The sequence below is a fragment of the Poecilia mexicana genome, unplaced genomic scaffold, assembly GCF_051168715.1.
Source record: "Poecilia mexicana isolate PSO_F unplaced genomic scaffold, ASM5116871v1 scaffold_2, whole genome shotgun sequence".
NCBI classification, from domain to species: Eukaryota; Metazoa; Chordata; class Actinopteri; order Cyprinodontiformes; family Poeciliidae; genus Poecilia; species Poecilia mexicana.
This window is the reverse complement of record NW_028263371.1, coordinates 27,115,747-27,187,835: the sequence shown is the minus strand read 5'-3', so window position 1 is coordinate 27,187,835 and position 72,089 is coordinate 27,115,747. Positions and strand designations below refer to the sequence as shown.

The 72,089-nt window shown below is 39.9% G+C and overlaps 1 protein-coding gene across 1 annotated transcript; it reads left to right on the top strand.

Moving 5' to 3' along the window:
- The first annotated feature begins 37,546 nt into the window (after positions 1 to 37,546).
- Positions 37,547 to 51,799, top strand: slitrk6 (SLIT and NTRK-like family, member 6). The gene is made up of 2 exons (XM_015011305.2): positions 37,547 to 38,476; positions 47,913 to 51,799. The coding sequence occupies exons 1-2, from the start codon at positions 38,390 to 38,392 to the stop codon at positions 50,388 to 50,390; spliced, it is 2,565 nt and encodes an 854-aa protein (XP_014866791.2). The 5' UTR covers positions 37,547 to 38,389; the 3' UTR covers positions 50,391 to 51,799.
- The last annotated feature ends 20,290 nt before the right edge of the window (positions 51,800 to 72,089 follow it).

Here is a 72,089-nt window from a genome sequence, read left to right as displayed (position 1 = left end):
GTTTTGTTTGTATATGCAAAAAAGCAGCAAATTATTTATCTGTCCTCCAAAACTCTACCTTAAAGATCTGTACATCTTTATCCTTTAAAACTAATTTCTTGCACACTTTTTACTGACAGCACTGTTGAAAACAGTGGCAGCATTCAGCGTTATGTTTCTACCCACAGGCATATTTAGTGCTCCACACCAGGCTTGAAAAAAAAAAAAAAAAAAAGATATGAAGCTTATTTTGGTGCAAAGCTCACAACAGCATCATGTTGCACTACTGATCTGGTCTTCTATTCATCACCAGCAGGGCAGCTAGCAGTTTTCATCCCTTGACATCTCCCAGATGGAGTGTGAATCCTCCTCCGAGGACCCGGCTGAACTCCGGTTTTATATTTCACTCTCTCTCTTGTTAAAAAATAAAAAAATTAGGGTATATTTTACCCAATGTCAAGGGACCACTGGGAGTAAATGCCAATCTTGCGATCAAGAAGTTACCATCCCCTTCTCATGTCTGCTCCGTTTCTGGATTTCGACTGATAAATCCGTTACTTGTTATTGCTAGCAACAGCTTAGCGACCCTACATGCCACTTCAAAAGTGCCTATGTGTTTGAAGTGTAAGCATGGCAGCATCACGACTCTGAAGAGCCGGTTTATCCTGCAGTCACACGGTGTCATGTCTGCGGCGCGGGGTTGTTTGATTTGACTAATGGCATTGATTGTGACTAGGTGAATCATGGACTTTTTTTTTCTTTTTTTTAACCTCTGTGTTTGATTCTTTTACTTTAGTTCAGAAATCTTAAGTAGTCAGGAAAAGTACGGGGTCTGATTTAATTATAGTTAGTTCTCAATTTGAACAGGAAAAGAAAATGGAGCATTAAAAAACAGTTCCTTCCATAACTTTATTCTTCCCGTTTTTTCCTTGCTTAAAACCATCTGTCCTTCCTTTTCTCAATTCCCTCCTTTTGTCCTTCTTCCCTTTTTGCTTCTTCCACCCTCAACCATCGCACTCTCAACTTTTAAAATTAAAGTGAAGATTGTGTTGACCTGCAGTTGGTCTATATATCAAGTTGGTAAAATGAATAAGGAAAAAATGTGGGAAGGACTCCAAGCACCAACGTTTCAGATTTTTTTTTGCATTTTCTGCAGAAGGATCTTGGGTGAGTGACTGTGGCTGCCTTCCCCTCCTCCAACAGCTAATGTGGGCTGTGCTTTGGGCACAGTGACACAAACATTGACATTTTTTTTCCCTTTTTTTTTTTTTTTTCTCAGTCTTGTACATTTGCATGGATACACACCGAGGGGAGTGACGGCAGACTGAGACAGCTCATGGACACGGCAGGAGTCACAGAAGTGGCGTGCCAAGTCCCTGCCTCTCTCTGTTTCACCTCAGGAATCTGCCTCCAGAGGACTCTGGTGACACACTGCTCACTATGGGTGAGCAACGACACACGAGGATTTGAAATTTCTATCAGCATATCAGAATGACACCTTCAATAAGCATGCAATTTAACAACTATGTACGTACTATGTAACAATGCAGACGAAATTATTGATTATATCTTTACCATCCTATAGTGACATTGAGCCATCTGCGGCCAGTAATATCTGTGGAGCATTTATTTTCCTCAAACATTTCAGAAAAACAAATCTTTTCAAATTGTTGCATCCTAAATATTTACAGCTACTACTTTTCCAACATCGTTTTAACAGTTCAGATTAGGCCTGTCACGATAACACATTTTGCTGAGCGATTAATAGTCTAAAAAATTATTGCGATAAACGATAATATTGTCTCAAGACCTTTTGACAGTGATTTAATGAAAATGACTAATAATGCATGTGATTTCCTGCCATAGATAGATACACTTTATTTTCAAAAGAACACATAACACTGGAACTGATAAACTAAAATAAACAAAACAACCAAAAACAAAAATAAAATGGATTCTCAGTCTCCATTAATAAAAAATGAACTTGAATAAAAACTAAACAACATAAAGCCAAAGTGAAAATAAATACGACAGTCAACCAAAAGAGTGCAGATATGAAGTCTGTATACTATATTGCCTTCAGTAATCACTAGATTTAAATAGAGAAGATGGGCACATCCGACTACCTGATGCAGTAGTTCATACTACACGTTTTTTTTTTTTTTTTTTGCCCCTATTTTCCCCTTACAACAATCTTAGATCGTTGGCCGATCTAAGATTGTCGCTGGTGATTTCGTAACCGATCATTCTGCAGTGTGTGGTGAGTTACGGTAGATAGTCGTGGCCGCTCCGATCTAAATCAGGGGTTTTCCCCGACTGGGAGCTTAACGCTGAATGTGACAGGTAGCCAATCAGAAAGCGCGGATTCTCCTCCTGCTTTCTGAGGGGAAATTACGGAGGGGAATCCCAAACAGCTGACACAGCGCAACCCTTAGTCCAGCGGACATCGGAGATGATATGTGGAAACAACAATAATATTTATTTAACATTTCGTACAAAGAATATAGAAATGATACGGAAGCGCATTGCTATCATGCAGTAAAAAAAATTTTTTCGATCGCTATCTCGTTATAACGAGTTACGTATCTCGTTTTAACGAGTTACGTATCTCGTTTTAACGACTTACGTATCTCGTTTTAACGACTTACGTATCTCGTTTTAACGACTTACGTATCTCGTTATAACGAGTTACGTATCTCGTTTTAACGACTTACGTATCTCGTTTTAACGACTTACGTATCTCGTTATAACGAGTTACGTATCTCGTTATAACGACTTACGTATCTCGTTTTAACGACTTACGTATCTCGTTTTAACGACTTACGTATCTCGTTTTAACGAGTTACGTATCTCGTTTTAACGACTTACGTATCTCGTTATAACGAGTTACGTATCTCGTTTTAACGACTTACGTATCTCGTTTTAACGAGTTACGTATCTCGTATCTCGTTTTAACGACTTACGTATCTCGTTTTAACGACTTACCTATCTCGTTTTAACGAGTTACGTATCTCGTTATAACGAGATACGTAACTCGTTAAAACGAGATAATTTTAGGTCCAGGAAGTGGCGGTATTATGCTAGGCTAGTACAGTGACTAACATGAATTGGTCAGGTTTCCCTTCATGTTTGGTCTACAACATGTAGAGATACGGATGCTGCTTTGCACTGTGGTTAAAACCATTAACAGCATGCCTACTCTGACAAGATCCTAAACAGAACGGGACTGCACAGAAGGAGACGTTAGTCCGGTCCTCTAGCTGTGGCGGCGTTCCTGACTGGATCGAAGCTGAAGTTGGCTTTCGATTGTAGCTTCTGATTCGGGAAATGGCTAAAGGGAGATTATAACGGAGGCTCAGATGTATTTGATGAACATTTTCTGGTCAGATTTTTTATTAGAACAGTACACTTGCTGAACAACGGCAACGGCTGTTCGTAACCAAGCAACCGAAATCAACAGAAGGCTAGGTAGTGGCAAAAGACAAAACTAGATCCTGTTAAGCATTCTTCAAAATAAAAGACTTCCTCTCTCCAAAATAAATCATAAATCAGCAAAAGCTGAATGGCCTCCTTTAAGCGTCTTGAGAAACAATCACCTAATGATCCTGATTCATAAATCTCTACTCGGCTTGGCTCCAGCATACTTAAACTTTCTTTAACATAGATCTGTTAATTCCCATTCTTTACGTTTTTACAATATTTTTCTTTTGCATGTTCCACGTTTCCAAACTGAAAAAGGGAAGCAAGCTTTAGTGTGATGGCTCCTACAGCCTGGAATCAGCTCCAGTCTGAAATAAAGATGTCAAAACTGGTTTCACTGGACTTATTTCGAGCAATTCTTAAAAACAGACGAGATTCTCTTAAACGGTGTCACTGTTTTTAAATTCTTTTCTACTGTTTTACACTTCTGCATATAATTAATTTTATTTTGTAACCAGGTTGCTGTGTGTTGCAGACTTCTACCCTGGTCCCTCTTGAAAATAAGATAAGATGTGTATCTCAACGGGGTTTACCTGATAAAATAAAAAAAATAAAATAAAAAATAAATTATAATATTTGTCAAATATTGGTCAAAGATTTTTAATATTTGTCGACAAACAAGGAGCAAAGAAGAGACACCTCTCCTTTACCATATAGGTGACTTACAATAATGTCTTCTAATGAAGACAAAGAGGGTAGATAAAGATTATTGTGTTGCTTTGATAAAATAAAACTCTGAACTTGAAGATAGTTATAGAAATATTTTGTAGGAATATCATGTTTGTTTTTAATTTCTTCAAGTTACATAAATACCTTCCCTGAAAAAAGATCAGACACTTTAGTTATATTCTTAGCAGTTTAAATCCTGCTCTACATGGATGAACATTATATCGGATAGTTGTTGCATTTCTCCCAAATAATCAAGTGTTTTTTGCCAGATCATCATTGTATTTTTCAGAAATGGGTATTTTGTTTGCTTAATTAACCTTTTCCTGCCTGATGAGTACATGTACAAGTCTATAGCAATAGAGATCCAGTGGGACACAATAGTAACCCATGCTGGGGGCTGTCTGGTAGTAAAGTAAAACATTGCTGCCCTGATCTGGGTTGAAATAACATAATAGGTTTGATAATTGTTAACACCCTCTGTCATATGGGAGATATAAGAGAAACAGTTTCATTATTGGGCGTTTACCATTTAAGTGAAGTTGGAAAAAGTTATATTTAGCTCCTTAAAGAAGAAGGGGAGTGAGGAAATTGAAACTGATTGGAAAACATATAAGAATTTTGGCAATATTGTAATTTTTATAATATTGATGTGACCAATTAAGGAGATGGGTAGCATCTTTAACTATTAAACTTTTAAAGCTAACATACTTAGACACTTCCGACCTGGAATAGATTATTCATCTCTGATGCTATGTTGCATCACTATAAATCGGAATCTGAAAAGTTGTTGGCATTATTATCCCAGCTGATGGATCCTTGTAAGCCACACAAAAAGGCAGGTGCTCTAGGACAAAAAAGTGAAAGAAAACAGAAGGTTAAAATAATAACAAATATTGTAAATGTGATAGGAGTTTATTTCTAATGCACTCCAGATGCAAAAATATTTTTAAATCTCTCATTACTGAGGTTTCAATTCAGATAAAGATTTCACAAATCACAAACTAGGTTTGAAATATTCTGCCATTAGCGTAGATTAGAATAATCTACTCCAGATTTGAAGTGTCGATGTATGTTCGTTTTTAAAGCATAACAAATGATTTCTTAACATTTATATGTTAAATATAATTTCCAGTTACTTATTTACAGTCATATGTCAAGTCATATGTTAAGTATAATTTACATGATAATTATTATTCACCGAATTTAACTTGATTGTACACAATTCCAAAAGGTGACGTGAAAAATAATTAAATTCAAAGCTTTGTGTATGATTTATTTTGGAGAGAGGAAGTCTTTTATTTTGAAGAATGCTTAACAGGATCTAGTTTTGTCTTTTGCCACTACCTAGCCTTCTGTTGATTTCGGTTGCTTGGTTACGAACAGCCGTTGCCGTTGTTCAGCAAGTGTACTGTTCTAATAAAAAATCTGACCAGAAAATGTTCATCAAATACATCTGAGCCTCCGTTATAATCTCCCTTTAGCCATTTCCCGAATCAGAAGCTACAATCGAAAGCCAACTTCAGCTTCGATCCAGTCAGGAACGCCGCCACAGCTAGAGGACCGGACTGACGTCTCCTTCTGTGCAGTCCCGTTCTGTTTAGGATCTTGTCAGAGTAGGCATGCTGTTAATGGTTTTAACCACAGTGCAAAGCAGCATCCGTATCTCTACATGTTGTAGACCAAACATGAAGGGAAACCTGACCAATTCATGTTAGTCACTGTACTAGCCTAGCATAATACCGCCACTTCCTGGACCTAAAATTATCTCGTTTTAACGAGTTACGTATCTCGTTATAACGAGATACGTAACTCGTTAAAACGAGATACGTAACTCGTTAAAACGAGATACGTAAGTCGTTATAACGAGATACGTAAGTCGTTAAAACGAGATACGTAAGTCGTTAAAACGAGATACGTAAGTCGTTATAACGAGATACGTAAGTCGTTAAAACGAGATACGTAACTCGTTAAAACGAGATACGTAACTCGTTATAACGAGATACGTAAGTCGTTAAAACGAGATACGTAAGTCGTTAAAACGAGATACGTAACTCGTTATAACGAGATACGTAAGTCGTTAAAACGAGATACGTAACTCGTTAAAACGAGATACGTAACTCGTTATAACGAGATAGCGATCGAAAAAAATTTTTTACTGCATGATAGCAATGCGCTTCCGTAAAATGACAAGAAGAGGAGTTGGAGCCAAATTGCTACTGCAGTTGATAAACCCGGTAACTTTTCAGCTGTTCTTCGTTAACGTGACATAAATAGGTTATAATGATTTTCATTCAGTCAGAACTTTACGCTGAACCTAACCACATGCATCACTGGTAGATTCTAGTAAAGCATTGATTAATGCCTCGTTTTAAAATTAGTTAATTGGACTTGTAGCCATTATTTTGTGCCCAGGTGGCTGGAAACCACACGGCACAATCGAACCCAATCGAACAGTTACCTCGAGTTTCTGTCGGCTAATGTGTGGTCTCAGGTTTTGAAAATGGGCCGACAACTTGTGTAGTGTGCGCTGGACATTACACTAAGGAAATGAGGAAGGGAGGGCCAGTGCAGAGCACCGGAGTCGAGCCTTTTTTTATTAAGTGTCATCAACAGAAAGAAAAAACAGCAGGAAGAGATGATAAAGCCGATAATTAAAATGAGGTCGATAGGTTTAATTTATCGTGCGATCAGATATCCTTACCTTGCAAAAGCTAGCATCTAAATCACTAAATGTACTTTGATACAATTTGATTTTATGACTAAAACCCAGCGCAATTAGTAAATAGCCTGTGCAAAATTTACAGTGTCAACTTTTTTTTTCCATATCGGTTTGTTAAGTTTGTTAAATTCAGTGATTGTGCTTTGAGACATTCAGTTTACTCCCTGAATGTTTGTGACGTCTGCCATGAGTTTAGAAATGAACACATCTATGAGCACCATTCATCCTTTATCAGAAATTAAACAAAATCAAGGTTCTCAGTAACCCAAAGAGATATTGTTCTTGCCATTGAAAAGGTTTTTTTTTCAATCAAAATTAGTTGTTTATAGACTGTAGCACTGTTACAAGTTTGTTCAATTTTCTTTTTACAAAAAACTTTTCAAGTAGCTAAACTACATTAAAAACTTAGAAAGAAAATTGGGTATTTTATGTTATTTAGCTGAATATTGTCCAATAAATAACTTGAGTTTCAGTTATTCTAATGAGTTCATCAGCCATAACGATCACCACCGACATCATAATAACTCTAAACCGTCAATGTTCCAAAATCATGTTCTTTGTAAATTAATAAACAATTATGGAAAATTAAATAACACCTCTGCAAGATTTATTCTGTAAAATTACACATGACAGAAAACTAGTATGTTTGTACAAATGTAACAGTCAGGAGAGGGATGCTAGAAGTCTTTTTGCGTTACTAGCTGTAATGTATTTCTTGTTTGTTTTTTTAAAGGTGAAACAGTTTGATACTTTTGAGATTCAAGGGGCCTCTCCCAATTTGAAAAAAAAAAGAAAGGATAAAAAGAGGAGGAAATTTAATTAGCCAACACGCCAAAAACGATTGGAAGAAACATTTTGGGACTGAAAAACCCAGGGAGGGGAAAAAAAAGAAGAAAGTTAATGAAAGATGCAGCCAAAAGCGCCAAATTAGCCGATAATTCCAACAGTGAAGAGGCCAAGGTCAGTGAAAAAGTGGCAGCAGGTTAGCAAGAACTGCCTACATTGTTCCATCATCTCTCATCCCACATGGTTTGTGGGTTTTTTTTTTTTTTAAATGTGCTCAGGGCACACAGAACATTCAATTAAATTAAAATCAATTCATATTTTATTACAAAAAATGTATTTGGAGAAAGTCTCTATTCAAAAGAAAAAAAAATCTATCTAGTTCTTTTACCACATCAAGAAGAATACAAATAATAAAAATAATGATTCACTCCCTATGTGTTTAGAGCTTTTTTAAAGTTGATTTTTACACTGCAAGTTCTTTGTGGAAGTGCAACAAAATTCATCATTATTGTTGCTTAGTAGCAGACAAGGTCAGTGTCAGCTGTGGCCATTTCAAGAGGAAGAGATGGATGCAGAGGAACAGGACAGAGAGATGAAAGAGGAAGAGGTGAAGAATCAGGAAAAAAATGTGTCAGGTACAGTGTGCGGGATTAGATTGGAATTATGTCTTTCGTTGGGATTATATTAACCTCTTAAGATGAAAGGATTGTGGTCAAAGGATAGGTTTTAGCTAAATTGCTCTGGATGCCATCATTTATTTATTGTCACGTAGATTAAAGTAATGACAGTTTCCTTTTGTAGGAGGATTTGAATATGAAATCGGTCTGTATATCACCTTGGAGTTTGTTTTAGTTCTCTGATATTTGCTCTGATTTTTATAAATTGCCAGTTTGATTTTTTTTTTTTTTTTCATTAAAATACACACATACACAGTTGTATTGATTGTGGAAACAGCAAACAAAAGTGTTCTTATATTACAAATATATATATATATATATATATATTCTTAAAAATGTAAGCACAAGAAACAGTGAGTTGTGCACATCCACTAAACAGTACTGCATCTGCGGTTTTATTTATTTTACTCAATAGTCCTCACTCTTATCTCCCTAATGCATTTTAAGGTTGTTTTGTTGATGCACTCTGTTTGTAATTATCTGCACAGCTCATAAATTATATTATGTTCTGATCATAAGAGGCATCAAGCTCATGTGGTGGGGTTCTTTTGCTGCATCATAGTTGCCCGCAAAACAGCCATCTTCTGCTGGCAGCCGCACCGGGAATATTGCTCCACTGTATTTTCAAGGTTATCTTTTTCCATCACTGATCACTGACCTGGTTCACTTTGGTTTCCTTCGGGCAAAACAGCCCAATTCCAAAACAGCCCAACATCTGGAGCGCCGACGTTCTCGCGTAGTGGCTAAATAGGTTTTACTTTCAATTTTTCTGTTGCTCATTTCCAGACTTGCGTTGGTCGAAACACAAGCACATCTAGAAAACAGAGAATAAATATTTAGGTTTACATACGTTTACATCTGAGCCTGTCTGCATAACTTAAATTATAATATCATATTATAACATGACTTGCACAGACATGAACTTTACTCTCGAGGAAGAATGTCTTGGCATCTTTAAACAAAACGAACAGTTCATTCTGTGCAAGGCTAATGGAGCATCTGTTAATGTTAAGTGTATAACAGAGGGAGAATGTTGTGTTGTGTGGAAAAGTTTAGTTGCTACTTCCAAGTAAACAAGCTGCCACTACATCGTAGTGACACATGTTCTTCAGGGACTCAGATGACTGCACAGGAGTTCTTGGGGCCTTAAACACAATATTTATCAGCGGTCTAAAGTTAAAATGTAACAATGTTCTGTGATTGTGCTTTATCCTTTATCAGAATTGCTGTCTTCTTTTGAGATCATTATCTAGGCCGTGTTTTGCTTGGGAAAAAAAAAAACACAGATCAAGGTCATTTGAGGCCGTTTTTAGATGCTCAGTGCAGTCCATCTGGGCAGGCCTTTTGTCACAATTTGTATTCGATTTCATCAGCTTGTTAGCCTTTCAGCGGATATTCATCTAATGTGACTAAACTGACTAATGGAGCCAAGTTCTTTTTCAAGGACGGTGGGAGTGAACAATAGCCCAAACATTCATCAATTTCCTTCTTTCGCCTACCTGTTCTATTGAAAACTGGAAAATGCAGTTGCTATAATGAAACCTAAGTTCACACTACACACTAGTACATCATGGTAAGTGAAAGGCTTTATTTCTTGTCTCACTTTGTTTTTTCACACATTTGTGCTTTTAGTTGCTGCAAAACGTAGGACTCATTTAAAAGAAAGATGGCTGGATGAATTGTATTTAAGTGCTTCTGTCTTTTTTTTTTTTTCTTTTTGTTACAACTCATGAGTGGCCCCTCTAGCTCAGGCTACCTCCAGAGATTGCATGATGTGATTTTACTTGATAGCCATTTGGCTGGCCATCACGTCCTGTCACTTGTGGGCGGCTGACTGAGGTTATATTCGGGAGCAAGATGGCGGATTTGGATTGAGGCGGAGCTGTAAGTCTAGCTGTTGCATTGAAAATAAAGTATCCACTCAAGTACTTTGCCAACAAAGTCCACCGCGTCAAAGGCAATAAAATGGACGGCATATTCTGCCATTTAGTAGAAATGCGTTTAAAAAAATCTCAACTACAATAATGTCATAGTGGAAGCCACCTAGAAGTTTTGAGTGGAACTGCGCTCCTGCTAACCTTGTAGTTGCAAAAATGTTGTTTTTTTTTAAAGTTATACACAATGCAACCACCAGGCAGAATTTGGATCAGTTGATTAAATCATACATTTCTTTTTTCTTACTTTTGGGTCCAAGTCCTTCATGTTTTCTCAGAAATTTAGTGAACAATTGGTAAACGGATACATAGCCTCACCAATTTTTGACAAATTTATTCAGGATTAGCTAAGCATGTTTGATCCACACAGATTCTGTCCATTAACATAAAGTTAATAGTTTGTATCAAATCCATTTTTGATGTGCTGGTTTACATTAAAGTAAATTAATTAAAATGGCCCAGTCAAAATTCAGACATACATCCATTTTAATCAGTGACATTTGAAGATGTTTGTTCTGAAAACGATAGTTTGCAGCAAACCAAAAGCAGCTCCACCTGAAGGGAACAATGGTTTTTCATAGGACTGAGTCATCGGGCTTCACACGAATTCACGTCACACGTTTTACGTCTTGAAATGAAAAGTGCTTTTAAAGAAACGGACAGCAGAGTTGCTGAAAAAATTTAACAATATGATTACGCACCTTCACAAGCAGCTAAGTACAATGCTGCAGGCAGACTATCAGAAGTTTGCTTGCAGAGCATAATCAAAGTGTATTTCTTGTACATGGTCCCATAGAAGCATGCTAAAAATGGTTTTAAAACCTTATGAGGGGAAGATATAAATAACCCCTCCCTTCTTCAAAGGGAGTGTAATCACAGTTTGACACTTTAGACTCTCACCTCCGGTGGTCTTAATCAAGAAGACGAAAAACCCTGCGTCTATAGTGATGTATAACAACATCGCATGCAATCAATAGATTGAGATTCTGCAGTTTTGTCCTCCTTATTGTGAACAACAGCAACAATAAAATGTCTTTCTTGACTTTACCCACTCCGATCAATACTGCTTCCTTTCCCCCTGATGTTGCTGCTCCAGTTTTTCTTTTTTTGGGTCTTGTTTTTTAGCGAACAAAATGGATCATTCCCCTAAAGCCTTTCGCTGCTTTCATTGTAACACTCTGTTTGCTCCTTTGTACGGTATCCTGCCAGTCTCATTAAAGTTAAATGTTATTTTTCTGAAAGTTTCATTACCCCTCAAGTCACATTTATCGTTGGTTTGAGCTGTGAACTAAAAAAAAGAAAAAAAAAAGTAGTAGATATCTAGCCACATTCTCTCAGACAATTTATATTCCTAAAATGCCTCTAAAATATTTAAGTTCTAAGTAAAGAATTTGGAACAAACATTTATTTTATTTCTTTGTAAAAGGCATATTTCTCCCCAAAATTTCCTGATATTACAACCTCAAGCTCTAAGACCAGTATAAAGTGCCACGAAGCACTTGGCTCTCGTGCTAGTTTCCCAGGTAGCACAGGTAAGATAGGCAAAAAGTTATCTCCGCTTTTAGAGCATTAGCAGAAGTATGAGACATGATAACCAATATAAGCCGAGGTTAAGCAGAGAAGCAACCAAAAGGCTTGTTTTAACTCTGGCAGAGCTACAGAGATTCACAGCAGAGTGGGAATACATTGACAGAACAACTATTAGTCACGCCAATACTGTGAAAGTCAAACAATTGAAACTATTGGAAGAGAACTGTCACAGATCCTATTTGCTGTTTCCTACAAGAACTCTTAAATGACTTGGGGCGGGATTGTACTCTGGTCAGAGAACCAAGCATGTTCACGTCTTAGAATAACATGGACAAAAATCCAAATGAAAATGTTAACAGAACAAAATGTGCAACTTGTAGAGTTTGAAACGTTATATAAAAATGACTCTGTCTAGACATGCTCTGAAAGACAGTATGTCTGTGAGCAACAAAAGGTGAGTCGACAAAGCGTCCATATAGGTTGGCTGACATTAAATTTCTTATTTATAATTTAAAATATATTGTAAACCATGTTGTTTAGCTGTTAGTTTCACAACTATGCAACACCGTTGGTCTATTTGTTTGCGGGTGTAAAATGACGAAAAGGAGGAATGTTCATGGTGCCTGAATATTTTTGCAAGGCCCCATTCTCAGAAGAAGAAAGGTGTTTCAAGCTTTTTTATGCATGTGCGCCGGGATCCATCACATCCTCCTCATTATAATCTAACACCCATCCTGAGTCACCGCCCAGTCGGAGCCGACTCGAATTTGAGGGCCGCACTGTTGTGAACATGAACGACTCAAACATTTCAGAAACTGTCAATGGCTCGCTCCAAGTTCTCCAATTAGCCGCCCCCCCCACGCCTCCCAACCCAACCCATCAGCACTTCGCTCACTCATTCTTGGCATTGTACGTTGCCAAAGTTGATATTTATACCGTGTGCTTACAGTACTAGAGGATTTTTACACACCGACTACAATGAAAACAGCACAAGTGATGTGGCACAGTGTGTGGGAGGACCTGCTGGAGTGGCTGGAAAATGGGACACCGGCATAAGCACCGGAGACATCGGGCCTTTGTTTTTACCTCTAGATATATGAAATTCAGCTTCCTGTGGCTGTATACAGACACCATGAGGGTGAGAGAGGGAGAATGACATAATCAGTCCTTGGAGAGGCATATTTCCTTTTGTTGGTGTCTTAAGCTTTTAATGCCCTCTTGCTGACACTTTATAAACTGCAATTTAAAATGGAGGCTGCCTAGTAAAAAGACTGTAAAAAAAATGAGGCTTTTGCTTTGTCAGTTCTTCATTCGACTATTCATCTTTCATTTTCCTAGCGTACAAGTACCTTACTTTTGTTTACCAAGGACAAGCTTTTTTCCCTTCTTTTATAGAAGAGAAATGGCAATAATCCTTATTAAAATGTTCAAAGAAAATATGACTTCAAGCAAAAAAAACGATAGTTCTGGAGAATTCCAAGTCTAGGTCTGGCTTTTGTGGTGACACTTTTAAAGATTTTAAAATTAATGTTCTTTATAAGCTTCTGTGCCGTCCTGTCAATGCAATTTGACGCAACTCATTCACTCATTAATTAAAAAAAAGAGATTATTGAGATAGTACTTAATCATTTTTTGTTGGAAAAGATATAGAATGCCGCCTGTAAGTGTTCACAAATATCCAATTCTATTCGCATTAAGGATCAAGTCTACTGATTTGATCCTTAAATAAATAAGTTAATAAATTCCCTTATGCATCTTCTACATTTTATATAATGTGTTTATCAATACAACGTTTTAAAACAAAAAATTGGTGCACTTAAGTTTTTCTGTTGTAGTTTTCAACCACGCTATGATATTCCACTCTCACCTGTATGACATGTGTGCAGTTTTATCCCACATGCATATATGCATGTGCACCTCCACCAAAGGTTTTAGCCTGTCTGTGGAAAAGCCAATCCCATCAGTAGCAATTTACCACTGGAAGATGTGTGTGGGGATTAAAATGACTTTGGAACTAATTTCAGTGCAGGTTAATGCAATTGAAATAAAAGATTATTCATGTACTGACTGAGTTCTTTCTGACATTGTCCAAAGTACATCTAGTACATCTTGCAAATGAATTTCTATCTGAAAATGTTACTTCCTCTCTTTGGACTTTCAGTAAAAAGGCCACATCTGTAATTTGGAGGTGATTACCCTTTTACCCAGTCGGGAGCCCTACTTCACAGGAAGTGATCACAAACCTAAGTTGACGACCACGAACAACCACAGTTTGGTGCATGTTCAGATGGTCAGTGAAACTAATTCTGATGTATTTCATCTGACTTCAAGTAGATGTACAATTTACGTTCTGGTTCATTTTCGTCATCTTTGAGTGGTCTTAGTCTGGGGTAAACAGAGTGACTAACATCTTAGTCATTGCAATGGAATGCTTAATCTTTTTACATGGTGGAGAATAGTGAACTTATACTCATTTGACTAAGACTAACATTTTTTTTTTTTAATTTCACCATAATCTGGGTAGAAAAGTAAATAAAAGCATGTAGTTTTAGATGTAGTTTATTTTATAACATATCATGCAAAGAAATTTAGTTAATAAATTCCCTTATGCATCTTCTACATTTTATATAATGTGTTTATCAATACTAGGGATGAGAAATCTGAGGGTAAAAAGGATTTAAATTATAACTACACATTATGTTTTTGCCACCATGTGCTTGGGTTTCCATCCTTCTAGGAAAATATCTCTGGTCAGGGTGTAAAGACGTCTCAGATCAACATGTTAATATCTGATCTCAAAAGCTAGGGTTGAAAGGGGGGAATCTCCTTGGTTTGGTCCTGCTTCTGACAGATGCTCTTAGATCCCCTCAGATTATTATCTGGGCAGGTTAGAGACTGGGTGAACGCCTCAGAGTTTTTATCCTGTCTTTTGATGTAGCCTTTTGTGAAGTTCCCTGATTCCCTGCTGTTACGGAGTGCAGTTACGTCGGGGTCTTCAGAAATGCTCGGGCGCGTGCCAAATGTCAACGTCGCTGAGGATATTTCCCTCACCTGCGAAAACTGCATAACAGAAAGATCAACACAGTGAATGACTCGTCTTATTGGTGGTCATAAAGAGCCTTACAAGAGTGACGGGTTTTGAAAAATATTTCAAAAGAAATAAGCTTGAAGATCAGAATTGCTCTATGTAGGTGAGCCTCTGTCCACTTCAGCAGGGTTGCCATGGATGGCTGTCTTGTCTGCAGCCAGGTATTCTGGGAAATAACTGCCTGCAGGCATTAACTGTGTGGCTGCCAGGTGAATCTTGTCTTCTGAGACCTTTGGTCTCAGCACTCTCATTACTGTCATTTTCAGTTGCAGTTGTTTTCAGGCAAAGAGGACTTCAGATCAGCTCAAAAATCAAACTCCATACAGCAAAACTAAATGTATGGAGCAGTTGTTTGGTGGAGACGGCGCAGAATACATCTTTTATCTTCCCTAAAGGGGTGGTGGGAAGCAAATTAGAGCTTCAGTAAAAGGTAAGATACTTTAAATAAATTTACCACAGCATAAAAACTCAAAGGGTTTATAAACAAAATTACATCTAGGTGTATAGAAAAAGTAGCTCTTAGTTTCTGGAAGGTAATGGATGGATGGATAGGTAATGGACTTGAAGCATGCTATTTATATTCATTTCCATGTCTGAAGTCAAGAAATATATAAAAAATTATGAAAGGAAGAAAGTGAGCACAAGACAGCCGATGAGAATGCTGATGGCATACTGAATTCCAAAGCGGGGCATCATTGCTTAGCACAAAGGCTACCCAGGTAGAAAGAGAAGATTTATATTGTGATTTATTCAGTAAGTAGAGAAGAAAGGCTGAAGGAATTTGAAGAGAATTAACTTGGAGACCCAACAAACCGGCATTCTACCAATGTATTTAAAAGTGCTTCATCAAAGTACAAGGAGATCAGGCAAAGACTGCTTGTGTCACGATTTGGAATTCAAACAACATCTAAAACACACACCTGTGGCCACCCATGAGGTAAGGTCTGATCTATTTCAGGCAAGCATTAAGAACAATGAAAACAGAATACAATAAACTGTATTCTGTTGAAAATGCTATTTTTCATCCATAAGACTGCATTTATTCCTGAGTTTAAATCACTGCTAATCTTAAAATATTTTTGATAACTTTTGTCACACTAGTAAAACTATAAATCCATCTACACTTAAAACTTCTGCAACAACATCCACTTGAAGCCTACATGTGGCTTTAAAGAAAATTAATGCACTAATTGAAGTTTTTTTTTTCATTCTTTACACTTGCACAGAGTAAAAGGAAAGGTGACTGACAAAATTATATTTATCTGTGGACTTTTGAGAATATTTTGTATTCACAACTAAACTGAAGGTTTGGTTTATAGCTCAATCCTGGGTTGTATGTCTTTTCAAACATCATGCCACATATCCATTCAACATATTCCTACTAGAAAACTTTTGTCTAATCCAAACCACAACTACAGCAGTCATACTCTGCAGTTCCATATGAAATATTACATAATCTTGTCTTTTGGTGTCAGATGGGTGACTTTTTTTTATTCTTTTCTATATATATATATATATATATATATATATATATATATATATATATATATATCCAGGAAGGAATTTAAACATTTGTTATGCTTAGGAACAAAAACATGGATTAGAATTTATTTGTTTCATATTTTCAAAAAATGTGGGTATTTAACTTTAACCTGTCTGTCACTAGAGGACCCAAATTTGGGTCCTCTAGTGACAGGGGTGTCAAACTCCAGTCCTCAAGGGCCGCTGTCCTGCAACTTTTAGATGTGCCTCTGCTGCACCACACCTGAAAAGAATAATTAGGTCATTAGCAAGGCTCAGGAGAACCGATCTACACAGGGAGGAGGTAATTAAGCCATTTCATTCCACTGTTTTTTACCTGTGGCACATCTAAACACTGCAGGACAGCGGCCCTTGAGGACTGGAGTTTGACACCCCTGTCATTGTGAATGACAACCTGAGACGAACAGGTTAAAATGCAATATTTTCTCTTTAGGTCAGGCACGATAAGTCTGTAATATTTTTCAAAATGTCAACATTTTTATTCTCCCTCCTTTTTAAGCATCTATATATGTTTGAACTTAGTTGTAGCTAACAAAGTGCAGTGACATTTTCGTCAGTGTCAGGTTCTTTGCATGAGCAGACAATAATTACAAAAGTAGCATACTCATTGTAAGCTTGTTATGTTAATCCAGACAACTAGCTGCTAAGCTAGTACTCCCAAACCTTTCTATTCGGATGAACTCCTTCTTGGCCAACAAACTGACTGTATAAAAGCAGAGCAGAGATATGTAACCGTGGGCAACAGACTCAGACATGGCTTGTTGTCGGATCAAATATTAAGTCCTGCAGACAGCTTGGATCTGGGAGTAAATTAGAAGAATAAAACTGGCATTTTGGGATCCTTAAGGCCCTGTCACAAATGACTCACACTGCTGTGTGTTCTGTCCTAGGAAAAAAAAAAAAAAAAAAAAAACTTAAATCAAATGTTTGAGGAACATTTTGTCCCTGTTTGGGCTTTTAAAACGGATCACGCGGTGAACACCTTGTGATAAATTTACACATCAGAAATATGCTTATTACGGCAGGTTTGATGTTTGATGATTCCTGTGACCCAGATAATTTTCTTCCATCTGCTGGAAATATCAGTGTATGTTTAGCTCTTATGGAATTATAAGAGACATAAAAGGGAAGATTTAGAGATGGATGGTACTTTGCTGTTTGCGGCCAACGGTTTAAAAATAACTTTCCTCTGCCCAAACATATGTTCCTTTAGGCTGAAGGATTTAATGACTCACCCAAGACGACGAGCAACAGATAAGATTTTTACCCTCCCTCTCTCACCAAAGCACAGGATCATTTACTCCACACGGCAGCACGGTGCCGATGATTTTTCAATTTCCATGTTCCTCCTGGGTTTCCTGAAACATATTGAGACTCCTGCCCTGAGTAATGGCTTTTTGTGACTGTCGAGGTAGCTTCTAGTTACAATTTACAGCCGCCACTATCTTCAGGAAGCACTGTGGAATACACATGTTTCAACAACTATATCAGAGAGGTGACAGGCATGGCTGGAACAAAATGGACACATGTCGCGCTGCGGTGGCTGGAGGTGCTTCCTGAAACGTGCCAAACTCACGTTACACTAAGAAATGCATTAATTCTGATGTCTGAAGAACTCAAACTTTGCCATTCTGGTTAAAAAAATGAGACAACCCGAGCTGTGAAAATGTTGGCTTCGATAGTATTTTACTGTGTAATTTCCTGCACAAATGACCTGCGGGGCTCCAGGTGTCATTAGAAACATACTTTGGCGCTATGTGCTTTATTGCCACGGTTAATTTTATGAGGGCCGTTAAGCTAAGTGGAGCTTTATGCTGCCAGCAGTCATGCTGGTTGAATCAGCGGTTTATTAAGAGCCTAAACAACACCCTCAACCCATATCCCTCCAAACAAAAAAATATAGAATATATAGTTGATAAAGTTTGGTTTGCAGCTCTCAATTAGATTTTAGATCAGCACTTAAGCCATGCATGGCAAAATCCTGAGGCTGAAGGTTGGAGATTTTCTGTCTGGGATAATCTAATCAGTGCAAACTATGACTAAAAAGAGATTAAATCAGATGCTATTAAAACCAAATAAATTAAAATGGTGAGCCATGCAAAACACGGGCCGGTGATGAAAGTTGTTTTCAGTGGACACCACACTCACAACTCTCAAGTGGAGCAGACAAAGCCTTCTGGTGCAGGTAAGGACATCCGTGTTTGTTCTGTTGTCGTAGTAGATGGCGGTCTTCGCTTTCACTGTGGATGGGCGGACAATAGAAAAACTATTCGTAATTTTGGAGAGAGAGAGAGACAGAGAGTGAGAGTGTAGTACAACTCATCTTTGTATTACACACTCTACTTACTGGACTTATTTCTCCCAACTCAAACTCTTCCTTGCTGGAAAGTGTGGGGAAAAAGAGATTTGATATAGACAATATCAGGAGAAAGTAAAATCCAAATTTCATCCCAATATTAAAACTGGTCAAAAACTTGGGTCAATTTTCAGCTTATTTATGATTATCGATGATAAAATTATTTACTTTTGAGCTTTTCAGAGTTAATGATTGCAAGCAAATATAACAATTTGGTAAAAATGTGCAACTGCCATTATTTGCACTTTAAAAAAAGGCAAAGCATACACATATATTCAATTTGTTTTGTTTCTGGAGTTCTTTATCAGCAACAACAACAACAACAACAAAAGATGTACTGTTTGTGGCTAGCTTGCTAGTTTTAGATGGCATAAACTGACCTAATGATGTTTGGTTTCTATACTTAAACAAAATAAGAAAGAGCTGAGGGAATGACGAGTTTCCAAGAGGAATATTTCAAATGATACCTGTGATAACTTAAAAGTCAGAGTTAAGAAGCAGGCTTAGACAAAGAGGTAATCTATCTTTGTTTACTACAAACAACTATATTTTGCCACAATTATGAAAAGTCACAATTAACCCAAAGAAGTGTGGCTTAAGCTATTCAAAATCTATGGTTAAAAAAATAAAAATACTTGGTAACATCCACATTGGAGTAGTGCTGGTTTTTGTGATCACTAAAGTACATATGGTTAACTCCTGTGCATGCTCCTCTGGATTACTCCATCATACATTTTAAAAAGAACAATTATTAAGAGTAAAAAAAAATTTAATCGTCTTAAAAATGCCTTTCAAAATCAAGGGTGAAGTACACCGTCAAACTGGCAGTGCATCATCCTCGCCCCCACAAAACTATTTATGAAGGTGACATGCAACGTTTAACCTCTTCCTCTTGATTTTGGGATTAAACATGTACACCTCCCGCCAGCGGCGCTTCATGCAGGGATTTTGGCTTCCACCTGACCTGAACACTTAAAAAGGCTCAGCATTAACCCGTGCCCTTGGCACAAGATCAATGCAGTTGGGAAGTATAGGCATGAGCGTGCTCCCACTGAGACAAATAGTACTAGTAATGCCTTCCATCACTGAAACTATTAACATCACGGCAAGATTGATCAGTCACCCTTGGCTGTCATCTTCTGCCTTCCATTGCCCACTAACGGCATGGAGCCATTTCTTTGGCGTAGATGTACGCAACACGCTGAATATCTACGCCATATTTATCTCACTAGGCAGCTGACAGCACTTCATACAAGCAGAAAGAGCCGACAAAGCTAAGCAACTGATAAAACGGGCAATGAAAATGCGTCGCAGCCGTCTCTCAAACGTCGTATCTCAATCGTTGACCTTTTTTTTTTTTTTTTTGCAGAGCAGAGGAGATTCCTGCAGCAGTCTGATGGCAAGGATTCAACTGCGGGTTCACAGTTTTGTGCTCAGCAGCTATCTCCTCCCCAGCGGTGCCATTAATAATGGGAGGCAATCTGCCTCACCGAGACGTGGGGGAATGTAGTCATCTGTAGCACAGTGGTGTGACCAGCTAAATGTTGCTAATTGATATGGACAGCAGGAGCCTCTCTGTGTGTGGGATTAGAAGGTGGTGGGGCGGAGAGAGCCTGACTTGTTTTCAGGCTGTGATGAGGCTTTTGAGCACAGACCAAAAGAAAAAAAAAAAAGGGAGAGGATACAATTAATTCCTTGTTCTCCTTTCCTTTCACTCGCACGGATCATTTTCTCCTTGTACAGTAAATGTGTGGGGAGCTAAGAGACACATTTGTATTCAGCCAAGCCTATCTATTTTTACCCCCCTGTCCAATGATTGATGTATCCTTTCAGCATGCACAGCCCTGCTATCCACAGGGATGAATAAACCACAGATGAGCAAGAGTCTGTAGGGAGTACACACACATTTACAGTGGAAATGCACACAAGATGTCTGTGGAAGTACAAATAGGGGACGCATCACAAAACACACTGTCATTAAACCTCTGAGGCTGTAGCTGTACCTCAAAGTCCTTTGCATCATTCACACTGTTGCATCCGTAATGGATGCGGATAATGTCGGCGGACGCATGTTTGTGTTTTGCAAAGGGACTTCTCATCACAGGACCTGACATGAGGTAACTCTGTCAAGTTGAACAACATGAATGCTGATACGGAAAGGGCAACCCTGACCACCCGATACGTCCATCCTTTGAAGGAGGGGGCATGGCGACTACTTGTCGGACTCGACTAGCTAAAAGGGCCGGGTCAAGAGCGCTAGAGTGGCCATTTGTGATCTCTAAAACAGGATGTGAGTGATGTCGTTTAGGTGCCACCTACATCCCTCCTCTTTTGCTGGGTCAAAACACAAAGTAGAGAGAGGACGGCAAAAGATACATGGCCAAGCACTGGATGCTGTGCGTATGGAGTGACATGGAGGTCTCGATCTGTTTTGGTCTCAATGACAGGCCTAATTGTGATCCCTTTTATTCACCGGCAGACAATTTACAGGATGCTCACCTTGGAGGTCTATTTATATAGGAATGAGTACTAGAGAGTAGGCCACTTGCTCTAGGGCCAATGCTGCATGACTGAATTGGCTTTCCAGTTGACATTCCAGAGAGTAAACAGTGCCATCTTGTGTCCAAAAATAAGCAAAACACCTTGAAGAGCCACAAGGTATAGTTGTTTGTATGCACACTTGCTTAAGAGTGTAAATTGTGAAACTCTCTGAATCAATGAGTGCTTCGTTGATGCATCTGATTCAGTCTGGAAATCCGTCACCACCTTGTGGCATTAACGCACAGAGCAGGCTTTTATGCAAGAGGTAGTGGAGGTAGTTCAAGCTGGGTTAAAAGCCAAATTATGGAGTGGGGGCCCTTCTGGTGACTCAGCAAAGCACGCTCATAAATTTCCCGAGCGCAAATCAGATCCATCGACCTCTGTCCTCATGCCGTCTTCCTCTTCCACAAGCTCATCAGAACATCGGACTCGGTGTCTCGTTTATCTTTACCACTTTTGGTTTTTTGACAGCTGGTATCAGTTATCAGTTTTCAGCGAGGTCGTGCAGGTTTGATTTATTTATTTATTTATTTCCCTCCCCACTTGGGGAACAAGTTTCTTACTTGAGGAAAAGCACGACTTTGACGCAGACCTCTAGAGTGACATCAAGCAAAAGCTGTCTGATATTTTGAAAGAAACGCACTTGAGGCCAGACGAGGATAATTGCCAGGTTTTGTTTGAAGAAAGCTATGTTTGTGTTGTTTGAAGTGTGAGATATCTTGTATCATTTGCGTTTGTGGCTTCAGCCCCAGAAACAAAGACCACACCTCTTATTAAATTTCCCATGTCTTGCTCCTCTTTCTGGCAGGGGTTGCTGTGTTTTATGCTGATGCTGATGTCTAATGACATGGTTGAGCTTGCACTTTGCGTGATAGCCTGCAGCTATTTCAATGTGGCTTAAATTTTGAGGCCTCTCTCATTTGTCATATCAACCTTGTTTGCCTCATCTCCATGTAGGGAAGAGCACTAAATCTACAAGCCTGACAGAGGTACAGGGTCCTCCAGATTTACTGGCACCTCTGCTAAATATATGTAAAAAGCCTTCAAATAAATGCAGGTTTTGGCCCTGGTAGATGAATAACATCCTGTTTACAGTTTCATTGTAGACCAATAGTTGGGTTTTTCTCAGAAACTTATGAAAATACACATTTATATATATATATATATATATATATATATATATATATATATATATATATATATATATATATATATATATATTTTTTTTTTTTTTTTTTTCCCAGAGGAGTAAACATAGAAATGGACCTAGTTAGCTTACATTGAAATAATTTAACCAACTTTGCTACATACAAGAAACAAATTAAACTTTTTTTGAGAAGCTTTCCACATGACAGGCTGTACACAATCAGTGCACAATCAGATCATTTATTATTAAAAACAATACAACAGGCATTCAGAACAATGTTTTTCACAGTTTAAAGCTTTTATTACAACTACAAATACAATTTCGGGTTAAGAGTGTCTTCTCATTTAGACTTCATCTTGTTTCACGCCTTTAAGTCAAGCCATTTAAATTGATGCTAACCAGCAACAGTGGCATGAGCAGATGTTTTTAACTTCTGTTAGAAATCCCTCAATATACACAATAGGAAACTGCTACAGCTGCTACATCCCTACCATTTATAACATGTTTGTTTCCAGCACTCCATAGAATAATACTCTGTTTAATCTCATCCAGCTTGCTGTTGACAGCACCAGTCTTTATAGCAGCATAATTAACACTGAGGCGGTGGCTGAAAGTGAACAGATAAGCTAATGCAAAGATGCACAGCAGCTATAAAGAGTCTCCGACTGATTTAGACCTTAGCATTGGGGGGGAGATAGTGACTCTCTGCAAACAAACCTTGTACAATATGTTTTGCTTGCCTGGTAATTAGTTGCTGGATGTTTGTGTTTGAAGTGTGCGTGCCATGTCTCCATGTCAACAGCTTTGTGCGTGTGCGTTACACCTTCGTCTTACGCCGATCTACCAGTCGGTGTGTACCAGCTTTGGACAAATCACCTTCATTATAAATGTGTCTAATTACGGTAATGAGACGATTTCATTATCACTTAAACGACCTTGTTCCACATGCTAAACAAGGCCGGTTGTTGCAAACCCAGTGGGTTTTCTGTGTCTAGTTGCCGCTGGAGAATTGCAGAAGGGCGTCTCAGCGTTTTCTACCAGCTGTACTGCACAGGGTTATCGAATTGAACTGCATGAGTTAATGTGTATGTCACATGTATGTCAGTGGAGACGCGAGCTAGTGACATTTTTGTTTAGCTGCATGAAATTTTACTCAAAATTGAACAGATACTTGCAAGATCAAGGGGTTTGACAGTAAATGTAGTCTTGCCATTTGGGTCACATTTTGGTTTAAACTATGTAGTCTTGGTCTAATTACATTCTGACACAGAGTATTTCCTCTAATATTTAGCAGTTTTTAAGATTTTTTTAACATATTGTTCACCATCAAACAGCTGAAATGCATAGAAATAGCTAAACCTTAAACACTTAAGTTCTGTCAGCAACTTTGATTCTGACCTTCATGACAAATGTAGTCATGTTGAATTATAAATGTGTGATTGGTTGGTTGGGTATGTAGTGATGAGTATGGACAAGGACAGGCTTGCAGTTTTGTTTTATTTTTTATTTTTTTGTCTGATGTGGTATCGATGTGCAATTTATAAATATGCGTAGTTTAAAACAGATATATTTCTGATGAAGAGAACCAAACTGCAGACTTTTGATGAATTTGAGACTGATGAGACTTCAAGTGTATTTAAGTAGCATCATATAATGCTTCTTGTTACACAACATCTCACACAGTTTCCTGAGCTCTACCTGGCTACCGCTAAGGTCTCCTCTCATCATTGCTAAGCACTCAATCTGTTTGGTGGGTGACCTTTAGTTGTCAAAGAGCTTATCTCCTGCTTTTAAAGCACCCTGCACCCCTGAACTAATCCTTGGAGCCAAACACTGCCGGCCTAATCCCCACTCTCCGAGGTCCTTCCTCATTCACTGTTAGCTTTCTCTCTAATTGTCCTCAAGGCTCTTTAAGCCTCATGCAATTTTGCTTCACTGTGTGCGCCTTTTGTCTATGAGTGAATTTATTGATCTGTAGGTGTATGCAGGTGTCCTTGCCTTTGTAGTGTGTACCTCCTTCTTAGGACCTAAAAGCTGTGTGTGTGTGTGTGGGTTTGACCGGTATATTTGGGCAGGGACCAGTGACCATGGAGCCATCAGGGTGCATTTAGGAGGATTGGCACTGTGTGCAGGGAGGGATCAGCATTGGAGTCGGAACTAAAGCTGCACAGGCAGAAGCCCAAAATCAGCATTCAGGAGGTTAGAGGTGTGTTCTGTGAATGCGTACGTGCGTGTGTGTATGCGTGTGTGTCCTGGCCCCAAGGGTAGCAGTTCCTGGTCACAGTCTGTGGATGAAAGTAATTGCCAGTGGAGGGTAACCTGCAGCTGAGCCCAAGCTATAGTATGTGCGTATATGTGTGTAAAATTTTGGGCTGCAGTTTTCCCAGCTGCAGTTCAGCGAGCCTAAATGCCATGAAGCTTTTGTTTAAACACAACTGTATAAATCTGCTAAATGTTAAGGAAAGCATCGTCCTATGGAACTGTGACTGCCATAAAAAATTGTTTTGACCAGTTCATTGCAAAAGAGTTGAAACTCCAAAAAAAAAAAAAAAATGGATTCAGAATTTCTGAACATCAGTTTTCAAGTTTTGTGACATATTTTCAATTAGAATTGGTCTGGACTTTAAATGGGCCATTCAGATTTATACAGTGATTTGGTGTAAATCAGTCAAAGCCTTTACAAATATCCAAATTGTATCCCTTGAAAGTGCTATGATTAAATGCAAAGTACTTTGGATTTAAAAATATGGCAAATTGTTTCATTGTGAATTTTATTTTTCTTCTTTTTTACCTCCTTGGCAAAGAATTAAATTTAAAATAGTTTACTGTGTTGAATGTCTTCATTTTATTATGATTATGCATTGACTGTTTGCATTAGGTACTAAATGCAATAATAAAATGCAACTTCTTCAGTCTTTTTTTAATATTATTCAACGTATTTAACTTTGCACGTACTTTAAATGTTTTTCTATGTGATTACTTAATTTCCACTAATTAAATCAGACTAAATTACTCAAGCACTCAAGTATAAAGCAGCCTTTATATAGTACAACAATATCCGAATTGATTCAATACTCCCGTAAAATATATTGCAGTTTGTTGTCATGTTGTGACAAAATAGAAAGAAGTTCACACATATGGTACTATTTGACAACTTTAACAATTACTGTTTTTAAGCTTCATATCTGAAATGGCATTAATTTTGTTTGGGAGAATTAACATTTAGGAGTACCTTTTTTTTTGTAAACCGGCTTTTGTGGTTTATTCAAAGTGCAATATGTTATCATCACCATATCAATATTTCATTGTTCACATAGTGCAATATTTACTACTGTTGCTTCTCTATGTGCAAGTTATCAAAACCGCCTGCCACAGTTCCCCCTCTGCCTCAATGTTTCTTCGTTTTACCTGAAGCAAGTGTTGTACAGCTACAGGCTTTTAATGATTTTTAGTGAAGCTATTTTTACATCACCTTCACCTAAGGCAAAGACCTGGAAAGAAGCCCCCCCCTGCTCCAAAATGTACCCCTTCAAGTCCTACTGAAATTTGCAGCAACCACGATGGACAAAATTATCTGCAGAGGAAAAAAATATTTGAAGACAATTTAATTCTCAGTCGCTGGTTTTATTCACTGAATGAGAACATTGTGAAAAAATAGGGTTAAAGATCTCACAACGGGCCACATTTTGCCCCTAACTACAGAAATTCAAGAAGGTAGAAAAGGTTACAAAGCTATTTATAAGTCTGTAATAGACAAAAACAAAATAGGACAAAGCTTTATGAAAACGGTCCAACTTAATAGCATTTAAAAATAAATAAATAAAACAGCATAACTACAACTAAGCATAATGATGGCAGTGTGACCATCTGAGGCTGAATGAGACTCTTTAAGCTGTGGAAGTTGCAGCAAGATAAAGAGCCAAAGTATACCATTTGGAGCGACCTAGTCAAAGTTCAGACGAGTCGCCGTGTGGTGACCTTCATTCACTGTGGAGTTTATTACGTCATTAGGATTTGGGAGCCAGTTTAGTGCGGATAGCTTTTCTCCCCTTAAATGAGATTATTAAAAAAAAAAAAAAAAAATCGCACTGGTTCAAATTCAGGTTGTCTTTGATATTAAAGCTACTTTAGTGATGCAAAACAGCTAAGTTCAGCAAAAGATGAAATCAGCAAGGGGAAATATTTTTTCAGTGCACTGTACAATGTGCGCAGAATGTAAACCTGTGCATTGCATAAAGACTTGCCTTAAAGGCATGAGTCACATGCTCAGACAACTGTGAGATAAGGCCATTTCTTCATCTTGCTATGATACCCTGATGGTAAGTGGCAGGTAAATGTCAACACTGACCTCAAGTCAGCAGACTTGAGGTAGTACATGCAGTGGGTGTGGACAGGTCAAGTTGCTTACGGATGGCTGATTTCTATCCTCGTCTTTTTAAGCTCAGGGGTTGCTTCATGCAGATTGGTCGGGTTTTGGAGGAGAAACAAGCTGAGTCAGGGGAAATGCACAACGACAACAGGAAATTGTTCTCTAAATTACGATAAATGCACAAAACACACCAAAAACAAGATGGCAAACACTGACAATGTACGACGTATCAATTCAAACTACCTCCCAGTGAGGGTAATTTTTCAAGTCGAGTCTGTCTCATGGTTTACAGGTTTGATCGATGGAGGCTTCGAGGTGGAAAAAAAAAAAAACAATTAGTCGCTACTTATAATCTATAAAGCTGCTAGATTTTCCAAACAGAAATGCACCGTTTCCCCCAATCTGCTGAACAGGAACGTGTAAGGTCCAGGTTTAGGTTTACTGCAGGTCAGAATAGATGTGTAGAATGTATAGTACAGTAGGGAGTTATCAGAATATTTTAATCAAATTTATACAGTTCCATTCTATATTCTAAATACAGCTCATTTTTGTGCACCTATTTGAATATGAGTTGCATGTTTTGTCAAAACACCACCAGATGGCGCCAAATGCAAACAATTTAATCCCACATTTCACTTTTCTTCATGCAGCTGAACATGAGGCTGAAGCAAAATTACTACCAAAAACAGTATTTTTTCACTTGGTAATTTCAGGAATTATATAATGTATAAAAGTACATAAAATGACAACATGGAGATAGTAATTCATGTCAGGTATCACAACTGCTACGACTGATAGTTGACCCTAGTAACACAGCGGCCTATCTCATCTGCACGATTCTACCGAGAGAATATAACTGACAACTTCAGGCGGGGGTGAAAGAAGTCACAGAAAAGTAAGAGCGGACATGCAGGGACACACCAAGAAACAAAACACACACAACCCCAAGACATTTGAGAGCCATGGGGGTAGGGGGGGGGAACCATGTGGCAGAAGGCAAGCACCCTGAGGTCCTTCCCAATATCTCCAAGCTACTTTGTCTGCAAAACAAGCTGTCTTCCTACACCAGATTTCACCTCGGCTCTGCTCTCAGTTCACGGTGGGTTCATCGTTTCCCACGTCACCTTAAAGCGCCCTCATAGATCACCGGTCAATAACACGAGACTCAAGAGTTCTGGACACAAAAGCAAGAGTGGGCCCCGCCGACCTGATTACAATGGCACTGGCTCTTTTGTCGCACAAACACAAAAGGCAGCACTGGGCTTTAATTAAAAGTTGCCCCAGGTGAACAATGAAGCAGGATATTGCCCGCTTCGTCATCTTTTGTAGCAGTTTGCGGAGGTGGTGACGGTGGTGGTGGGGTGTGGGATCTGATGCGAAGACGACTGGAGCGGTGTCGAGTGAACAGCTCGAAAGCGAACAGGTGTTCGTGGGGTGGAAAATTACAAGAGGGTGTCACCGTTTTTTTCATCCCGCATTCATGACTCACGATGGACAGGTAAAGGAGTCCTGATTCTGAACGGAAGGGCACCGATTGATAAATGGGGTTGGATTTCTAAGAAGATTGGGGTTCAATAATTAATCAAAGCTCAGGTAGGATGAGTAATGTACATTTCCGGAGAGGACAGAAGGTTTTCTTTCACAATTTGTTTCACATTCACACTTCACCTTGGTAGCAGGATGTTGGATTCCCTTTTATCAACCATTAGTCATTGATAAAAGTTCCTTAGACTGTATGTTTGATCATTATTATGATCGGAATAGGTCAATAACCCTTTCTTGGGTGGTGCCTTCAAGGTCTTTCCCTCCAAACACTGGAATTATACACAACTTTTCTGATTTTGGTAAGGCCATTTGATAAATCCTAGCAACCTTTCAACCAAATTTACATGTTCAGAGGTAAGGAAAAATATCTTTCAATCACGTTTTGTTTCAGGGCTACTTTACTTTTGCACAACAATGCTGGACTTCAATCTCAAAGTGGAAATAATGCCAAACATCTAGTTCTCCTGCCTTTCCCGTCACATCTCTGTACTCAGCCGGCTAGCCAGTGGCACCTGTTTTCACACACTTGTCATACACTTGAAGCGTGTTGCCCTCAGGTGGGAGAAGGATCAAATCAGACACCTGCCATGTTCCCCATGCAGCCATGGCTTTGCATCGTGGTTCACCTTTGCCCTTCTGTCAGTGACACAACCGAAAACAAAGAAACACACACCTAGAGGAGGAAAAGGCTGGTTGTGATTAATAACTGAACTGTCTCGGAGTGGGTGCTGAGCACGGTGTAGGGGAAGGAGAAAGTAATATAAAATTAATAAAAAAGCAGTCTTATTGCAAAAAAACACATTGAGAATCAGCTCAGGAGCTATTGTTGCAGTAAGGTGGACCTTCAGAAAAAAAAAAATTCTAAACCTTAAAAAGTTTGTCCCAAAAGCAAAAGGGGGGATATACAGACACCAACAATGAAGGACCACCAAGAGAAATAAACAAAAGGAAAAATTATTTCAAATGGAATTCAAGCTGAGAAGGAAAATATGACTCCAGTAGCTCAGGACATTTTTGCTAAGACAGTTTACAAGTTCCACTGGAGAATTTGACTCCCTGAGAACTTAAATATTTAGGGGAAAAAACTCAGAAGAGGGTCAATGTTGGTTCAGTGCTATGCTAATTTGAAAGTCAAGAGCTAGCTCTAGATATTCTCCAATATATTAATAATTTGCTTACTTTAATCCATTACTAACAGGTCTAAGAGCAATTAAACCTGTTTAAGAAAGTTTGTAGTGTTATTGATAACAATTTTCATATGATCATAAATTAGACTTCGTCTAAAAGAAACCATATGAAATGTTACATGTTTGTGCTGCACATGCTGTACATTTTTCAGTTGGACAACAATGCTGTTATGACGTAACTCCACAAAGACAGGTTTGACTGCAAAACATTGACATTGAAATAACGTACAAGTCTGGATCTGTGTGAAAGGGTGCAAATCAGGTGCTTCCTACCAGTACAGATGATGGCAAAAGGGAAAGCTTAGAACGAAGCAGAGCTCAGAAAAGTCATTTCTCCGACATAGCAAGTGACTCGCTGTCCCCTCTGCTAGATGATATTGTGAAAGAGGCTGTCATCTTAAGGTTTAGGTGTTAGACTCTGTAAATATCAGCCAAGTTGCACATGAGGTTGCCTCAGCATTTCCATCCTTTATTGATTGACAGCTATTGCAGTCCAAACTGAAGGCTCAGCCTCACCCTTAAGGGACGCGGCGTCTTCTCTTTTTCTCCACTCACAACAAGTCTGACTGCATGGTATTCATACCTATACTGAAAAATCTCAGGACCGTCTGTGCTTAGAAAAAAAAACACGAAACGAGGCCTTCTGAGACATATCAAAAAACAAGAGATAAGGATGGAGAAGAGATAGTCATCCGCGTGTCTCTTGGGTGTCCCTCCATGGTCTGGTTCTTCACGCCAACAATAGCTGAATGAAAACAGACCACTTGTGCAGAGTCTGCAAGGACAGCACGGCTTGAACCTTTAACAAAAAGTGCCGGCTGCAAACATTTGATATACCATTAAGAAGTTACTAAATAGGCCAGATGAGGAAAGAAGCCGGATGACACTGTGTAAACTCCTCCAAACGGAGCACTAACAGAGCAGCTATTTTGACCTGAGGGGGACTTGGGGCTCTCGGTTGCGTCAGTTAAGGGAGAACCAAACGTGTGAAGAATGAGAGCTCTCCAAGTAAACTGCCTCTCATGCCTGCATGAGCTTAACAACAACATATACCCATCTGAAGAACGGTATGAAAGGAATACCGTATCAGTACGCTCTGTTTTTGATTGAAGGGCATTGTTGTTTGTGGTTACAACAAGATACAGGGAACTGGTTCGATCTAGCTTGCTCAATCCATTTTCTTATTGTGCAGGATGTTATAACAGCTGGACTCTGTCAGAACTCAGGATATAGCCTGGCTTTTAGTCATGCATGTTTTACAAAATCTCAGCTTGATCTTCGTTTTAACACAAGTACACTGATTGAAAGGAAAACACTACTATCGGTGCAAAACAGGAGAACAGGGACAATTTTTGACTTTACAGATATGGAATTGATGGAAATAAGCAAACGCATGTCCCATGAACGAAGTTAAGTGATGTTTGCCCCAACAAATTGAGTCTATTGTAAAAAAAAAAAAAAAAAAAAAGACAACAACAACCCTGGAGCAAAGAGGTGTGTGCTAAAATGCTATGATCATTCCTGACCTGAGTTAATGTTTCTATCCATCAATCTGGACAGGGTTACAAGACAATTTCTGGAAGCTTGAAGTTGGGGTGCACCGATGGCAGTTTTCTGACCGATCATAAATCATCAGTCTTTAAAATGTTTGACCTGCCAATTCAGATTGTTTTGGTTTTTAAAGTCATCACACATAGTGACAAAATCCAAAAGCACAAACACTGAAAACTGTCAAGGATGATGATGGAGGTGGTGATGTGGGATAGTTTTGAGGCAAAAAAAGAAACACGAAACCTTGCAGTTAATGAGTTGACCCTTGACTCCTCTACATCAAAGTGTTGTAGTCAAACCTGAGGCCATTTGCCCTTACATTTGATTGATTAAAACTGGGTCATCAGCAGTAAACTGATCTAAAACAGAACAACAAATTTACAGAAGGCTCGAGTAAAAAGAATAATCAGTTCGTTGCAATGGCCAAGTCAAGGTCAAGCTTTCCGTTCGCACCAGGTTACATACTTCAACACTTATGGGGTTTGACTGTGTTCACTCTGTGTAAAACAAACTGTTTAAAAAGCTAGTTTGCAATGATACAGAATATATTGTATCATTTGAGCATGAAATCAAACACTTTTCTTGCTTTCTGGGCAAAATAAAAAAAGATGCTTGTTTTAAAATACTGTCAGAGACTGGCACATAATTTACATCCAGTTCACTTTCCAAACGTCTGCTATGGACATTCTGAGGCTCAACAACACGCGGTGCTCATCGACTCCAATCCCACACAGCTCCAGCCTGTAGACTTTTGCTTACCAGATCAGCTTTGCGTGATTGACAGCTTGAGGTGAGCGGTGTGCAGGCATTCGATGGGATTCTGAAGTTTAAGGTTTGAAGGCCCGTTTCTCCACAGTCTCTTATTGACAGGAGAACAGCCTGAGCCCTGGAAAGTCTACTTCTTTTTTTTTCTTCTTTCCCATAAACATTCTGATGCAGAGCGTGTGAGACAGGCTGCGGCACATGAGCGGCGCGGCGCTGGACTGTAGGCGGATCGACTCCTTGGGCCAAGACTAAAAAAACACGCGCGGATGCGAGAGGATCTCCGCTGTTTGGAGAGAGATTCTCCTCACGCACAACAGCCAAAGTTGTCCCCTGTCTCCAGGACGTCGTCTTCGGGGAGGATCTTCCTCTGGGCTTCTTGTGGCGGGGGCCGCGTTATTTCCGTGAGGATGACTGCAAGTGGCATCAGAAGGACTAAAAGTAGAGGCAGCGAGGGCTGGAGCTGCAAAAATCGACGTGCCTTCAGGTCTAAACAAATCCAAGAATGCAGCTACTGTATTATTTGTCCTCTACAACGCAGCGGAAAATGTGCCCTTGACAGAGGATTACATGGGTCATTTTTGTACATGTTGCAGAATAGTTATGTAAAATATGTCAAAATTCCCCATTGAGCAAACGTACACTCTCTGGAAGTTATCTCAGAAAGATACAACTTGAGAGCTGTTAAAATATGCATCAGAAGAGCCTCAACTTGTACCGCAGCAAATCCAAATACTTGGAAAATAACCAGATCTCCATTGCCTTATAATAAATGTAAGAGTTTCCTGAAAAAAAAAAAAAAATGAATGTTTTTGAGTAATCACCACATATTTGCAGCCCACATCTAACATGAGGACAGATGAAGTCTTGCTGTTGCTGTTAGTTAATGGTGTGCTGCCCTTAAATATCTCCAGGCTCTCTTCCTCTCAGTGCACATGTTTCTGTCTGCTGCTTATCAGGCGAATGGGTTGGGGGGGGCAGCGTGTAATTGTGCGCTACAATGTCTGCTCTGTCCCCTTCGATATGCAGAGGTAACATTGCACTCATTACTGAAGGAGCGCTGGAAGAAAGCAAGGGCACAGATCATGCTGTGGACTCAGCGGAAGGATTTAAACCGTTAAGTGCACCATGATTGCGATAACAAAAAAAAAAAAAAAAAGAGATGTGTTGAAACAGCTTTTGGTGAGCGGTTCCTGTCACATTCTCCTACGCCGTTTTGTTGCTGTCGTTACTCAATGTAGGCCTTTCATACACAGCAATCACTAACCGCAATTCAAAAGCCATTTTCCTGTACATGTGTCTCGGTGATATACTAACACCTACGTCACCTTAATGGATTCTAGCCTGTCGACCCATAAACCATCACATCAACTTCAAAAACTTTCTTTAAAAAGAAAAAAAAAAAATCACATATGGGCCCAATATGAAGAAATTGGTTGACATACCGACACCTACAGGGGTTAAACATCCATTTCTAAGGCTGTAGAAACCATTGAGAGAGCCGCTATCCGTGAATGGGGAAAATGTTAAACGGTTGTAAATCTTACAAGTTGTGGCAGAAGGAACTCAACAGAGTAGTTCCAGCAGCAGATAAGCAGCCGAAGGCCTCGCTTGTCACAGTTTAGCGTTGATGATTTATAATCGACTGAAAAAAGGAAAAAAAATGAGCAAGATTGGCCATCCATTGTTGAGTTTTAAGGCAAGACACTGTGAAAAAGACCAAGAGTGTTTAACTATAGAAGGTGAAGACCTTCACACTGTACTGAGTCAAATGAACCAAACCTTTTCAAAAACCAGTTTACTCCCTCACCTGCAAATGTAAGTTGGGCAACCACATTTTTAGAGAGAAAAGGTTTTCTCCTAGCAAATTTTCCAAACAAGTTCCTCTCCAATTGTGTCTTCATGAACTTTAACCTTTACAATGCCAAATGAATAGAGGGAAATAATTGTTGCCAAGTGTGCTCAACAGAGCTTGAGCATCAGCGTCATCATGCAGGTTTTAATCTACGTTTAAAGGAAGCACAACATGTCTGTGTTCAGTGTTTTGCTGCTGGAGCAAACTAAAGTTAGTGAAGGAACAATTCAAAAAGTTTGTGAAACCCCAGACTGTCTGGACTCAACCAAACAAACAAACGCCAATAAGAGGCCAAAACTAATATTTTTGTGGCTCTGCTGTTCGCAGAATGTATCAAATCCTTTCATCCGACTAAAACACACAGAAAAGGATCAGAGTTTCCTCCCTGGGTTGCAGTGTGAGATGTGTCGCTAGATGAGGGGTGACTGGGTCTGAATTGGGGGTGGAATATGAATTTGACTAAAATTATTCATGTAAACATTGTTTTTCATAGCCGCGCGTCCTTTCTTCTTCGGCTCGGCCTCGTTTCAGTGGAATTTACTGCAGGTGGAAGCAGCACGAAACTCATTTGTTAATCAGGTCCAGTTTATTATGAAACGTAGTCCCTATTGATGAAACCATCTGCCCGTGACTGCGGCACATTATCTTTGGTTATGAGCAAAAAGCGCCTCATTGTTTGATCAAACAACACGCTGATGGAAAAAGAAGTAAATAATTAAACATAGTGCGCCGTCAGTGAGATGATAACTACATCAACAGCGGGGCCTGTCAGCACCTCAAGCCACAAAGCATCACATGCAAACAAAACAGATACACATCTCGTCTTTTGTCTATTTTAAAACCAAGCCTACTTTGCAATTGAAATAAAGGACTTATTTATATTCCAAAAACAAGAAAAGGACAATGGGGAATTTTAAACAGTTATTTAGAAGAGGGGACGTGTTAATGATGCTTTCGCACGCATAGTCTGTTCAAGCAGATATCTGGAGTTGGAACCCAGGTCATTTCGGGTGTGAAAGAATGAGACGTTCAGGTCACACTGTTTGTCATAGTTCCCTTTCACTAGTTTTGTACTTTTGCAGTTTTGGTTGTTGTTGTTTTGTTTTTTTTTTTATTTGGAGTGGCAAAAGCAAATGAGATGGATTAGCAGATCTACCAACAGCGGATGATGATATTCAAGGCATGTTATGTTGAAATATCATCTTTACTGCAAGGAACCGAGGCGAAAGCATTTCACAACATGCCATGTCACGTATGACAGTGATGAGGCACAATCCCATCCGCAGCCATTCTTTGAAAACACAACATTTAAATTCCCTTTGGAATAAATATAATCGTTTTGAACTTTAATGACTTTGTGTCGAACCAAATTTTTTGGAAACAGAATGAAGTCGAGCAGCTGACAAAACGTTATGAACGATTGAGAAGATTGGCTCCATTTACCTGTTCCTGCATCAAATCACTTGTTTGCAGATATAAATAACAATGTCCATCCATTTAACCATCCAGGATCTGTCATGATAGATGGACGGACTATTTTTTCTATTTCTGTTCAAAGTTATGTAAAATTTGTTTAGAAAAGTCTGGAGTTTTTTGGCATAATAAAATTGAGAGAGCACAGTAAACGGATGGTTTTGTTCCACTGTCCACTTACCCACCATCTGTTATTACCCAAATATAAAAGCAAAGTTTATACTATAAAATTCAGGCTCATTTTTGGTTCGTTCAAGGTTATGTGCATTGAGAAACAACACTGCAGAGACCGTCAACATTTAGGATAATTAAGCGTCTTGTGCAATTTCAAGGTTATAACCTCTCCGGTTTATTAAAGTCTGGCTTCTCATTTCTCAGACGGCCTCCTCTGAGAGAATATCTAGGTTGTGTGATCAGTGAGGTCAAGCACCTCTCTGATGTTCCAGATGGGAGCAAATTTACACTAATCCGTGACAAACCTGTCTGGTTTTAAGCAGCCAGTACGCTGAAGCACAAGGTGAGGGAGGACATTCTTGACCCATCTGAAAGCGATCAGCCTGCGGAGAGCAGCAGCTCAGAGGGGACGGGTTAGACTCAGATTAATCACTTACTTCCCCTAAATTACTCAGAGCAGTTTAATCAGATAAACTATTTGGCACTTTGAAAGTTGTCGCGTGGCGGCGTGAGTCCGGATGATGGTGATGGTTTGTGAGTGTCCGCGCCACAGGGAGGGTAGGGGTCAGGCTGAGCAACAACTCAGCTGGCGCTGGTAGCGCTGGAGTCGTTTTCAAGGACGCAAAGTGGCTTGATTTCTGTTGGCTGTGTGATGGATTTAGCATTCACTATACAACAAGACTCTAATTTTATTTATCAAGAAGCCATTTTACGCTATTACAAGTGTTATAAATGATGCACCTCAATGGTAAACTATTGTTTCCTTTTTTATTTTAGACAAGTCTATTATGGAAGCATTATCTGTTTATGCCAGCTGCATACAGTATTGTATTTGTCCTTGGGGCTGAGAGCAGCAGGTTAATTAAAGCTTATCAATGTAAGATTTTTTTTTTTTTTTTTTTGGCCCACAATTAGATAGGAACCTCATAGAGGAGGCACTCTGTCTAACAGCGACAGAGCCTTTCTGTCTGAGTTACCGGCTCTGCCCCATTTAGACACCAGCAAAGTAAATTGGACCGTGGGTGGGAGGAGACAGAGTTGAAATTTGTGCAGACCAGTCAGTCATTTTATGAAATGTTACACTGCAAGAATAAAAATTATATTCTTAATAATTAGGACCTCATTTTTGACATCCTAATTATTAAGACAATGATGTCTACAGGGCTGACAAATTTCAGATCACAAACACTGTGGTATAAATCACTAATATAGATCAGTGCTACACATGTTAATCTAATAAACCAAGATTAGATTGATGCTAATTACATAAGCATCAAATACACAACATTCTTAAATGTATCTATCATGATGCGACAATGGACATAAAAATCCTTGAGTGTGCAATGTCAGATTTAATACCAACATAGACCCCAGATAGTGTGCAGTCTAAAAATAAGTACTATTTTACGTTTTATTAATACTTCACTGCACTACAATAAAATTTAATAAAATAACTTTTTTTAAATCACAGCAGTGTTTGGTGAAAATTTCTAATCTATAAATATTCCCAAACCATTTGATTTTCTTGTCAACAAGGGTCTGTCATTATCTTCTGGAGAAGTTTAGCCACATAGCTTAGAGCACAACTGACTATGATGAATAGTACATCCAACCAAGTTCAGGACTAAAGAAGCATTTTAGATGAGAGGGGAAATAATTTAAAGATACAACAGAAGAAGTCCAGAAGCCTTGTACTTAATTGTTACATTCTGGATGACTAATAATAGTCATATATCGCATATAACTGAAGACAAGTCAAAATTATACAAAATTATGCCTGATTTGGGTTCAACACTAACAAGAAGCTCTTTGCAGCACACGCTATGCACAATGAAGATACAGTTTTGACAACATTTTCTCAAGTAAAAATACTCTTAATTATTATCTATGACATTCTTCCTCGGTTAATAATGAACTAAAAACAACTAAAACGATATGGCGAATGACTCGAATAACAATGAAAATGCTTAACATTTTACTCAACCAAAATCAAATGAACTGTTTTAGGGTAGGAAGTCAAGCCACATCTAATTTTAAGCTGCACGGTGTAGAAAAGTGGGACAATTAAGAATAAAAATACAGTGTGCTTAATCTAAGGTTGTTTTAAATACAGTGTTTTTCTACAGAAATGTATAAAATTTTACAGTAAAATTAGTGACATAGTAAGGTTTCCACAGATGACTAAACTGTGTACTGTGTACTGGTTGTCGCTAATTTAAGGATTCACCTCCCCCAGCGCTAGTCATATCTTGCCGTCAAGTCGCTCAACGGCTGTTTGGCAAGGAAGAGACCCATCATTTCCCAAGTTTTACCAATGAAATGACGGAAGCTTGGTGATTTTACCTCATCTAAAATTAGACTTTAGAATTTGGATGTAAAAGAATTGAGTGTTACCAAAGCTTTAAAAAAAATCCTACTTGTGTTTTATTTGAAAGATGATTCAAATACATTCAGAAAGTGAAAAAAAAGCAATCGGGTTCGTAATTTAAAAAAAAAAAAAAAAAAAAAAAAAAGCTTCACGTTGCAGATTTTATTTTTAAAGTCCAAAACGGAAGCACCTTTCCATACTGTAGTTACCCTGACAACGGCTCTCTGACTTGTCCACCTCTACAGCATGCAAATGACTGCGCGAGACCAATACAACTCAGATTGGTTAACTAAACAGAGCGCGCGGCGCGTGCAGCGCCAGAGCAGATCAGAGCAGAGTGCGTGTTTGACAGCTGCTGATATAACAAGAGCTGCACGAATTTCTGGAGGGGTGCAACCGCAGCCTATTTTAAATTAGTTACCTCGAACTTTCAACTTTAATCTTAATTAACTCTGCGGAGGGTGTACACCCATCATCCCGGGACTTGAGTGCTCAAGCTTGTCCCTCCTTGCATTGGAATAACTGGAACCCGAGAGACAAGCAGAAGAAAGGGCACACGGGAGCAAGACGGGACGGCTTTGAAGTTTATTTCACCTTTTTATTTGGCTTGAACGGAGCTCATATTGGACAAGGGAGACGGCCGTTCGCTCCCTTTTCATGCGTCGGCTGGCCACATTTAAAAATGGTACGAGTATGCTGACATTCGGACTACCCTCCTCCTTTTCTTCACTTCGGTTTTATTCGGTAAGTCACGAAGCTGAGAGGCGTTGAGGATGCATGTATGTATAAGATGTTTAATTACTTTTATTTACAGCGGCGGAGCAGTTTACTGTGGAAATTCAGGTCCAATTACGGGCATGTTCAAACCAGCTTGTAGCGCAATTTGCAGCCATTTCTATATTATTTTTAAAATAAAAACGTGGGACAGAAATAACATAGCAGAGGGCATGTTTGACAGAAAATGTCTTGGGAGGTGTGGGGTGCTTCGTTACCTAACTCCAGCACACCTGGCCGTCTGCCACACACAGTTACAGTATTCCCACAGAGCCGCGCTGCCTTATGGCAACCTGGACTGATGTTGCCCGTTATTAAAGTTAGCTTTTTAGCGTTTGTTAGTGGTATTATAATAACGCATCACCGACGTGTTTGCTTTATGCAGCATTTATTATAGAGGAACATGTTGCGCATTAATATTTTAATTAAGACTCATTTGTCTCAGGTGTGTTTAATGCGCGCTGCGTCAGAGCCAATCAGAACGCTTTCAATAACAGCTAATTCGTTCAGTTCTCGGTCCTGCAGCATCGTTGTCTACGACATGAGGCTATAGTTCTTTTTTAAATGGAAGTTAATGAGGAAGGCAGTGTTCTAATTAGGTTGTGAATTGCATAATTGAGTCTGGGCTCCAATTTCTTGCTTGGATGAATCAATGGTTAATAGCCAAACAGCTTAGCTATATGTCACTGGAGTGGCGTGAATGTTTTTCCTGGGTGATTTAGGGAGAAATGATGCCGCATGCTTCAGATGTCTATTCAGTCTAGAAAAGTCTGGATTCAAGTGTGATTAGAAAGGAAAATTGATTGTGGAATCATGTATTTTTAGACTTGCTATACTGTAAAAACTAGCCAAAAACATTTAACCTCCTGGAAAAGTCTGACATTTTGACGGTGAAAGTGTAAGAGGTGTCAGATCCTGACTTTTTGCAATAGATTCATATGAAATAATCAGACAGCTACAGGGAATAACTAGGGCAAAAACAAATATGTTGTCGAAGATACCCTGCGGTTTAGTGGTGATAAGTACCTTGGCAATGAAGGTAAACACAATTATGTGTTTGACCAGGTGTTTTATTGAGTATAGCAGCCAAATAATATTGGCCTGACTGATGCAGATTTAGAGCTGCAACTTTAAGCTGCTATCAGGCTCTGTTCAGGCGGAGAGGAGCAGCCCAGAAAATGTTGAATCAATCACAAATATGCAGCGAAAAATAAAACAGGGCCTGCTCTCTTGGCTGAGCGAGTTGAACTGTCTCTTGCCACTTGAGGGGGCGGATGTCATAATTATCATTTCTCCTGGACTGCAGCGGAGAGGCCGCTGGCGCTGGCAGGATCCCAGCAACTCCGTGGGTGTATATAGTGACCATGTTGACTTTTTAGGGCGAGCAGCATCACTTCCAATTCAGAGGAGGTGGGGAAAATGGTGACGAGTAAGGGAGGCTATTCCATGTCACGCTGAAATGAAATGAAACAACCATCACTGTCTCACACTGAGATGGTGCTGAGGCAGGTTGTTGTGGTTTTGCACACAATACATCAGCGTGTATTAAAGTAAATGACCAGGTTGGACTTTTCGTCCAGCAAATGTTGTCGGACAAGACGCCTAGTTATTATGCTGTTTTACTGTTGTCCGCGAGTGTCTTATCCGCGACACCTGCAAGGAAATAGCCACTTTCACTAAAAGTGCTACTTGCTATAAAGCTCTCTTTCAAGAGGAATAGAAGAGCTGCAGGCCAGCCATCTTTTATTGGAGGACTGGTGAGTCAATAGAGTCCTCACAGGGCTCCTCATTATGTCTGTTCCACTTGGGGCACTGCTGCTTCTTACTCTGACAAAAAATGGTGCATGATTGATAGTATTTAAATGACAAAAAGGCTTCTCAGGAGTATGATGGCTTTGTGATTCTGATGAAATGCTTAGCGAGCAGGTTATTTAGGACAGCAAACACCCGACTGTCTTTGTTTGAAGTCAAACACTCCCATCTGTGGCACCCACATCACGTGTCTTCCTGTATTGTTGGTAAATGCCGCTAATCTTCACAATACCAATATCCAACCTAATCTGTTTCAATAACAAACAAGGACTTCTGGGTATTTTAGAGATTGGCTTTTATTTAAAAAAAAAAAAAAAAAAAGTATACTAATGAGCTTCTGTCCCAGGTTTTAACCGGAACCGCTCTAATTGCCCTCGGTGGCATTCCTAGTTAATTGGTTTTGTCCAGGCAGACGATACAGGTCGTCTCAAGTCTGGCCAGTTGTTAAGTCGTCAGGCACTCAATTAAGTCTGCCACTGTTGCAGAAAAGAGGCCATATAGACAGAAAGATTTCTAAAGTTTCCCAAATCTAGAGATTTGGAAAACTAAAGATTGAGACTGAATTTTAGTCTCGCTGAGACTAAAACTCAGTGAGACATCTTTTTTAAATTCAGAAGGGTGTTATTCTGTCTTCCATGAAAGGATTTTCCACTCATCTGCCTCTGTCTGCACACGGTTTCCATCAGCCTCTCTTATTCTGTTTCCGCCGGCAGCAGACTGGATTTCCCCGGACCAGAAATCGGTCGGCTCAGAGCTTCACGCAGGTGGAGTTTTTCAGTTCTGCCGGCTGCGTATCACAAAGCGAACCTGCGCCGATCTCTGTGTGACACAGGAGCGAATTACGCCAGCATCTGGTGAATGTACAGTCAGAGGGCAAGGCGAAGCAGCAAGCAGTAGATTCAGGCTTAGCTTTTGACCTCTTTTTTCTATTTTTCCATAACAGGATATACAGATAGTAGCAGTGTTTTTGCTTGGGTAGCTGAAAGGTTTTACCCTCAGGGCTTAAAGCTGGGGCCCCTGTTGTTTTGACGATATGCCTCATAAGCATGCATGAGCTTAACATCCCTCCACAATGTGCCAACATGAACAATAGTCACCCAGAAGCAGATGCTTGCTTCTGGCATCCACAATGTCTTTTTAGCAAGCTTCTTCCCTAATTGTCATTAATTAGTTTCTTATTATTCCAGTCACTGGTAGGTCGACTTTATACAAGTTTGTCCAATTAATTAACCCAGCAGGATTCTGCTGAAGAGCTGGGAGCTTACCGTTCGATACAATTAGCACCTACTGACTGTTTTATACAAGTTTCCCAATAAGATTTTATTTTTTAGGAGGTAGTGGGGGAGATGTGATAATACCATGTCTGTTTATACTAACAGCAGGTTGAGTTTCTGATTGGTAACTCAATTGTTACCTTTTTTGCTGCTTTAAACATTTTTCTAAATGTTTTTGTTAATGTTTTCTACTTAAGGAGTTTGTAAAAGAAAATCTTTTACACTGAAACTTGTTTTGTTCCAGCTCAGTGAGCAGATTTGTCATCTCCACATATTTTAGATGTAGATTAAGTGTTTTTGTCTGACAGTTCTGCAAAGGTATTCATACCGCTTCAACTGCTTCCTCATTTTTAACGCCTTAAAGACAGAAAATTGAACATATTTTATTCAAACTTTTGTTAAGAGATCAACAAAAGTTTGATCTCTTAACAAAAGACATTAAACTTTTGTTGACCCTAACCTGCCAGTCACTGGAATCAGTGACTGGCAGGTTAATAAAAAAGAAAATCAGACCAAATGATCTGACGCGTAGGATATTATCTTTTTTTATTCAGTTTTGCTTCTATGAAACAACATCTAGTGTTTATAAGTTTTTTTTAAGTCTTTCCAAATAACATCTGAAATTGCTTTTGCAAGTCCATGATTTTTACCGTAGCATCAGCTGCAAGTTTTTCAGGCGTTTCTTCCATCAATATCAATATTTAGCTCCTGGAAAGACCAACCAGCTTCCCTGCTGTGAAAATAAAAACATCCCCACAGCATGACACTGCTACCATGTTTCACCACAAACAAAGTGTTAAGGTTAACAAAAACATCTGTTAACTTCAACACGCAGCTGTATTTACACACAGAATGCCTATCTTATAATTAGTTGTCAGAAGTACATTTTCTTGCACTGGATTTTATTTTAAAGCATCAGAGGTGGAAATGCATCCCACAGTTTTCAGATTTGTGTTGCTGTCACAGAAACTGAGGTTTGGTTAAATCTTTAAAGTTGTAATATTTTGGCCAGTATCTCCAAAAAAAGAACAACCTTCCCTCTGATCAGTTTATCGACTCCGATTCAGGCTAACCGCTCGTTATGAACTATGCTGGGCACCACTCAAGAATAGATGGTCTCTGCTGCATGTCATTTTCCTGCTTTTCTCATACAGCTACCTTTTTTATTGCCTGCTCTGAACAGATCCATTTCCAGTATGCCAGTCCCTGCCGGTGACTCACTGCAGAGCAGAAAGCGTCGCTTTTTAAAGCGACAGTGTCGTCGGCGACAAACATACATCTGCCGGCCGCAGATGGGTCTTCCTGCAAAACACACCTCGATGCCGCTGTTATAACACTGCTGTTCGTTTCTGGATAACTAATTACTGCGCATTAGTTAAACAGACCATTTGAAATGCAAGCCTGGCAAATCACCCTTGCCATGGGGAGGTGAGCCGCCCTCCCTCTCCTTCTCCTTATGCAGACCTGGTGCTTCTATTCTTAGTTCTATCAGCATATGTTTGTATCAGGAAGTTAAGGTCCGCAAGTAGAGATTTACACCAAATCTATTCTGGTTCTGGTTAATGCTAACATACTGCAGATGGAGGAAGTTTACAGAAGTTCTGATTGCTTTCAGGCTGTACAGTATCATCCATTTCTCAGCTGATGGTGAATCTTTGACTCAATTTTCAGCAGCGCAGTGACATCCGTACGACTTTTATTAGAGTCGGACGAGCCAGCGGATCTGTGGGACGCCACCGTGGATAACAAGACTTTCATACTCGCCTTCCCCTACAGAAAAATGGATCAGGCTTCTGCCTCGTGGACTGTTCACGGCTCCAGCGTGCATTACTTACTCTGACAGTGACAAGCACTGAACACGACTACAGCTGTGTTCATTTCCTCTCAAATTAATACACTAAGCTGTCTGCTGGATAGAGCGCACTCTATGCAGTACAGTTTAACTCAAGGTCCATGTTCTGCTCTGTTCTGTGTGTTGCTTCAGTGCCAAACTGTGACAAACGTTCAGATAAGACATATGCAACCACAGGGCCTACTGCATCAGAGTAGATGTGAGAATACCAAACTATGCAATACAAATCTGTTTTGCAGTCCTGGTCATACAAGACTTGATATGATGAGGTCTCATGATATAATGGAGCACCTCAGTGCACCGAAACACTTTACAGCTGGCTTAAATGAAGTGTGAAGAGGCTATTTATGGGTTTATAAGTGGGCAGACCCTGTTTTCTGCATTACAGCAGCTGGAGGGGCTCCATGTTTGATAAATATTCCATCACCGCCTTTCCCTCCTCCTCTTGACTCCATCTTCGCGGTCCGACCCACCTCAGGTCCGCACCGCTTTTGATGTCAGACGGCGAGGAGAGCTAAGATCTCTCAGGGCCCCCGCAAGATTCCTAATTGAATTGTCTGAACAGCGAAAAAAGCACATTCAAATCCATACATGGGAGCGCAATTCAGAACGGGAAAAATGTTTCATCTCCCTCAGCCGTCACAGAGGAGTCGCACGCAACATTGATTGCCTGAAAAATGGATCTGTTAAAGAAGTCTGTTTGAAATACAGAAGACAGAGAGCAGCAGGCTCCTGCCTCCAATACCTCCCATCAGCAGTGCTATCATGCAGATAACATCTTCTAATAGTCCCTTTTTTCATCTCGTATTGTCCTGGAAGCCAGCAGGACACAGTGGTGGCTGCTTCAGGCAGGGACTCAAACAAGCTCTTGCTGATAACCAATAAAAGGGAAGATATCTCCGTCCCAGTCTTACATTCCCTGTCCCAGTGTTTTTTTTATTGAATAAACAATTCATAATTAATGAGATTAACGAATTAGATTTTCATTTTACCGTTCATAAACATTAGCAGCTGGAGCTTGCAGAAAATCACACTCGTGGGGCTGGTACATTTGGGGGAATGCTGAAAAAGCCAAAAGAAATGATAAAACTTGATTAAAGAATTCCCCAGGTCGGAATAAACTTGGAGGCAAAGAGAAATAGCTTGTGTCCTTTTGTTTTCCTTTCTCTGTTTGTCTCTCCATTTGGTTGCTTTATGTCAATTTGTTCATCTGTTATTTGTCCATTCCTTTCTATCCATTTGCCATTTCATTCACCTGTTGGTTCTATTGATCTAGCCCGTCTGTCCATTTAATTTTCTACTTGTAAGCTGAATTTTGTCCCACTCTGTCCCGCTGACCATTTGTGTCTGTTCATTCTTCTGTCTGACCAATTGTTTGTTGCAGGCTTACTCAATTGTCAAGTTGTTTATATCTATTAATTTGCTCATGTTTGTTCATCTTTCCCCTTCATCTGTTCATTTGTCATTGTGTCTATTTACTTGTCTGTCATTTCTTATCTAGTCATTCCTTTCTTCCTTGGGTCTTTGAAGATTCCTTAGTCTGGAACAGTATGCGATTTTTACATTACAATAGGAGTAACTTCCTGCATGTCCAACACTGGGCTTTCTGACTGCAATAAACTGCTCTCCTATTTGATGTGTTCAAATCCTGGTTTTGCAGCAGCTCTATAATGAGTTTGTCTCGGGGAGATTTTCCACCGTGCTGATGTCTGACTTATAGAGATTTTCATGGCAATTTGGAGCACAAGATATCCCTGGGGGCAACAACACACAACTAATTACTCTGGAAAAGGGAGGTATTACTAGTACATTCACTTTAAGATACACTGCACGCGAATGATCAATCACATTTATAGCGATCGATTTCCTTATTTTGGGAATAAGCAGCTTTTTACAGTCATCTGCAACAGGCATACCTCTGATTTTCCGGTCCTTGGAAATGAGCGCAAGTCTAGATATGTGCCTGGAATGCCAACAGTGACCTTGCAGTTTATGTCTGAATACCTAATAGCAACGACTTGGCTTTAATCAATAATTTCCACTCGACCGCACAATAATTTATCAAAGAAAGTGAGCAAAGTTATAGTGGAGAGGGAATGTCGGAGAAAGCCAATCTTCTCTCTGAGGTCTTCTGTTTGTAGTGTGAGATTGAAAGAATATGTGTGATGTTGCGTAACAGAGGTAGGATTTATATTTTTACTTGAGTCCACATTCCCCAGTGTCAACACACACACACCCCCAGTAGCTGCTGTAGGCCAAACACCCCTTCAGTGTGCGCCCATGCCTCATCGACTCTCAACTGGGTGGAAGTATTCTCCCGAACTTAATTCAAAAGAAAGGCTGACTATCGCGGCTGAATCATGAGTCAGAGGATTCATTCTCCAACAAACCCAGCTGAGCCGGGCTCGCCCCATTCTTGCTTTTTTTCAGAAGCTAATCAGATTCATTACCAAGAAGAGCTGTCATATTCTGTATCCTACCTCTTTGAAGAACTCTGTTAGCTAACACGGCATGTCTGACTCTTCCTTGATCTTAGAAAGATGTCTACACTTCCCCACCGGTCCCCCTGGGACTGAATTAGCTTTTGATCCGTGCGGTGTTAGTCAACTTTGTGTAATAGATTTCGATCAAATGCTGATTCTGCCTTTTTGGAGAAGTCCGTTTTTATTATTCCCTTTGTCACTCAAGGGAAATTCAGCTGGAATCCTCTCCATAAGGGCTCGGTTGAAAGTTTAGCGAACAGCATTGCCAGCTTTTGAGATGGAACCATCAGATAACCTTAAAGGATTCAGACTGATGTGTTTAAACCAGAAACACAAAGCCCCTCATCAGTCAGATAGAGCAGCTGTCATAAATGTGGCTTTGACATGGACTGAAGCGATTTTTACATTGCATGACTCACTCAGAGAAAGTCTTAAGTCAGATGAGTCAGCATGTATAAAGGGCAGAGAATTCAGTGGAATGAGAGTCTTTTTTTTAAGTAGCAGTATCCCACACTGAGTCAGTAGAAAGGGAGCATCTTCGTCTCTTTTCTTGTGTAGTCAGAAGGTTAATGTCCTTCGGTACAATCCAAATGCATTTTGGCTTCTGGAAATAAAACCCAATGCTGCAGAAAATCTTATTAATTCCTTCTGTCTGAATACCAATTGTGATGCCAGTCATTTTTATCAAGACACATCTCAGGTGGTTTGGATGTCTTTTACTCTAAACACATCCTGTTGCTTTCTTAAGTCTTAAGAACAGACAGCATCATGGACACCAAGAAACGCACCAGACCAGTCAGGGATAAAGAAGTAAAGAAGTTCCTAGCAACGTTATGTCAGAAAACAGCATTCCAACAGTTTTGGACATCAAACAGATGTCAAAGAAGGATTTCCAGTCAGAGCAGGTCATACATTACCTTTTTCCTCCTGCAAGCAAAACACTTTCTGGAAGAAAACCAGCCTTAAGAACATCATCAACCACAGAGAACAATGGTGGTGACAGCATAAGGCGGTGCTACATGTCCTGAAAAGTTTGCGATGGAAATTCAAAGAGGAGAGATGGACCGATTTAAATAAATATGGTTTACTGGTGCTATATAATTAAATTCATTTGAATGGGAAGTTAACCAGAGTTACAAGATGGTTTGGGCAAAATACAGGAAAATCCTACGAGAAAAAAAAAACCTGCAAAAGACTTGCCTTATTATCACATTGCAAAAACAAAATTTTACCAAGTATTTGTGGTCTACTTTCTAGTTCGAATATATTAGTGTACTTTAAATAAGATTAAACTAAATAAGTAAATGTTCAGTATGTTAGAGGTGCTTGCTTTAAGTCAATAATTCATTGATATTTATGAAAATCTACTGGATACAGGAGATAATCTGCCAGTGGAACAAGATATTTTTCCACATACTATAAGGCAAAATGTCCTATTACATTGCAGATTATTTCACTTATAGCTAGTACTTTTTCCTCAATATTTTGACTTTATAAAACAAGCTCCTATATCGTACTGAAAAGTTACTTGTCAGTTTTATCTTATTTCAAGGATACCAGGATATTTGCACTAGAAATTAGGCCAAAAATACTTATTTTATTGTATGTTTTAAATAAAAGGACGTGAAAGGTACTGTATATTTCCCTGTAGTTTCTCCAACCTTGCACAGTCTTGCAGGAGACAAACCTATCCAGCGTTGCAGATATGCATTTAAATGAGTTAGTAAATTTGTTTATTTGAAGGCTTTCCTGAATTGTGCCTTAATCCAATACAGAACCACTTTTTTCCCCTACATGCACAAAAGCATGTAGGGGGAAAGCATGTACCTCTGTACATTACTCAGTAGAAACTATGTTTTGGAGTATGGTAATTAAAACAATCATGTTTTAAACAATCATGTTTTAATTACCAAGTGTTTTTATTTGTTTCTGAAGCAAATGTACTCAAACCTCTTCTTTTCCCTCTCTCCTTTCTGTCTCCACAGATATCCAGGTCCAAAATGCAGCCCTGGATCATTTTTATCGGCTTGTTTCTGTCAGCAGCTCACAGCCAAGATATCTATCCCTCAAAGGCGTTGTCTTCCATCAGCGAGTCGTGTGAGTCTCTGTGCTCCTGCGAGGCAAAGGACGGCGTCCTTCATCTCAACTGCGAGCAGAGGAACATCAGCAAAATCTCCCAAATCCAAATCCCGTCAGGTGTCTCCTTCCATCTGAACCTTTACAAAAATGACTTAGTGGAGCTCCGAGTGGAGGAAATGGAAGGGCTTAGGGGCGCCCTTTCTCTGCACATCGGGGGTAATAGCATACAAGAGCTGGAGCCAGGGGTCTTTAACACTCTTGGTTCGCTGAAAAAGCTCCACATAAATAGCAATTTTCTTGTCACCCTGAAAGAGGACACTTTCCAGGGTCTGATAAATCTAGAGTTCCTTCAAGCTGACACGAATTTCATCCGGATCATCGAGCCAGGGGCATTCAACAAGCTGATCCGCCTCAAAGTCCTCATCCTCAATGACAATTCCATCGAGTTTTTACCCAGCAACATCTTCCGCTTCGTGCCGCTCACTCACCTCGACCTACGAGGCAACAAGCTCCAGACGCTGCCGTACGTGGGCTTTCTGGAGCACATCGGGCGCATCATGGAGCTCCTCCTGGAGGACAATGACTGGATCTGCGACTGCGACGTCCTCCATTTAAAAACCTGGATGGAGAACATGAGGGCGCAGTCGGTCATCAGCGACGTGGTGTGCAGCTCACCGCAGCACCTGAAAGGAACCATTCTGGCTAAAGTCAAACGGGATGTTCTGTGTCCGTTCCACAAAGACCTCCCACTGGAGGGACCGCCATCAATGGATATGGTTGTTACGCCATCGTCCAAGGTGGCTCAGATTCCCAAACAGACACCCTCCCATGTTCCCGACAGTCCCTGCATGGAGCACTGTTCATGCCACAATCACCCGGAGGCTGGGTTATTGATGCACTGTCAGGACAGAGGGATTCAGAAGGTGTCTGATATCGGAATACTTCAGGAGAGCCCTACTAAGCTGGTTATGACAGGAAACATGATCCAGAAACTCTTTAAGTATGACTTTGTCACATACGACAGGTTGGAATTGCTCAACCTGGCCAACAACCGCATCGACTACATCGATAACGAAACATTTCTCAGCCTGAGCAGCTTGAAAAAGCTTCACCTGAACGGGAACAGGATAGAGAAGCTGTTTTCCACCATGTTCGTGGGCCTCCACAACCTGGAGTCTCTTTACCTGGAATACAACCTCATCAAGGAGATTGCGCCAGGCACATTCAACCCCTTGCCCAAACTGAAGCTGCTCTCACTGAACAACAACCAACTGAGCTCCCTTCCGGCTCAGATCTTCCGCAACGTTCCCCTGGTCAAATTAAACCTGAGGAAGAACCTGCTCATGCACCTGCCGGTGAGCAACGTGCTGGATCAGCTCAACGTGCTGGAGCAGATCTATTTAGAGGACAACCCCTGGGACTGCAGCTGCGACCTGCTCAGTCTCAAGCAGTGGGTGGAGAAGCTTAAGACAGACACGGTGGTGGGCTCTGTTCTGTGTGAAACCCCCAAGAAGGTGAAGCAGACGGAGCTGAGGAGTCTTCGCCACGAGATGCTCTGTCCTGGGTTGGAGACGTCCACCGTCACGCAGGGGCCGCCTCCAAACAAGAGTCTCATAGACTCCCTAACCGACAACATACCGCTCTCAGTGCTCATCCTCAGCTTCCTCATCTTTGTCCTCATGATCATCTTCTGCTCGGCCGGATTGGTGGTCTTTGTGGTGCACCGTAGGCGGAGGAGGGCAAAGAAAAAGGCAGTGGAGGAACCAGCACGGGAAAACACCAGCACCACCTCTCCAATCCATTTACACTACAGCATGTATGGGCAGAAGACCACCCACCACACCGTGACCCAGAGGACAGGACCCGGTTCCTTATACGAGGACAGATCTCACAGCCCCATTGTCCAGATCTGCCGGAACCCCACCTACTGCTCCCAGCACAAGGGCCACGACTCAGATCTGGATTACAGTCTGGATGATCCAAAGCACCACGTCTGCCGGAGCATCATGGAGAAGGAGAACACCTCCCCGCTGACGGGAAACCCCAAGTTCAGGGCCATAGCTGAGGAGCGGCCGGGTGACTTTGTGACCCTGGGGACTCCCAGCTCTCTGTACAGGAACATCCTGGAGAGAGAGAAGGAGCTTCAGCAGCAGCTCGGAATAACCGAGTACTTCAGAAAAAACCTGCCGCAGCTGCAGCCTGCCATGGACATGCAGGTCCCAGGGCACCCGGAGGAGCTAAAGCTAATGGAGACGATAATGTACACTAGACCACGCAAGGTCATGCTGGAACAAACCAAGAACGAGTACTTTGAGCTCAAAGCGAACCTGCACACGGAGCCGGACTACTTGGAGGTTCTGGAACATCAGACTGCGTTTAACTGAGCTGACATATCATGTCTGAACCAAGTGCCTTGGCCTGTTTGCCCCACTCTATTTTCCACAGTGTGAAATGTATAAACATAGAAATATGATAGATAGATAGATATATATATACACACAGGCACATGTGTTTATTGTAGCACAGAATGTATCTTTCCGTTTCTGCTCATCTGTCAGAGGTGGAATATTCTAGAGATGCACCAATCAGGCTTTTTCCGGCTGAGACCAATTTCTGTTTTACTCTGTGCCAAATTTTATGTTACACTTCTTTAAGAGGAAACCTGATGTATGTCATCAATAAAAACAATTCAATTATGTTTTTTTTTCTTTTCTTTTTTTCTTCATTTTACCTGTATTTTAACCTGCTGATGGAGGGAAAATCGTCCTGTTTTTATCTCTTGCCAAATGATCGGTGCATCCCTACTAAGCGTTTTCAGCCAAATCAAACCTGGAAGAAGCTGTGGCCGTCTGCAGAGCAGGCCTGGGTTAAAACCCACGCCGAAATCCACTCAATCAGCTTTTTACATGTGATTAAATTTTCATGCTCCTACAGCAGCCAAGAGAATTGATCCACGCAGCACAACTCCCTCCCTCCACTCCCCCGACTCGGCCTCCTCCCAGGATAAAGCAGATGTTTGGAAAGAATTGAGTGAATTTCAATCAGTGCTTGACCCAGAATTCCGCTTAATCAGTCTATCCCGATTCTGGCCGTGACCTGATTACACCCCCGCCCCTCTTGTCAACCCCCCATGAGAGCAGCTTTAACGCTGGAACCGGAGTTCTCGTTGTGCCGTAGAGTCAGCAGTTCGTACAGCCAAGTACACTGAAAAAAAAAAACAACAACACAGCGATAGGAGAGAGGTTCTCCTCCTGACAGATGATTGATCCAATGCGCTGCAGAGCTGCAGTCAGAGGAACTTTATTTTTATACAGACTGAGGCAGATCAGTCAGAAAGTGGAGTACAGTACCTACACGACTTGTACAAAACGCATTGCACTATTTAAAATGCCATAAGATGGTGCATGACAATCAACTAGAGTCCTGCTGAAACGGTTTAGTTTTCATTTCTGCCAGAAACGAGCCGCTCACCATGCGCTCATTTCATGTGGGAGACCGACGCCATTATTTTTCTGTTGAAATCATTAAAAAAACAACAAACAGCCAGGAACAGTTGAGGACAGAGACATTTTCAGAGTGGACCGGATTTACGTTCCCTATTTTCAGAAACAGCTCATGTAAGCACACTCTCTGTAGCTTTTCTACTTTAACTAGATTGACTTATTTATTCTGTATATTTTGTATATACTTCTGTTGCATTTTATCTTTGGGTTTTGTGTGCCTTCAGTGCTGTACAGAATATAAACAGAAGTTGTATCTGAAAGAGGAAAAATAAAGAATTGCTATACAACATGACTGCAAATTGTCTGCTTCTCAGCAGTGCTCCGCCTCCTCACTAATTAACACACCGGGTAACCTGGACTGCAATACTACGACTTTTTCTTGACATGTTTTATCTATCCTCTGCAGTGCTTATGGATATTTAGGTGGATGTACATGTTTAAGCTGCATTTCCTTCTTTTTCCTGCTGTGGAATAATTCCACCCCCCACCGACTGGAGCAAGCATAGTCTTAAATCACACTGCAGTGCCTTCAGAGTTCTTTCCTTTTCTCCATTTCGTCTGCAGATCCTCATTTTCCTATAATAACCCGCAGATCTAAAGTTCTGCTGCAAGAATACATATAGGCTCTGAAGCTTGAAATGCGCAAGCACACAATCTGGCATGCAGGGCTGGCATCTAAAAACAGAATCCCCCCGTCTGCATGAGGAAAATAACTATATATTTACATCCACACATTGTTTCAGCAAACAAGCAGCTTCTACACATAAGCAGCATGAGCCTTACCTCAAGGTGTGCCTTTAGCAAAGTAAGTAAGCTAAATAATGTGAAAATAATTCAGAGATTAAATATTTTAGATTAGCTAGTAAACCAGACAGGTTGATATTTTATTACTTGGCAGGTGCTGCCCAGGTGCCCTTCAAACATCCTACATCAGCTGTCACGCAAGTCAAATTTCAACCCTCTGATGGAATGCACAGTTCCTTCTGACAATATTAATAAACATCTCGTCACTAAACCTTTCAGCACCACCCATAATGGAGACTTTGGGTTATTCCTGCCAGATTTCCACAAATAGAAATTGAATTTTTTGCTCATTTCCACGGTGGGTGTCTGTGAGCTGCGTTTTCAACCCTTGCTACAGAATGAGTTTGGTTTGATTATTGTATGTACAGAGATGCTGCTGGAAATGTAAGCTTGTCCCTCAGTCTCAAACCACTTGCGCTAATTACCTTGTTGAGTGCCGGCCAGCTTCCATGTTTAGAAGGTTATTTTTCTGCATCTGAACTTGAGCTGAAACGATTAATCATGATTAATTGATCATTCAAATAATCGTCAACTAATTTATTAGTCAGTTAATCATTAACTGAATATTTTTTAGCCATAACTCATGCATTGCCAGAGTTTTAGCTGCACCTGTTTCAGATTAACTAAAGGAATGCAATGTTATTGCATTTTTGTCAAAATGTTTATTTTATTTAAGAAACTGATTTGTTTACTTATATCTTAATGTATTTCTAATACTGCATGAGTGGTTAAATGAATGTACCATTTTTTTTCTTATTCATTGATTGATCATCAGAATAACTGATAAATCAATTACTAAATAAATCACTAGTTGCAGCATTAACCTCAAATGAATAGAGCATCTTTTAAATTCTATGTCCTCTGTGTTTGCTAAGGCTAGCTGGCAGCGGCAGGTCTCCTGAGGTTTCTTTTTATGTAACTATGATTCCATCCCTTATATCATGCAAAATTTGTGGGAACTTAAAAATGCTGCATAAAAAATAACCTGAATTAGTTGCGTTTCCATCTGTTGGTAAGGAGCAAATCAACCAAGCTATGCAAAACACAATTTCATCATATGTTGACGCTACAAACGACTTATAAGATGTAAAAGTTGAAAACTAGCATGAATCACTCATCTCAGAAGAAATAGGCAGAATCCTCCCTGCTTTGTGCCTCTGGTAAGGAACAGGTCAACCATTATGGCAGCTTTGTTTTTTTAACAGCATATCCTGTAATACCTACAAAAGCACCTGGAACTGAAAGAAGAAAAAAAATAGAGCACTTTGACAAAGTGCATCTTGTAAATATTTTTAAGTCATTTGTCTAAATTAACTTCTATCAAGCATAATTTACATGTAATAAATGCATTAGCATATTTTAGACTTGAAGCACAAACAAGACCATTTAGATAAGTGCAAACATCCTGCTAAGTGTTTACTTACTTTGCATTAACTGTTAAGCACCTTATAGCTGCAGAATGAGTGCTCAGATTCCTTCTACATGAAGGGAAGCAAAATGATAGCTATGTGAAACACGGTTCATCCTCAGCAATTTGTCTCACAACATGTTCAGTGGACAATCAAAAACCATCAAATAATATTCACCAATACTTTACTTCCACAGTTGTAATGACCCAACATAAGAATGTCAACCCAGGTACATAAAAGCTAATTTATGAAGCTGAGGGAGAAAGAAGGAAATATGATGTGGCTGAGTGAGATCATAAAAATATGATTTTATGATTAGAATTTGCCTTATTGACCATCCCACTATATTTCTGCGGTGGCAGATTGTCAACATATTCTAATCCGTCACATTTTTGCATCGTCATATTGCTTATCCTTGGGATTTTAAAAGGAAATGCGGCTGACTGCTAATTCCTTTGATATTTTTCAGATGTTCATTTGTTGAAAAATATCGTTTCACTTTTCTCTGACACCCTTCTTTGTGTTTATACATCACATGACCACCACCAAACACGTTAAAGGTGTAATGTTACGAAATGTGAAAAAAGTTCAAGGGAAGTAAATATATCCGCAGGATGGGACCCAGCTTTCAAGCTATCCGAGTAATTACCCAGGTTGTGCATCATTTCCAAAGCGTGAATCAATGTCACGCAATGTTTTTTTGTAGGTGTTGTTTATCATACAGCATCTTGCTGCGAGGGTTTCTTCTGAACCCGAGGACATTACTTAAAGTAATTTGCATTAGCGTCGCAACCAGAGTGGCTGATACGGTGACATTTTGCTGCATAAATTTGCACAACAATGATGAAACCGGTGGTACATCAGGACTAAGTGCCTCTTGTTCCATATGAGCAGAGCTCGCTGTGATACCGCGGATGTCCGGGTTTCGATTGTAGCCCCTCGACGTAATGCCGCTGTACACCAACTGTAATCATGTGTAAGGCAATTATGTGGAAATGCGAACAATGCCGCCCGCTGCACAATGCGCAGCGAGCTCACTGGAAATGAAATGGAAAGCACGGATGAAAGTTGGACATAAAGTGTCCTGTTTACACTCTTATGCACACGCTCAAAGCTCGACTCACACAGCCAAACAAACTAAGACCTTAATTCAAACAGTGCACCATAGACCAGCTGTGACTGTTTACAATTCCTTTTTAACTGTGCCTATGTTTGACTTGAATAGCAGCCAGAGAGAAAAAATATCCTGTATCCTCAAATGTAATTACTGATTTGGAAATGTGGTTTTCCTACCCAGATCCCCCTGAAACATTGCAAGAAAATGCCCAAATAATGCCTTCAACACACAGAATAACAATGTGTATTACAGCAATAAAGTGGCCACCATCTCATATATACCACAGATGATAGATTGGCTTTATTAGCAAAAATGTTTTCAAACAGAAGTCTGAAAAAAAATCCATAAGATTTCACCCAGTTATTTATAAAAATGGTCTATCTGATGCAGCATCCCCGAAGCCGCAGGTCATAAATATTCATATCCGACAGCACAACAACAGAAGATCTCTTCTGGGCAACAATATTGATCACCCTTTTTCTTTTTTTTTTTCTTATTTGTATCCCAGAGATCCACCGTGGTGCTTTGAAGTAAGCACTAGTCAATTAATGTCTCACACATGACATCGCCCAGGCCGCGATGCTTTCTCGCCTTTTTGAGTTCCGGCTTGACATTTAATGAACAGCGAGCGACGAAAGGCCGAACAATGGCCTCCGCTGGATGTGATTGCTGGAGCAGCAAAGGGGGTTTAGGATCCGCAGAGCGGAAGGATGTGAGACCAAAAGTTGAATTTAGCCAGAGATGCACTGAAAGAAGTGAAGCAATAACATATTTGCATTGGCTGAGCAAGCCGACTTGTGTTGCAAAAAGTCTCTCACTGTTAATCCATCCGTTTTGCCTTTAATTGATGGGACGTGAGTTAGAATTAAACTCCATTGATCTGTCCAGTCTAAGGCTTTCTTAACCATGTTGTTGCTCGACAAGGTCAAAAGAAGGCTACAATCTACCCAAGCTATGCTAAACAGTGCAGTTTAACCATGTATGAAACAAAAGTCACTTCCAACCCGAAACAAGAACATCCCAGATAACTCGCTCCCTACTTTGTAACCTGACCCGTACGTCTTCTTCTCTGGTCTTTACTGTTGGCTTAAGCTGAAGAGTTGGATATACCTGGACTGGAGATTGATGGATGTTTAAAAATTACAGCAGCTGATATTTTATCCTTTGTTTTGAAACGATGCCAGAATTGTTTGCTTCTGGGATAATTCCAGGATTTATATGATTCAGTTTTTATATAATTATCACTTTGGCCAACCTCTAATGTTGCCGTTAAGAATTTTTCGTCAGTCCATCAAAACAAAGGTATACTAAGTGGACCTGCATTGTGGATTTACAGGCTTAAATCATATCATTTGTATATTTAATGTGTTGCTGTTGGTGCACAGTGGTGTGGACAAGTGTTTGATGTGGGCCAAACTCCTCCACAGTGCAGTGAAAGACTCATCACAAGTTATTACAAATGCTTGATTGCAGTTGTTGCTGCTCATGGTGGCCCAAGTAGTTATTAGGTTTAGGGGCCAATCAGTTTTTCACACATGGCCATGTAGGTTTGGATTATTGTTTTTATTCCTTAACAGTAAACACTAAAAACTGCATTTTGTGTTCACTTGTATAGCTAACATTTAAATTAGAAATGGGCTACATTCGAGCTTATAGAAGTTGCTCATTTTGCTAGCTGTCAAATAACATGGATAAGTAAGCCAATATTTTTGCAGAGTTAAATTTTAACATTCCACCTCAGGTGTCCGCATGTTGCGTAGTGTACTCAGCAGCACCGATGAATGAAGCACCATCACAATCGCCACCTTTGTCTCTCAGCGCACCCCCACTTCCTGACTGAACTGTAGTCTGTTGCTGAGCTCTACCCTGGGGGCGATCTTATGATGCCGTCTGCCAGGCTGAGCAGCTTGCGCTGACACCGCGGACACCGAGCCCCGATCCTGTTGTTTGCTTGGCAAACAGTTCAGACGCAAAGCCGGTGACCCAGTTTTTTAGCATCCCAGCATCAGAAGTATTAAGTTGCGGGACGGATTGTGTCGAATCCTTTTGTTGTGCGAGCAGCCGCTCAGGTAGGGGGGGATCAAAAACAGCATTAAAGAAAAAATCCCTAAAACCAAAACCAATTCCATTCACGATTTTTTTTCGCCCCCCTCATTTTTGTTTTTGCTCCAGACAATGAAACATTACACTGAGGTACTTTCAGTACTCCCCATGAGCCATTCTTTTTCTCATGCTCTCTCGTTTTGCAGAAACAATTGTTCTTCCACCCGTATCCTCGACATGAAATGCAATTAGTTTTTTTTTTGTTTTTGTTTTTTTTTTTTTTGCGAGGTAGTGTTGGCTTTAAATTTTCCTGGGACGTTTAGGCTTTTTACGTGAAATTCCAGTAGATTTATAATACAACTCTGCTAAATACCAAAAAGAAGAAAGAAGAGGAAGTGAGGGGTGACCCGAAAAGTCAACCGCGGCACTTTATCACCAAATAGCTCCTGGCGTTCACTGCACATCCCAGATTGATGATGGGAATCAGCGATAGGGAATTACTCCTCCTAATAGATTGTGTGCAGCATTTTATCAGGTATCGCATATACTGCGTAACACATTATAAATGGATGTGGAATGAGATCATAACCAATTGATGGATTAAATGGTAGATAAATCTGAGACAAGTGCTTTATGAATAGCATCGATTTGTCCTTTTCTCACAAAATGACCTTTTTCCCATCGAATCAGAAGCAACTCTCATGAATTACAATGCACATAGTGTAAAGCCGTTGTCTTTTAATTGATTAATGTTTAAATAATAACTCATGGGGAAAGTCATGGAGACCGAATCAAGGACAATGTGCTCTATTAAGATCTTTCATGTTTTTCTGATTAATTTGTGTTAAAAAAGATCCAGACATTTCGTGAACACTTCATTTTTTTAATTAAGCTGGCATAGTTATGAAGTCATTGCTTCAGCTTCCTAACCACGCTCCAGCGAGACAGAAGTGACATCAGCATTAATGACTGCAGACTTCAAAAGAACGCCGTCCAGAACCGGGCTAAAGCAGCGCCGAGCTAAAGACTGAATACTGCATGTGCAAAGAAAGCCCCACTATATCAGGCAGAAAGTTGCAGTTCAAACCCACGGGGATGCACCACAAAGTTTTAAAAAGAGAAATTCACCGTCAAATTTGAAGACTATCAGGTGTGAAAACCTCCTAGAGTTATTTTCAAATGGCCAGAACAAGCAGCTTAATCCTGCTAGTACTGGCAGAAAGGCCACATAAAGGAGAGTCAGTGATGCATGTTGCTGACTTTAAAGGACAGATCATTGTAATTACGTCGCAACACAAGATCAATGCTTCCAAATATTCCAAAAATACAGAAAAAGGACTTGCAATATATGCACTTTCCACTGCAGCAAAAAAAACAAAAAAACAAAGTGATGACGGTCGGTAGGCAACAGCTGACAACCGCGCAACATGTAGCGTACAAATGGTCACGCTTTCTTCCATATGGCACACCTGCGAACGTAGCTAAAATTCAAAGCTCATTTCTGAAGCGCCTCCCCATAGATTCAATGAGTTGGACGTTACTGGCGAGAAAAAAAAGGAAAAAAAAAAAAAGCCCATTCATGCAACAGCGAAACATGCATCATCTGCGAACACATGATTGTCTCGCCAGCAGCGGCGTTAGCCTGTGGAGCGTGTCCTCAAAGTCTGCAATAATGAGGAGCAGATCAACAACCTCCAGGACAAGAGTCACAAGTCCCACTTGTGCTGCCGACATTGCAACAAACTTCCTCATGTGATCACACTTGCAGATAAATGAGACGGTCGCCCTAAGTGTTTCTAATAATATTACAAGCTAATGACCCATTTCATAAAGTGGCTCGCCCGGCCCACTTGGCACGCCGAGCGGGGAGCACTGATGGGCTTACGCGGCTTGGAGAAGACGTGCCGACGCAGCAGCACAACCCATCGGTTCCCTTCCTCCCCTGAATGATGGCGCAATTAAATGTTTCACAGGGTGCCAACGTTAGTGCCGCTCCCAGCTATCGTGTTCTTCATCCACAAAGAGCTGTCGTGAAGCATAAAGAGATAAAACAGAAGTAGGAAGTCTTTTTCCTCCCCGTTTTTAGATTCCATTTTCCTCCAAATTTTCCTTTGGACTCCTTTCCCTCCTCCTGTCTTCCTCTCCTCTTCACCGGAGTGGTGCATTTGAATCTCAATATCAGAGATGTAAACTTTTAACCTTCTACAGTTAGCCCAAATCCATAAGTAGTAACACACTTAGAAGGGCGGCAATTATTTTGAAGTGGTGCTTTAGGCGAGTTCTTGAAACTGTGGAAGTATTGAGTGTGCAACACCGCCACAGATTTGAGTCAAAAGCTGCTTAATTGAAAGAGCATTTCAAGCAGAGAGGTCAGCCTGCGTCTTATTCCTGAGCCCATTGGAGAGTCTTGCATCCAGAGGAGAAATCCCCGCTTATTCCACTTCCACGCACATTAGTTTCTCTACAGGAAACTTTTTTTTTTTTTGCAGGTAGGGGAAGTGATTTTGTCCGTCGATATTTTTAAAACACCCTCAGGTTCTACCTTCTCTTCAGGGTTTCTTCTAATTACACTCAAAACCTTTTTCACCGTTTTAAGGACTAACTTCACTTGTGGAAGCCTAGAAACAAGTTAACTCAGTTCTGACATTTACTTTTCCTTCATACTCTGGCACAAGTATTTCCAATAAAATTTGAAATTTACTTTCATCTGAAAAAAAAAAGAACAACAGCAGCTATTTTTCTCTCTTGCAGTTCACGAGAGGCTCAAAATAATTTAAACGACAGCTGCATCTTGTTTCCTGGTGCTTTATGCACTGATGTTATATTTTATACGTCTTTGATTCTCTCTGAAACTTTTTAACTGTCTTTGCTACACAATTATTTCAAGACTGTGGCCATTTCTGGGTTGTGCACACTCTGAACACCTTCTGTAAAAAACAATCAGTCTTCCCCATCACCATGAAATGACTATAATCTGGCATATTAAGTCTGTTTTTAATGTTCTCATGTTATTTTTCTCCAGAAACTGAATTTTGTATTTCCGTTTGCTGGAAGGCAGTAGTTGCCAGAAATAAATTTTCACTTGAATTTAATAACTGGAATAAATTAACTTGCACCTATAGAGCAAATATCAGAGGTGATATTTGTTGGATTACGAGTCTAGAAATACATTTCAAAGAGTTGACAGTTTTTAGCATCTGACAGATTATTATGGGTTGCATTTGGGTTTTATTAGGGAAGTTGGATGTGTTGTGCAGTTGCATAGTATGTATGAAGAACACATAGAGCAACTGTAACCCAATCACATATAGGAATTCTTGCAGAGAGATTAGTTTTATGCAGCAGGTTTAATTTCATCCGACTTTCTTACTCCCCACCTTCTGACACCAATAAAAGATGAACTTTTGTCAGGGTCCTCATGAAACTGAACACTTAAGCTAAAGTAATACTCTAAATGGGGATGCATTTCCACCAGTCACTCAATGTATGACTCAGCTAAAAGAGTTTAGAGCCAGCAAAGGAACAACACTGACGTTTAATACGCTTGTTAGGTCTTTAACAGCTGCCATCATAAATGTCCAGCAAACATAAATCTAATCTACCGGACGGAGATCACCGGCTGGATTTTATCATACTGACCTGATTCACTTACTATTCATTAATTTGAATGTTCAGGTCAATCATTCAGCTGATGTAGGCATATACCAGTCTGTTCAGAAGGGCTAATTCATTTCTAGAAATGGTTTATATCCTTATGTTTAAAAGGTTTTTATTTATTTTACTGCATGGTTCAATCTTGAGATTTTGTTTATTTCAAATATGTAGATGATCCTAGCTTCCCACTTTAAAAAAATGAAAGAAAGCACGGAAACTATAGAACACTGTAACCAAAGATGGCAAATTCAAAAATTAACCTGGGGGTCGATGGGTAAAATGTCCCCTGGAATAAACATAAAAGCAGCAAAAATAAGCATAAAAACTGAATTAAAAGAACAGGTTTTGGGTTATGTGTGTTCCTGCTACAACATGCAGCCTGAGTTGTTGAAGTTTCTACCCTGAAGTGTTTGTGAATGTAATATGTTGAAAATTACCATGAATCTCTTCTTGGCACTTTATGATGTTCAATAATATTCCGTCTTGGAATGAAGTACAGCGCCTCCCATTTACAAGATCTAAGGAGCTCAAAACCGCAAATTAATGCAACATATTTTTACAGCAGCTTGGAATCGACTTTTCACAGAATATACAACACGTTGAAAATGAAGCCCGCAGCTGCTAGACCTGGCTACTAAATCTTGGTGCTTTACATCAGAAGTTTTATTATTGGAGACATTTTTTTATTATTATTTGATCTTCTAGTAGAGATGCAGAATGTGGGTAAAATAAGTCAAGAAACCACCAAAAAATATGTTTTTTTATAGACAGAGTTGATACAAAACAGATTTGAATAAGTTCACTCAGTCCTGGAGGAGTAACAATGTAGAACCAAACTTATTTTTCTTTTAAATGCGAAGAAGAAGAATGGAAATATGTTGAGGTTTTACCTAATGGACAGGATATCCCAAAACTGACATTTCAGACATCCTCGTCAGAATAATCTGCAAATAAGCTAATTTTTCCACAAACGATTTGGAGTTATTCCACAGAAAAAAAAAAAAAAATCTGTGAATCTGAAAATACTAAACTTCAATTAAGCGGCAGTCCACTGCACACGTTTTTAAATCAACTTGATCCTATTCTGGTTGCGTAGTTGCAAGGCAGCACTTTAAGTGGAGAAGATAAACTCTCCAAAGGACAAGGACATTTCAATAAAATATGCTGGCCTTGCTTTTCTCATCCAATTGACAAATCATAAGCAGACCACCAAAGACTGAGAACCCGAACGCTCCTCTTCATCATCTCAAAAACATTGCAGTTCAACATGGCTATCGACTGGAAAACAATTATTTTAGAGCGCCACAACGTCCGTATTGTTGAGGAGGAAAGCGGTTATCAATGTTGAATGCACTCTTTGCAAAATGATCCTATTAAATCTTACAAACTGGAACGTCAACCCAACCTACCGGCTACGTTCATCTTTTACACACACTTTATGATTTCTGCAGTAAAATTCATGGCAGTTAATCCATTTTTACCCTGATTCCAATAAATTGCATTGCTGGTTTGAGTACAAGACTAATGAGGGGACTATTGATTCTTTTGGGTGTCAATGTTATACCTAAAAAGACTTGCAATTGCTACAACTCGAGATGAAACTCACTTCTTTACTTTTAAAAGCGGCATAAAAAAAAGCGCCGTCGACGGTGCAAATCAAAGAAATGCATCACATGAAACATAAAAGTTGTCTATCTGATGCATAAGCAAAGCTGCTCCATGTCACGGTTATCTCTTAAATCTGTCAATAAGCGGATGTCTTGCTTTTTAATCTGCCTCTTTAAACATGTCTGCTTCTTAAGTTGCTCCATGCCGTCTTTCCAGTTTTCTGCCACAGATCATTAGACACATGACTCGCAGGTCATGTCCCCCCCAACCCCTCCCAGCGGTCTGGACGATCCTCAGAACTTCGTGACTTGGTTCCCCAGTCGGCTGGGGGCTTAGGGGACGTCCCTCCTTGTGAAATCGCTAAGTCCCTCAAGTCTCTTATGTGGATTTTCGAAGCTTCTTATTTGGAATTATAACAAGTCCTTAATCTCCTGGATTTAGCAGAAGAGGATTGCTCTGGAAGAAAGGAAAACGTTGTACTTAAGATCAAAAATATTCCTTAATTTGCAGAAAGTCATTGACGTAATGTTTAAAAAAAAAAAAAAAACACTCCCATGCTTTTAGCTCTGTAATATTTCAGCAATATTCTGATAGAAAGCGCCTCAATTTCCACCAACCGGCTTTGAACTTCGACAACTTTCATCCTTCAACAACTGCCAAATCAAGCATGCATTTTTAACCCACACTGCAGAGATTGACCTCCTTTCTTTTCTCCTTTTTCACTTCTACGGGGTTTAAATCCATGAAGGAAAACACGAGCCATTGGCTCCGGGCCTAACATGTTCCTGCTGTTGTATTCTTGACGTTAGAAGTCAAAGAAATTAAGTCACTCTTCGCCCATAGGCCTCAGTCTACAGGAAACCACATGGGCTACAGTTTCAGTCAGACGTTTATAAACTAGAACACAGGCATATATGTCATGTTAATTTGGCTCTTGGTGCGTTTTGTGATATAGAGTCACTGTTGAAGCCTAATCCATTATTTTTCAGTAAGGTTGGGGTCACGCTTATGTCAGTTTTGATTATCCAAATTTTGGTGACTGATGTGGGGCGAACCTTTCCCAAATTGATTTTTTTTTTTGCTTGGAAATCCTCTAAAGGCTGCAGTTATCCCAGTTGCACCTTCTCCTACCACACTTTTTCCTTCCACTCAACTTTCTATGGATATGCTTGGATTCAGCAGTCTGAATAACCAGCATTTTCAGCAAAAACCATTTAAATCAAACTTGCTGGTCAGGATAGACTGTGTCTCTTACAACATTGCAACTCACAAAATATCAGAATGTAAATTATGGAGCAAATTTTAATTTATCTTGCGATTACTTGCTTAATTGCAAAAAGCTTATTTGGACCAGGGCCAAAACTTCCAGACCTCGAAGTGGAAACATCATCCAGATAACCTTTACTTTACTGTTTGCATGGATTCCACGTATATAATAAAGAAATGTCATTAAAATTCCACTTTATCACTGTTTAGACATCAATTTTCTGTCCAACATCTCAAATTTATTCATTATTTCTTCAGTATGTGGCTGTAAAATAATTCTATTCAGCAGCAGCGTGAAGTGGCAATATGCATCAAATCGTTCTCTCCTGACGCTCTGAATACACACACAGATTGTAATCATGTACGATTTGTCATAAATAGCGCCGTGATTGTTGCGGTAAACGCCAGCGTTTCCAGGAGAACGGAGTTCACGCGGACTGCAAAACAAACGTCTGGAGCCTGAGGGAGGTCAGCGTTCGCAGCTCAGCTGAAACTCCGACCGACGCACACACCACACAATAAACGCAGACGGGCGAGCCTCAGCTTGCTCTGGAATGACGGTGACGACTTGCCGCTTCATGACCCGGTGAACACGGCTGGGTGTGCAGGGCCTGTGTGTGTCATGTACACAAAGCCTTCTCGCAGTTCTCAGTTTCAGCCCTTATTAAAGCCAGCGTGTGCTTTATGATGCCACCCAGTTGGAATAAATTTCACAACCTGTGCTAATTTTGTCCCGGTGACGCTGTCACACACACTCACTCACTCACTCACTCACGTGCCCACGCTGGAAAGACAAGAGGCTGTGAGTCGGGTGTGTCACCAAAAAATGTAGCTGACTAAGCTGGTGCAGATCAGACAGTGAATTCAGAACTTCCGCTTGTCTAATAAAACATTATTAATTTGAAAAAAACTAACAAAAACAAAATGATGATAAGTGTGGAGAGCATTCTTTGTATTGTTAATGCGCTGTGAAAAGTACATACTTATTTTGTTTTTCTTCTTTGTCGCACCATCTGGCATTGATGATTCAGTAGAAACATGATGATTCTCAAATGACTTATTAAAAAGAAAACTTATTTATATACAAAAAGTAATGGTACCCCAAAACTAACGCCTGGTTCTGCCACCCTTTGTATAACAATGGGGTAATTTACATCGTTACGGAGGATTTGTGGTCCACAATTCTTTGCAAAAATTGCTGTAATTCAGCCACAATGGAGGGTTTTTCAACCATGAACAGCCTGTTTAAAGTCATGAAATTGCACCTCCTTTAAGATTTAAGTGTAAAGTTCTACTAGACCTATCCAAGACCTTAACTTTCCGAGACATTCAGAGTTGGACTTGTTGGTTAGGTGTTGGACCGCTGTCCTACTGTGAAACCCTGATGTCACAAACAAACTGCAAGGATTATTAACTCACTGCAGAAACACAAAATCTTAAAAAGTACTTTATAGTGCAAATATCTTAAGACAATCTGAGTCGTTTTTTCACAATCCTTTTTTCTCTCCAATGGTTGCCATTTTTCTCCAGTTTCTTAATGTTGAATCATAAACACTGAACTGAATTATAGCAAGAAAGATCAAGTTCTCTGTGAAATCACTGGAATCCCAAAGACTTGTGGTGTGGTCGTCTGCTCTTGATTGGATTTTGCTACTACCATGAGGTGTTGCTTTATGACACCTTTAGCCTATTTCATGACAATTTTAAAAACAAAAACTCACGTTTTTTGATAAAAAGTTTTTTGCTAGGATGAGGAGTTTTTTTCCTTTTTGACTGTATCACAATTAGTGTATTTTGCAAAAGTGAAATGGAAACACTTCTCGCATCAGATGAATCATGTGATCAACAGCTGGATGTTATCACTGGCAGCAAAGATGAGGAGGATGACAGTAAGTGGTAGCATGATGATGGCGCGGCATCTTTAACAACTTATCGAGTGAACAAACTTATTCATGTGTGATTTTAATTGCGCTTCTCATTCAATGGAAGCGCTGCGATTGTGAAATTGTGTTTTCTCGGCATTAGTGGAGTTATAAAGTTTTACGCACATTTTTTATGGAAATGCAGCTACTGCTGAGGAAGTTTCACTGTATTTTCACGTGAGGTTAGATTAGTTTGGGGAATTTTCTTCTCCATCTGGACTATGCCAACATCATGGCCACCTACCAATGCACTGCACATGGACATGGCATGCAGGACTCTGAAAGCAGACTGAAAGTCTAACAAACAAGATGAATCACACAAAATCCCTTTCAGCATATTTTTTCAAATAAGAAAATGTGAAGGGGACGGACTCTGCAGTGCTATCCACTCTGGCACTATCTGCTGTAAGCTAGGTCACACGCTTCAGCAGGAAGCCCCCGCCTTCCCCTTTCCTCCACCTCATCAGCTCCCCTCCACACGCTCACACTTCCAAAAAGGTGCACACGGGGATTTGTGTAACTGGATCCACACAGCACTTCACTGCAGGAGCTCGAGCCGGCTGTCAGTTTGGAGAAAGAGAGTCTCCGAGCTCTCGGAGTTTGGCCTCTTCCTCCCTCTCCATTCTGCCGGATTCTCTCCTGATTCTCCTCACTTCCCTCTCCCTCTCCTTTCACCTCGCCTCTCTACCTATATCTCTTCCTCCCACTCCCCTACAATCCCTAGCCTTCCATCCTGACAAAAAAAAAAAAAAAAAAAATGCATCAACGTGCCGCTATCGGTCTGCGTTACGAGCACATGCATCCCTCTTTTGCTCCATCACCCCCATGGGTTATTTTTAGCTGCCTTGCTGCACCCACACAAATGAGCCAGAGCCTCCCTCCAACTTAACGGAAATCTCATTATGCGGCATGCACCACTTGCGGAGAAGTTGGACAGGAAGAGTAAATCTCTAAAGATCAAATCTCTTTGAGACGGAGAGCTTGTGTAGCCGAGCAGGTCCCCAAATCCAAAAAGGTAAAACAGATGCGGCTGCAGTTCTTGTCTGAAAGTCACGAAGTTTGACTAAAGCTTGTTTTGGCATTTGTGTAAAGGTGTAGCAAATTACTCAAGCATTCAAACTATATCCCCTATGCCATTTACTGTCAATCACTATGGGGCTCTTCTTTTTTTTTCTATCCATGCTCCCTAGCAACAGTTTCAACAGAAAGCACCGGGTAAGTAAGCGAACAGCCTTTTATTTACAGTCATTGAAGTTCTTCAGTGTTGCACATTTTCGGACAGATTGACTCATGTTCCTTTGCCTATTTTAAAATACCAAAGCATTTAAAGAATGAAAGATGCTTGTTTTGTTTTTGTTTGACAGATTTCACCGACGGTCAACCATGAAGGACTCCTACGACGTGTTGTCACACGAGACTGCACGGAAACCCAAACAAAAGTACACAAAAATCTATCTGATATATCTGATATATATCTGATATATATATCAAAAACAAGAGAGGTAAAAGCACACAAGGGGTTTATTTGTAGCTGCAGCGTGTTTGATGATCACTTAAGGAAGAACGTTGCAGATGTTGGGTGCGGCTGAAACAGCAACGCCAGCTGCTATCCTTCAAAAAATCAAAACAAGATACACGGAAAGATGTTCTAGTGCAGGACAGAGGGTAAAAAAGTTTAAAAATGACGCAGAAGTAGGGGATAATTGAATTTGTACACTAACCAAAACGGTGTGACACAGCTTCTCAAAGTTAAGGTCGGCTTAGGAAGTGCCAAAGTGGCTTCATACGACTAACTCATCTAATAATGTCAGACAAAGTTTTCTCTATGATATTAATGCTCTTCAAAGTAATGATTGCTTTATGGTTGCTTTGAACTAAACAAGCTTTTGAAATGACTGAATTCCTGTACGCTTCATGAGGATTGCATGTCAGTAGACCTTGAAAACACAGGTTGCAGCCGGAAGGATCTTTGATCTTCTTTTGTTTTGGAGCTTTCTTCCTTTAAATACTTGTACAGTCAGCACCCAAATGCAATCTGGGTTTTTTTTTTTCGTTTTTTTCAGCTCTTTTGTTTGATATGTGACATGGACACGTTTCCCAAACTCCATGGTTGGCATCTGATGACATCCTGCTTTGGGCGAGTCCAGGAGGACCGAGAATCAGAATAAGGACAAGCCATTACCTCGTATAAGAATCAGCTACGAGAATAAGTTTTGTTGATTAGCATCTTCATTTACAGTTCCAGGAAGTCTTGTTTTGATTTCACACTTGAGGTAGAGAATGGAATCCAGCTTTTGCGGAATTGTGACTTTTCGAGGAAGGGCAAACAGACGCAAGACATACGAGAAGCTGAGCCAAATCAGAACAACTAACACATAGGTGACAAGACAGAGGCAAAATGTAAGGCACTCTCTCTCTAAGTTTTGATTATTTATTAAGCTTTGATTTGAGACTAATGTTTATTATTATGGATTAATGCAACTCAGCTGCTGCAGAAGACTGGCACAGGTTACACTGCAACAATAGACACACTAATAAAAGTTATACAACAACATCCATCTAAATAAAATCCTCTACTTGACTTTATAACACTTGGCCGACATTAGAGCACCTGGAAAAGCCACATACCCCAACCTTACCTCTTCCATAAATTACTATATAAAGGACTAATTGCATCCCTTCCTCTCACTTAGTTCAATCAACCATAGGAAATCCTGCTGCAGAGGAGCACGAGGAAATTATGAATTTATCGACAGTATTAAATTGAATATGATATAATGGTGCAACTTTGGCAGAGAAAATCACTGTTTATGGTTTAGGCATTGTCACTCTGAATAAGACTTTTTACACTGCGCAAATAATTGCTGACACTTTGTCGAGTTAATTACAGATCATCCACATGATCCAGTCTGCAAGACAGTAATTGACTTATACTGTTGGCATTCACCTACGTGCCAGTAGTTGTTTTTTTTTTCTCTCCTTTCTATGAGCCTCATTGTTGCCTCTGCACCTCAGAAACTGTGCCGTCGCTGCTTGATGTCTTATGTTAATGCCACATCGACAAGACTAAGTATCTAGATTGTTGAAATGTGGATTGTAGCAACGTTAGCAGCAGAGGCAGCGGAAAAACACTTACTTACTTACTTCTATTTTTATACACAATATTTACATTTCTCCCTCCAAACCAAGTGTGTGGATCAGTAAAAAGGAGTCAACGCCTTGTACATTCTTGCACAACAATGATTTTCCCATACTCTGAATTGTTCCACCACACACCGTCATCTTATGGGAACTTTCTCATGAAGCTGGTCTTTTCCATTGAAGTCTTTGTTACTGCTACGGTCTCTGCCTCTAGATGTCCTCAGGTTAGAAGCTTCCTTAGTCACACATGTCCTCTATTCTTAATTTGGCGACTGTTTCCACTCTCTAATCACTCCTCCCTTTATATCAGAGCCTGCATTTCCACAGTCCATTACCAGAGGCTTCTGTTCAAGGTTAGTTGACTTGAATCCATTCAACTATTCATCCTTTCATCACTCCATCTATTAGTCCTCCTATCTGTCTGTTCACCCAGCCAACCATTGACTATATTGTCCAACCACCAGCCTGTGTGTTTGTTCCATCCCTATGTGAAAGCTTTCATCCACCAATGAGGTTACCAATCTATCTGACAGCTCCTTAAGTTCATCAGTTTGTCCGTCCATCCGTCCTACAGCAGTAACGGAAAGTCATGAATTCGAAGAGGTTACAGATTGTACTCTTTCAGCCAAAAATAAACTATGTATTACTCCACCACTAGTTGTAAACTGTATTTGTTTTCATAAATGTACTCAAAGCAGTCCAATTTATTTAAAAAAAAAGTTAATCTTCAAGTTATTTTTCCATTTTCAAGCCCCTCTTATGTTTTCTAAGCTATACCGCTACAATGTTAGCTTAAATAGCTTGGTTTAACCTACATTAGCTTAGAGACTTTTGGACATGTTTTGTTCTCCACGTTTTAAATCTAATGAAGGATTATTTAATTTTTCTTAAGCATTTTAGTGACAAAGGTAACACTTCCATGAAAACCTTTCAAGAAATTGTAGAAATTCAGAGTTAAAAAACACAAAACTTAAAAGCTAATTCCCCCATTTCTTGTCCCTCAGGGACTTCTCAGCTCAGCACAATGGCTTGGGAGGGATTACATAAGTTTTAAGTTTATTACACATAATTTGAGCTACAGGTAAGAGGCAGTCACCGTGACTTGAGGGTAGCTTTGTGCTAAATCATGGATAAAATATGGAATACAATGACAAGCCCCATTCCCTTTTGTGTCATGATAATGAGGCGCTGGAAGGTTATGCGTGGGATTACTTCAATACCGCAGGCATTTTCACATTATTGGAGCTCTGCACAGAAAGCTTGGGTTTCCATATGTTGCTGCCTTGAGGTGACTCTGATTTATCTTTCAACAAAATTTGGAGCTTGTGCATGAAAATGTCAGCTGTCAATTACGGTCAAATTTATGAAGTATTAGCGATAGCGGATGTGCTAAACACACAGTTAGGCAGCAAGATAAGGAGGAAGGCAGGGCAATTGCAAAGTAATATACAATTAGGAAAGTCGGTCTTCTGTGCCAAAATATGAAATGAAAGATTTAATGTGATTGAGTCATGCTCCTGTGTGCAGCAGCTGTAAGATTTTATAGTTTCACTGCTCTGTGATTGAAAGAATTTTCTGGATATTTCTTTTTTTTTGTTAATATTTGAGACTAAAAGTCTAAAATGGCTTCACATCAGCTTAATCAATGGAACTTGGTGGGTGTCTTTTCCATTTGCAGCAAATTGCATACCTCATAATTCTCTTCCAACATCTTAAATGTGAGAGATTAGCTTAAATTGATAGTAATTGGTCCCAAATACATCAGGATGCTATGAACTGCAATATAACGATAGATCTGAACTGTGATATTTCCCCCTTAACGATTGTAAAGCAAATCTGAATCTGTTTTAAATTGGATGTGCAAGGTTATGGTGAATTTTCTCTAATTCACACAGCTTCACAATTAATGGAATATTAATTTAAATTGGTCAGGGAATTTCCAGAAGCTTAATACTTGCCTGGTGAATGAGTTACAGGTGGAAATTGTTGAGGGAAAAAAATATATAATATAATCATATATTAGCTGATGTAATCTATCCTTAACACACGATGAATGAAATTTTGACATTGCTCTTTGTTTTTATCCATCTTTTCTGAAATACACTTGTTAAGGTGTTTGAAAGCTGGATACTAAGAAACTTTCTTTTTTACAAACTGCCAGTAGGAAACCTGATCCAGTACCATTATCACAGCTGGAGTGCACATTGTTAAGGTGACTTGTTTTCAAATTCTTTTGCAATTTACGGCAAAGTAAACAAGATTTTCGAAGAAAAAGGGTGGGGAATTTTTTTTTTTTTTACAAAAACCAAACTTCTAAAGCAACCCTGAATAGAAAATCTGTTGTCTCTCTTTTTTTTAGGGATTATTTTATGCTAAAGGTTTTCATTTGTTCAATGCTGAAGGTGACAGGTGGATGATGGCGAGCGGGGTATAGTGTAACGCAGCTCTGATATGGAAACGCTCAACTGTGGCACAACAAAATTGCGATTAAACAAACTCTGACAAAACGCAAATTAAGGCCTCCGTGTTTACCGTGATGGATTACCTCGCAGGAGCTTTGGCAGTTTTCAAGTTGTTTCAAGTACAAAGTTGAGCGGCGATAAATGGCTTATTCAGAAAGAGGGAGGGGGGGAAAAGAAATAGCATCTATATGTGGAGAACAATCCTTTAAGCCTTGATTGATTTTTTTTTTTTGTTCTTTTTTTTTGTAATTTCACAGTTCATACGTCAGAGAAGCCTCACAGCACGGTCGAATGATTTCGTCAAACAAACCCGACGGTCTATAAATGTAATGGGCAACAGATTTAGAGGGACCTTTTAGACACCAATAACACCGTCAAAGTTTGACCCTCTGTGGGATAAACTGAGGTGACAAGGGATTTTGTAGCCAGAATATCACTCGTCAAATAAAGAGTTTGACAACCACTCTTCGCGGATGTTGTTTACTCTTTTCCTCCTGCCTTAAAACAGGATTAGACCTGTTCTACCGATTTGTCTTGATGAGCTCTGAAGAATTCAGCAAGGGTTTTTCGAGCACATAATTGGCCCCTCTGCTTCCTCGCCCTATCAGCAGACAGATTTCCGAGCAGTCAGAGAGACTCCAAGTGGAAGTTCTTAGCAGAGGCCAAACCGGGATAACACAACAAGCCTATGATAATCATTTAAGAGATAACTGTTCTTATTGTAATCATGTTGTCAAACCAATCTCAAAGGCATTTTACAAGACAAACATGTCCAAATCACATCCAGACATATGGAATGCAGTTCAGTCAATCAGTCCACTACATTCTTATCAAGTCCAGCGGCTCCAAAGAAACAATTCAAAACCAAAGCTGTAAAAATCATTTGCTCACTTAAGACTATTTGGTAGTCTTAAGAAAAACATTGGAACTCCTTCTAGCTGCATTTCCTTTTGTGCGCAATTGTGCTGCTATTACAACTGCAATACATCTAATTCAACGCAGGTTTTGCGAAGTGATATTTCTAATTTTGGAACGTCAGCGTTCTGCAAGTTGAACGAAGCGAGATGATCTGCATGTTCAGACCCACATATTGCTGGAAGGAACATTGCTAAGCAGAAAACTGCAAACCGTATTTCTAGCCCTACATGCAAGAG

What these genes read in the sequence shown, in the direction of transcription:
- slitrk6 (XM_015011305.2), top strand. Translation starts at nt 38,390, where the DNA reads ATGCGTCGGCTGGCCACATTTAAAAATGGTACGAGTATGCTGACATTC. An exon ending in CTTCACTTCGGTTTTATTCG is followed by an intron (nt 38,477 to 47,912) that starts GTAAGTCACGAA and finishes CTGTCTCCACAG; the next exon opens with ATATCCAGGTCCAAAATGCA.